Below are 51,722 nucleotides of genomic sequence, written 5' to 3'. Positions count from 1 at the left end.
CCCACTCTCGACTACATGAGGTAAGGCGACCATCCACCGGGGCCTAGCGTCATTGGGGATTAGCTTTTTCTAGCAGAATCAGCAGCATTAAACAAAAAAACTTTATTCTTTCTAGAGGTCCTCCATTCCCTTCTACCTGAAGAGCCTCTCCACTGACCACCCCTACCTCTGCCCCTGTAATTACTTTTGGGAGGTTGGGGTACAACTGGAAACCCTTTCTTCCTATCAGAAGCCCTTTCAAGGACCGCATCAAGAGTGGAACCAAAAAGAAATTCGCCCTCACAGGGCACGGCACATAACTTTGCCTTAGATGTAATGTCCCCTTTCCAGTCCTTTAGCCAAACTGTGCGTCTTGCGGAGTTGGATAAGGCGGCAAATTTGGGGTATCTGCTGAGGCTTCTGATAAGAATTTTGCTGCCTGACTAATAGTGGGGATGGCAGCCAGTATCTCTTCCTTAGGGGCATCTTCCTTAATTTTAGTGGTCAGTTCATCAATCCAAATGTCCATAGATCTAGCCACAGATGTGGCCGCAACGAGAGGCTTAAAAGAGGCAGTAGCTGCTTCCCAACCTTTTTTAAGGTAAACTTCTGCTCTCTTGTCCATAGAGACATCAAAAGGTAGGACTCCTTTTTTTTAGAAATCTTTGCTAAAGGTGCGTCAATTTTAGGGGCTCTACCCTAAACAGTTGTCTCCTCCTCATTGAAGGGGTATCTACGTTTCATTGCTCTTGGAACGAAAAATTTTCTGTCTGGGTTATTCCACTCTCGTTTAATCAGGTCCTTAATAGTATGATGTATAGGAATACCTTCTTTTTCTTTGGGGTAAGACCCTGAAACATTCTGTCTTGGACAGTCTTGGACACAGGACTGTCCTCTAATTCCATAGTCCGTCTAACTGCACTAATTAGTGGATCAACCTCCTCTATGTTGGAAACAGAAGGTTCAGAGTGGTGAGATTCATTATCAACTTCGACTACTTCACCAAAGTCCTCTGTCTCGGACACAGGATCTTCCTCATCCGCTTCAGTACTAGGGCCAGGCCTAGGGTCAGATCTAGAGGATTCTCCCGTTTCAACGGGGACTAGGGTCTGCAAGGGAAGAGATGACTTAATTTCCCCTCTAATGAGTTCCCTAATGTCTTTCATGAAGGATGGTCTTTCCTTCAGGAATCTATTGCGACAGGAGCTACATAACGTCTTATTGTGACTACTGAGCTGTCTGTCACACACAGGACACTCTCTGGTCCTAGTACGGGATGTCTTTGGTGCCTACAAGAAAAACATACATACTATGTGTACACACATCCTTTAAATAATAAATATGTGAGGGTACCAAGTTTGCCCCGGTTATACCGGGTTAGTCTCAGAAGGGGCTTCAGGGTTATCTGCACGCTCCTCCATATTGGGAGTAGATATATCTGCAGAGTTTGGCAGCCGGGAACGTGCTGAAGAAATGCAGAGTGCACAGCAAGAAGCCTGCTGGAACACATGCTCAGCGTGGACGCCATCCCCGATGAACTGCTGGGCTCTCTTAAATTCGGCGCCAAGGAATGGCTGGCTCCTCCCCCTCCGCTGTGCGCCAGCACACCCTCTTCAAGACTGTAAGCCACTAAGGGTAGGGCTCACCTAACAGGCCCAAGCCCGAGGTCCGGAAAGGCACGGCCCCGCTGGAACCCCTCCCCGGAAGCACCCACAGCGTCCGCCGGAAGTCAGAAGCATGTGACGTCACCACGTGCACGCCGCCGCGCACGTCCCACAACCCGGAAGTTGCCGATGAGCTGGGACCGCGCACCTACCGGAGGACGCCGGACCATCGATCCGGGGAGCCAGGGAGGATCTGAAGGTCATCCTTCTGACAGGTGCTGGTGGAGAGAGCCAGGCTTAGCAGCTGCTCCAAGAGAAGCTTTACGTTGCCGAGATGCCGGCAGTAAGGTGAGTAAAGCCGCTTGCCCCATTCCCCTCTTCTTAGTCGGATCCTTTGGAGAGGTGGGAGAACAACCTCCTGTCTCCTGCTCCAAAGGACAGGAAACAGAACTGGCGATACAGGGGCGGTCTCTTTTATGGATCCAGTGAACTGTTTCCTGTCCAGAGGAGCTGGAGGTGGACCTCTCCATGGGTGCCGTCATAGGGCGAGAGGGAAATTCTTCTTAACTTAGGTTAGCGAGGAGTATTCCTGGTGGTGGGGAGCAGTGAGCAGGTTAATGTCAGTATTCCTGGTGGTCGGAAGCAGCGAGGAGGATAATGTCAGTGTTCCTGGTGGTCAGGAGCAGCGAGGAGGATAATGTCAGTGTTCCTGGTGTTCGGGAGCAGCGAGTAGATAACAGTTTGCACTTGAATATGATTGCCAGTAATACTTTAAGGGTATGTTCTATGCCATCGGCAACAACGGCTGTACTTAATGTGCCTGTGAACACTGCCTAATGATCTATGGGATCCAGGCCGGAGCATATACACATTGTATACGCTCCGGCCGGGATCCCGTGTGACGCCGCAAATAACTGACATGTCAGTTTTCTGGGGGCGCAATTCAATGAATTGTGGGCGTAGGAAACCCAGTCAGTTCACACAATGAAGCGAGCGGCTCCGGCCGCTTGCTTCATTGTGTGCTGTGGGAGGTTCTGATGCAGGCGCGTGCTGATGCGTCCGCATAAGAACCCTGCGGCCGGAAAAATCATCCAGACGGTACTTAAGTACCGGCCGGGATGATCCGGGCAGAGACCGGCCGGGTCACGGAACTCCCGGTCTAATACGACGTGTGAACATAGCCTAATACTGGTGATGGTTCTAGTTAAAGGGAACCAGAGCCCGCCCGACCCCCTGGTGCAGCCCCCGGACACTTACCCTTTCCAAACAAGTCCCGTTCCTGGAACCGGTCCCGGTACGAAGATATCAGCGCCCGAAGCTCCATTCTCTATGGGCGTCGGACTTATCTCAGCAGCGCACATCTTCGTCCTGGGACCGGCTCCAGGAACAGGACTTGTCGGAAAGGGTAAGTATCCGGGGGCTTCACCCGCGTCCCCGGTGACAGGTTTCCTTTAAGGTGACTTGAATAGCTACAGTCTCTTAGCAGTTTTGGACTTGTTACTTAGACCGTAGACAGGGGGTTACGAAGGGGACCTGTCTTGGCAGTACAGAACTCATGAACTAAATCATGATAAAAGAAACCCGCCCTCACTGTTAAGAGAACACAGCCTTTTTCCAGAAGCGATAACAAAGTTAAACAGATGCAGGAACATGGGCCCTGGGCTCGAACAACCAGGTGTAGCTAATCCCTCAAGATTTCCTGAGGAGATCAAGCAAAGTTTAGTGAGGTACTTTGGCTTTACTTGCTCCTGGACAGGTGAAGGACGTCCTGAAAATACTTTTGTAGAACACGGGCGCCCCATACGTAAACAGGTTGTGGAGTTACTTTTACTCACTGCTGCCAGCCGCCTGATTTGTTAATGGCTGCTCTGCCCCTTTAAAAGCTGGGTTATTGGAGCCCTGGTCCCTGTAGTTGCTGACGCCAAGTTCAGTTAAAGGGGAACTTCACATAAGGAAAATGTTTTCTATTAAAAGTAAATTAAAAGTTATATAAATGTGTCTATACAATGTATTACTGTATCTGTGCAGTTCTGCCACACTGGTAGCTGATAGAAATCCAGGAAGTGAAGAAAAATAGCCTCTGTGCGAATTCACATTGTCTCCTGCTCCTTCTGCTATCCCCCTTAGGAGATAAATCTTCCAGGCTTCTGTCTCACATTGTGTGTGTTTGCTGAGCACAGGCTAATGATGCAGACAGGGGGCAGGGCATGATGTCACAGGAGGCTTGGCTGGATCCCCCAATCCCCTGAGTGATTCACCATCTCTGACCGGCCAGAAGCAGGTGCTGCAAGGACTGTGGTCTGTGATGAACAGCTGAGGGAAAGCATTGCATTCTAGGAACTGCTCAACCAGGAAGTACAGAAACACAATACAGAACAAAACCCCCAAAACAAATGGATTTTTGGTAGTTTCAAAGCTGGGATAGATAGGTAAGTAATGCGTTATGCTTCTGCAGAAGTTTCATTTTTTTTTAACCCAACTTCTGATGTCAGCCGCTAATATAAATATAACCACTGAGCCACCATGCCACCCAGCCCCTCTGTTCCCCTATATAGCTGGGAGAAGTCTTCAAGACAGCCTGGCTTGGTTATAAAGTAAAAGGAAAAGTGAACGACGTCCCATATGTGTACTAACTGTTCCACTATATTTAATTTGCTGTGCTATCATGTTCTAATATTAAGTTTAAAAAAAAAACTATTTTTTTCAGCACCAATGTGGATTAAAAACTTGTATTTTATTTCCTATACGGGGCAGTCATGAAAAAAATATTGTTTACGCGTTTACGTGTTTCAGCAAGAGCCTTGTTCACAATGTTTTTTCACGACTGTCCCCTGTTGAAAATAAAAGATACGTTTTTAATCCACATCAGTGGTGAAAAATTTTTTTTTTGGATGGTGAACTTTTGCTTCAAAGTGATTTGTGCAGCTGTGGATTTTTCGATGAGTGGATGCAGCTGGCTTGTTGCATGTTTGTAGAGTATTAAGTTTTTGCTTTGCCCAACTTTGCTTCAACATTGCCCTGTCTATCGCCCCACTGGTTAGTGCAGTGACGTTGTCATTGTTCACATATGTTTATTCCAATCCACTCTCCTTGGACGCGAGGTTACATAAATGTCACAGAAACCGCTCTTTATTGTGTTGCATTGGTGTATTTGAGGTCAATGATATCAGTAATGGCACAACTTAGATATACTGAGCCTTGAATAATCTGGTAACTCTGCCAGGCTTTTAAATACAGACAAGCCTCTAAATTCTGCCTCCTGATTGGACAATATTCTGAGGTGGAAATATAACTAAGGAAGATAAGATATCTCTTGAGCATAAAATGATGAGAGAAAACAGAGGAATGGAGAGAGCTGTGAGAATGATGGCATAGTATTAAAGGGGTATTCCTATGCCCTCAACTTTTGTTAGCTGATGGGAAAAGCAGAATAAAGCAATTTTACAAATGAATTACATTAGTAAATTTGCTTTCTTTTGAAGTTTGGCCCCTCTGTCTCGCTGTTATGTTGACAGTAATTGCCTAGGATTCCAACCACCACGATCAGCTGTAAAAGCGGTTGCCTGGCAGTGACAGGACTGGTGGTCAGCACCCAATAAGTATGATTTTACTCGTTTTATGTCTTCAGGGCTCGGATTGTCCCCTGGGACCCAGCTGAGAAGGCGAGATGATACAACCTCTATAAACTGGTTTAAATACATAAAAGTGTTCATACTCATGGTCGGGTGAATTATGCAAAATGAAACTTCAAATCTAGCCTCATGTAAAATATTGCAATTTGCTATCCTAGGATGCTAGAATAACAAATCTAGTTGTCCATTATCCACAGGATATGCCATAAGTGTCCACTACATGCATGTACAACATCTGGGAGCCCCCTCAATCTTCAGTGAACAGGCTAGGAGCCCTTTATTTGAAGATATGTGTTGATCCCAGAGGTGGGTTCTTAATCTGGGGGTCAGCTAGGGCATAGTCGGTGGATGTGTCCCAGATGGGTAGGAACCACGGGCAGGAATCAAGGAGAGCTGGGACCACATGCTAAGGGAAGACGCTGGTCTTAACCATTGCCCGCTTCAAGGCGGGATGAGCTTGCTGCGGCAGGTGACCCCCAGGTCGCTACCCCTAATTAGGCTTGCTAACGGCAGTGGGCGAGGTGCAGCCGGAGACACGTAGGCAGGCAGGTATGTCGTGTCCTACCACTGGTGTTACTGTTATATACACCCTTCGTAAAAGTCTGTACTTATTGTACTTGTGTGGTGATGAAGGTAGTACTAAAATTTTGCCACTAGATGTCACACTATTAGAAGCTGCACAGCTAAAGTGTATAAAGGGTTATTGTTTCTTTGTATGTCACATGAATCTGCAGACCAATAGGAATCTGTTCTTCTTCTCTCTTTACTTCTTCTCTTGCACTCTTCGCCCACTCACAGCACACGTTAGTTACGCTAGGGAAAGAAGTCACATGGGTGGAGGAAGTGTAAAGGTCTTTCGTGTTGGACAGTGTGGAGGAAAGACGCAAGCTAGATAGCTCTCCACAGTAGTCCCATCTGGGCCCTGGCCCTCTGCCAGATCCCCTACCTAAGTCAGTCCTAGCTAGAACCTTGTATGGGTATGAAGCAAGACAGTACTCAGCTAACAGTTTTCTTACAGGTAACGCTACACAGCACTGTGCACTGTTAAACCCCTTCTAAGAGAGGACAAGTCAGAGACAACCTCAATCCACGCCATGGACTAGGAGAGTCACAGAGCAGGACAGTCTCCACCACAAAGCTACAGAAGCTAGGAACTGATCCAGATAGAGCAAAGTTGCCAAAAGCCTAGGAACTCTATCTCACAGCACGGTTGTCAGCAGGGAACCCTCAGCATTCTGCTCATCCCAGGTAACAAGGTCTGGGGCCTGTGTCACCCTCTGGGATGGTTCGGCCGAGTCTAGTGGTCATAAGCCACACCGGCACAGGTGTTCTTTTCTTCTTCTTCTTCTAAACAGTATTCTACCTCATCCTCCAACATCCTGGCAAAGCATAGTACGACTTCGATTGAGACTCCCACGACATCCTCCTCTCTGCTACTCTGCTTCTTCGGTTTCTGTATTGTCAAGTATTTTCCTGGAAATATTGTCAAGTGTATTGTTAAGTGCTTTATAGTATGTATATGGGAGGGCTGACTGTATGATCCCTGCTGTATGTATATGGGAGGGCTGACTGCATGAACCCCGCTGTATGTATATGGGAGGACTGACTGTATAATCCCCGCTGTATGTATATGGGAGGGCTGACTGTATGATCCCCGCTGTATGTATATGAGAGGACTGACTGTATGATCCCCGCTGTATGTATATGGGAGGGCTGACTCTATGATCCCCGCTGTATGTATATGGGAGGGCTGATTGTATGATCTCTGCTGTATGTATATGGGAGGGCTGACTGTATGATCCCTGCTGTATGTATATGAGAGGGCTGACTGCATGAACCCCGCTGTATGTATATGGGAGGGATGACAGTATGAACCCCACTGTATGTATATGAGAGGGATGACTGCATGAACCCCGCTGTATGTATATGGGAGGGATGACAGTATGAACCCCACTGTATGTATATGAGAGGGATGACTGCATGAACCCCGCTGTATGTATATGGGAGGGATGACAGTATGAACCCCGCTGTATGTATATGAGAGGGCTGACTGAACCCCGCTGTATGTATATGGGAGGGCTGACTATATGAACCCCGCTGTATTTATATGGGAGGGCTGACTGCATGAACCCCGCTGTATGTATATGGGAGGGCTGACTGTATGTATATGGGAGGGCTGTCTGTATGATCCCCGCTGTATGTTTATGAAAGGACTGACTGTATGATCCCCGCTGTATGTATATGGGAGGGCTGACTGTATGATCCCCGCTGTATGTATATGGGAGGGCTGACTGTATGTATATGGGAGGGCTGACTGTATGATCCCTGCTGTATGTATATGAGAGGGCTGACTGTATGAACCTCGCTGTATGTATATGGGAGGGCTGACTGTATGATCCACGCTGTATGTATATGGGAGGGCTGACTGTATGTATATGGGAGGACTGACTGCATGAACCCTGCTGTATGTATATGGGAGGGCTGACTGTATGATCCCCACTGTATGTATATGGGAGGACTGACTGTATGATCCCCGCTGTATGTATATGGGAGGGCTGACTGTATGATCCCCGCTGTATGTATATAGGAGGGATGACTGTATGATCCCCGCTGTATGTATATGGGAGGACTGACTGTACGATCCCCGCTGTATGTATATGAGAGGACTGACTGTATGATCCCTGCTGTATGTATATGGGAGGGATGACAGTATGAACCCCGCTGTATGTATATGGGAGGGCTGACTGTATGATCCCCGCTGTATGTATATAGGAGGGATGACTGTATGATCCCCGCTGTATGTATATGGGAGGACTGACTGTACGATCCCCGCTGTATGTATATGAGAGGACTGACTGTATGATCCCTGCTGTATGTATATGGGAGGGATGACAGTATGAACCCCGCTGTATGTATATGGGAGGGATGACTGCATGAACCCCGCTGTATGTATATGGGAGGGATGACAGTATGAACCCCACTGTATGTATATGAGAGGGATGACTGCATGAACCCCGCTGTATGTATATGGGAGGGATGACAGTATGAACCCCGCTGTATGTATATGAGAGGGCTGACTGAACCCCGCTGTATGTATATGGGAGGGCTGACTATATGAACCCCGCTGTATTTATATGGGAGGGCTGACTGCATGAACCCCGCTGTATGTATATGGGAGGGCTGACTGTATGTATATGGGAGGGCTGTCTGTATGATCCCCGCTGTATGTTTATGAAAGGACTGACTGTATGATCCCCGCTGTATGTATATGGGAGGGCTGACTGTATGTATATGGGAGGGCTGACTGTATGATCCCTGCTGTATGTATATGAGAGGGCTGACTGTATGAACCTCGCTGTATGTATATGGGAGGGCTGACTGTATGATCCACGCTGTATGTATATGGGAGGGCTGACTGTATGTATATGGGAGGACTGACTGCATGAACCCTGCTGTATGTATATGGGAGGGCTGACTGTATGATCCCCGCTGTATGTATATGGGAGGACTGACTGTATGATCCCCGCTGTATGTATATGGGAGGGCTGACTGTATGATCCCCGCTGTATGTATATAGGAGGGATGACTGTATGATCCCCGCTGTATGTATATGGGAGGACTGACTGTACGATCCCCGCTGTATGTATATGAGAGGACTGACTGTATGATCCCTGCTGTATGTATATGGGAGGGCTGACTGCATGAACCCCGCTGTATGTATATGAGAGGGCTGACTGTATGATGCTCGCTGTATGTATATGGGAGGGCTGATTGTATGTATATGGGAGGACTGACTGCATGAACCCTGCTGTATGTATATGGGAGGGCTGACTGTATGTATATGGGAGGGCTGACTGTATGATCCCCGCTGTATGTATATGGGAGGGCTGACTGTATGTATATGGGAGGACTGACTGTATGATGCCCGCTGTATGTATATGGTAGGGCTGACTGTATGTATATGGGAGGGCTGACTGTATGATGCCCGCTGTATGTATATGGTAGGGCTGACTGTATGTATATGGGAGGACTGACTGTATGATCCCCGCTGTATGTATATGGGAGGTCTGACTGTATGTATATGGTAGGGCTGACTGTATGTATATGGGAGGACTGACTGTATGATCCCCGCTGTATGTATATGGGAGGGCTGACTGTATGTATATGGGAGGGCTGACTGTATGATCCCCGCTGTATGTATATGGGAGGGCTGACTGTATGTATATGGGAGGGCTGACTGTATGATCCCCGCTGTATGTATATGGGAGGGCTGACTGTATGATCCCCGCTGTATGTATATGGGAGGGCTGACTGTATGATCCCCGCTGTATGTATATGGGAGGGCTGACTGTATGATGCCCGCTGTATGTATATGGGAGGACTGACTGTATGTATATGGGAGGGCTGACTGTATGATCCCCGCTGTATGTATATGGGAGGGCTGACTGTATGATCCCCGCTGTATGTATATGGGAGGGCTGACTGTATGATCCCCGCTGTATGTATATGGGAGGGCTGACTGTATGTTGCCCGCTGTATGTATATGGGAGGGCTGACTGTATGATCCCCGCTGTATGTATATGGGAGGGCTGACTGTATGATCCCCGCTGTATGTATATGGGAGGGCTGACTGTATGTATATGGGAGGGCTGACTGTATGATCCCTGCTGTATGTATATGGGAGGGCTGACTGTATGATCCACGCTGTATGTATATGGGAGGACTGACTGTATGTATATGGGAGGGCTGACTGTATGTTGCCCGCTGTATGTATATGGGAGGGCTGACTGTATGATCCCCGCTGTATGTATATGGGAGGGCTGACTGTATGTATATTGGAGGGCTGACTGTATGATCCCCGCTGTATGTATATGGGAGGGCTGACTGTATGTATATGGGAGGGCTGACTGTATGATCCCCGCTGTATGTATATGGGAGGGCTGACTGTATGTATATGGGAGGGCTGACTGTATGACGCCCGCTGTATGTATATGGGAGGGCTGACTGTATGTATATGGGAGGGCTGACTGTATGATGCCCGCTGTATGTATATGGGAGGACTGACTGTATGTATATGGGAGGGCTGACTGTATGATCCCTGCTGTATGTATATGGGAGGACTGACTGTATTTATATGGGAGGGCTGACTGTATGACGCCCGCTGTATGTATATGGGAGGGCTGACTGTATGTATATGGGAGGGCTGACTGTATGACGCCCGCTGTATGTATATGGGAGGGCTGACTGTATGACGCCCGCTGTATGTATATGGGAGGACTGACTGTATGACGCCCGCTGTATGTATATGGGAGGGCTGACTGTATGATGGCCGCTGTATGTATATGGGAGGACTGACTGTATGTATATGGGAGGGCTGACTGTATGATGCCCACTGTATGTATATGGGAGGGCTGACTGTATGATGCCCGCTGTATGTATATGGGAGGGCTGACTGTATGACGCCCGCTGTATGTATATGGGAGGACTGACTGTATGACGCCCGCTGTATGTATATGGGAGGGCTGACTGTATGATGGCCGCTGTATGTATATGGGAGGACTGACTGTATGTATATGGGAGGGCTGACTGTATGATGCCCGCTGTATGTATATGGGAGGGCTGACTGTATGATGCCCGCTGTATGTATATGGGAGGGCTGACTGTATGACGCCCGCTGTATGTATATGGGAGGGCTGACTGTATTATGGCCGCTGTATGTATATGGGAGGACTGACTGTATGTATATGGGAGGGCTGACTGTATGATGCCCGCTGTATGTATATGGGAGGGCTGACTGTATGATGCCCGCTGTATGTATATGGGAGGGCTGACTGTATGATGGCCGCTGTATGTATATGGGAGGACTGACTGTATGTATATGGGAGGGCTGACTGTATGATGGCCACTGTATGTATATGGGAGGACTGACTGTATGTATATGGGAGGGCTGACTGTATGATGCCCGCTGTATGTATATGGGAGGGCTGACTGTATGATGCCCGCTGTATGTATATGGGAGGGCTGACTGTATGATGGCCGCTGTATGTATATGGGAGGACTGACTGTATGTATATGGGAGGGCTGACTGTATGATGCCCGCTGTATGTATATGGGAGGGCTGACTGTATGATGGCCGCTGTATGTATATGGGAGGACTGACTGTATGTATATGGGAGGGCTGACTGTATGATGGCCGCTGTATGTATATGGGAGGACTGACTGTATGTATATGGGAGGGCTGACTGTATGATGGCCGCTGTATGTATATGGGAGGACTGACTGTATGTATATGGGAGGGCTGACTGTATGTATATGGGAGGGCTGACTGTATGATGCCCGCTGTATGTATATGGGAGGGCTGACTGTATGATGCCCGCTGTATGTATATGGGAGGGCTGACTGTATGACGCCCGCTGTATGTATATGGGAGGGCTGACTGTATTATGGCCGCTGTATGTATATGGGAGGACTGACTGTATGTATATGGGAGGGCTGACTGTATGATGCCCGCTGTATGTATATGGGAGGGCTGACTGTATGATGCCCGCTGTATGTATATGGGAGGGCTGACTGTATGATGGCCGCTGTATGTATATGGGAGGACTGACTGTATGTATATGGGAGGGCTGACTGTATGATGGCCACTGTATGTATATGGGAGGACTGACTGTATGTATATGGGAGGGCTGACTGTATGATGCCCGCTGTATGTATATGGGAGGGCTGACTGTATGATGCCCGCTGTATGTATATGGGAGGGCTGACTGTATGATGGCCGCTGTATGTATATGGGAGGACTGACTGTATGTATATGGGAGGGCTGACTGTATGATGCCCGCTGTATGTATATGGGAGGGCTGACTGTATGATGGCCGCTGTATGTATATGGGAGGACTGACTGTATGTATATGGGAGGGCTGACTGTATGATGGCCGCTGTATGTATATGGGAGGACTGACTGTATGTATATGGGAGGGCTGACTGTATGATGGCCGCTGTATGTATATGGGAGGACTGACTGTATGTATATGGGAGGGCTGACTGTATGATGCCCGCTGTATGTATATGGGAGGGCTGACTGTATGATGGCCGCTGTATGTATATGGGAGGGCTGACTGTATGATGCCCGCTGTATGTATATGGGAGGGCTGACTGTATGATGGCCGCTGTATGTATATGGGAGGACTGACTGTATGTATATGGGAGGGCTGACTGTATGATGCCCGCTGTATGTATATGGGAGGGCTGACTGTATGATGGCCGCTGTATGTATATGGGAGGACTGACTGTATGTATATGGGAGGGCTGACTGTATGATGGCCGCTGTATGTATATGGGAGGACTGACTGTATGTATATGGGAGGGCTGACTGTATGATGCCCGCTGTATGTATATGGACCTTTCCTGCTTTTCCTGCCTCCCCTGCTGGTGTCAGTCAGCACGGGACGCTAAACCTCAGTGACTGATGGGAGCTACAAAACTACAATTCCCATCACCCATTGCGCAGTGACGTAATATCCAAGATGGCGGAGAGCTCGGTGGCCGTCGCCAGTTCCGGCAGTTCCAGCACGGTAACGCTACAGCTTTGGGATAACAAACGCCGCAGTCAAACACAGAGGCGTGTGCGGCCGGTACTGTGAGGGCGACGCAGCTAAACGTCCCGGTCCCAGCTGCATGCAAACAATACACGAGAGGCCGGGATAGGCAGGATCTAGTCACGTGGTGAAGGTTGATGGTAATCGTGAGAGGCCGGGATGTAAGGGGTTAATAGGCGCCTGCAGTCGTGTATCCGTGTGAGGGACTAGTAGTCTCAGCATGGCTGTGTAACTGGCAGAATTGGCTATGCAGGAAAGAAAAAGCGCTTGAAAAGCTGCCCTGATGCCGCATTGTGTGAACTGGGTGGACACGTCCCATGCATTGTACCTGCACCATCACATAGCCATGAGCTTACAGCTGGTTGTAAGAAGGCGGATACTTAGGCTGGAATCCCATCTCCCCAGCTCTGATGGACGCCCCATGTGTCAAATCCTGCAAAATAAATGGACGCCACATGGAAACCCAACAGACCCTATGGGAGTCAGCGGGATCTGAGGGGTGTCCGTTCTGTGATTTCTGACGCTCGCTGCGGTTTATCTCGTTCTTTTGTTTGCTGGGGGCCTGTAATCTCTGATTCACGTCCGAACCTGCAGCGAGCGGCTAATCAGATCAGCTCCAAACAGGTGGCGTGTGGCTGATAATGTGTTTCATGGGCGCACAAACAACACCGTGATTGTTCCTGCGGCCCATCCTCATGGTTAATTGTGCGAGAGACAATCTTGCGGCCATGATTCAATAGGACTCACACGCGCTCTGCCATCCGCTGCTAGTTCCGTAGTGTGAACGACCCTTATATTACTATCATATTATGTAGCCGTGCGTGGTGGGCACTCGATGATTTTAGGTCCAAACCTGAAACAAAGATCAGCCAATAATTGATAATCAGCCGATGATTCCCCAAACACCTGATAATAGTGCTGCATTTACACGGAGCCATAATTCGCCCGATCGTACAATTAACAATTTTGAAGTAAAGTTTTTTTTAATAACGATCAGCAGTTGGACGGAACGATATATCGTTTTGCGATCGCTTAAGCCTGTCTCGCACATAGGTTAAATCGGTGAACGACTGTTTACACAGAACGATCTGCAAATTTTTTGCGAACGACGATTTAAGAACATGTTGTTAGATCAAAATGACTAATTTCTTGCTCGTTGTTTGATCGTTCGCTGCGTTTGCACGCACGATTATCATTCGAGTTTGATTGTTATCGTGCACATACGAACAATAATCGTTCTGTGTAAACGCAGTATATGGCTGGGCGATTAATTGAGTTAATTGATTAATTCGCCCAGTATTTTAGAATTTATTTGATTTTTTGGGACCTGTAGCGATTGATCACCTTACCCTGCAGTCCCCCGCAGCCTCCTCCAGAGACCATGGAGCTCCATGTGCGGCCGGGAGGAGAACCTGTGCTTGGCGTGAGAGAAGGAGGGGTGTGTCCCCATCTGCCCCAGTCCCCTCTGTCACCCCCAACTGTCCCAGTCACCCCAGTCCCTCTCAGTCCCCTCTGTCACCTCCAGCTGCCCCAGAATCTGTACCTGTACTACTGCACCCCTCATCTGTACCTGTACTACTGCACCCCTCATCTGTACCTGTACTACTGCACCCCTTATCTGTACCTGTACTACTGCACCCCTTATCTGTGCCTGTACTACTGCACCCCTTATCTGTACCTGTACTACTGCACCCCTTATCTGTACCTGTACTACTGCACCCCTCATCTGTACCTGTACTACTGCACCCCTCATCTGTACCTGTACTACTGCACCCCTCATCTGTACCTGTACTACTACTACTACTGCACCCCTCATCTGTACCTGTACTACTACACCCCTTATCTGTACCTGTACTACTGCACCCCTTATCTGTACCTGTACTACTGCACCCCTTATCTGTACCTGTACTACTGCACCCCTTATCTGTACCTGTACTACTGCACCCCTCATCTGTACCTGTACTACTGCACCCCTTATCTGTATCTGTACTACTGCACCCCTTATCTGTATCTGTACTACTGCACCCCTCATCTGTACCTGTACTACTGCACCCCTCATCTGTACCTGTACTACTGCACCCCTCATCTGTACCTGTACTACTACTACTACTGCACCCCTCATCTGTACCTGTACTACTACACCCCTTATCTGTACCTGTACTACTGCACCCCTTATCTGTACCTGTACTACTGCACCCCTTATCTGTACCTGTACTACTGCACCCCTTATCTGTACCTGTACTACTGCACCCCTCATCTGTACCTGTACTACTGCACCCCTTATCTGTACCTGTACTACTGCACCCCTTATCTGTACCTGTACTACCACTACTACACCCCTTATCTGTACCTTTACTACTACTGCATCCCTCATCTGTTCCTGTACTACTACTACTCCCCTCATCTGTACCTGTACTACTGCACCCCTTATCTGTACCTGTACTACTACTACTACTGCACCCCTCATCTGTACCTGTACTACTACTACTACTGCACCCCTCGATTGTACCTGTACTACTACTACACCCCTCATCTGTATCTGAAGAAGGTTCTACAGGTTGGAGGTACAACCGTGCAAAAGGTCTGTGACTTTGGTGGTGCTGACGGCATCTGATGGATTTTACTCCTTGAATGATGGGAGTAGTAGTGGTGGATGTAAAATCAGAACTTTATTGCATTTAAGGAGTAAAATCCATCAGATGCCATTAGCGCCACCAAAGTCCCGGACCTTTTGCACGGTTGTACCTCCAGCCTGAAGAACCTTCTGATTCTCCACCGGGATCCCCCATCCCTGCGGACTGGCTGCAAGACGCTATATATTGATTATGAGATTGGCGGTGTCGAGCTCATAGCATGACCACGCCAGGTGAGCGGCTCTGGAAGCCACTATTTTAATCTAAATTCCTGATTTGCAGTAACACACTATGTGTGCCCCTGGTGTTGTTTAAATCTTTTCAGTTCCTCTTCTGTGCCTGTATTACTACTACATCCCTTATTTATACCTTTACTACTATACCCCTTATCCACTATACCTCAACTATTACACCCTACTTAGATGGAGGTACAAAGAAGATCTCCTATACTATATGGGGGCACAGAGTGGCACATATTTGGGAAAACTACTCATATGGGGCACAGAGGGGGCTTCTTTACCACATGGGGGCACAGGGGGAGCACTGTTACAGCGGGAAGCAAGTTGTTAGCTCAGGCGTTATTAAAATAGTATCTGATGCTGCAAGGAGAAAAATGTTCTGCTTAGCAAAAAAGAAAAAAAATTAAGAGATTTAAATAGTCTAAAAATAGTCCAAAATGTTTTTGGATATTTAAATAGTCCAAAAAAAATAAAAAAATCAACATTTTATTTTTTGGCCACATCGCCCAGCTCTACCTGATACCTTACTTCTCCCTGCTCCCGGTCTTCTCTCCTGTGCTCCACAACTTCCTGGTCCCACCAGCTGCAGCGTCTGAGCAGCACGCCAGCTGACAGGCCACTCAGACGCTACAGGCCGCTCAGACGCTGCTGCCGTTAAAACCGGGTAGCTGCGGAGCACAGGAGAGAAGAGCCGGGAGAGGTAAGGTGTCGCTAACAATGTCCATGCAGCCCTTACTGCCTTATTATCTGCCCGTCTAATAGTTCCAGTAAACGAGCGCCGTAGTACATTGTCGCTTGTTCACTAAAATGATCGACCCCCTGCCATCATGGAGGTGTTGCAGCAGGATCAGGGAAGGGAGGGAGGAGGTGTTACAGCAGGGTCAGGGATGGGAGGGAATAGGTGGTGCAGCAGGGTCAGGGAGAGGAGAAGGTGTTACCGCAGGGGAGGGAGAAGGTGTTACCGCAGGGGAGGGAGAAGGTGTTACCGCAGGGGAGGGAGAAGGTGTTACAGCAGGGGAGGGAGAAGGTGTTACAGCAGGGAAGGGAGGAGGTGTTACAGCAGGGGAGGGAGAAGGTGTTACAGCAGGGTCATGGAGGGAGGAGGTGTTTCAGCAGGGAGGGGAGGGAGGATGTGTTGCAACAGGGTCAGGGAGGGGAGGGAGGAGGTGGTACAGCAGGGGAGGGAGGAGCTGTTACAGCAGGGTTAGGGATAGGAGGGAGGAGGTGTTACAGCAAGGTCAGGGATGGGAGGGAGGAGGTGTTACAGCAGGTAGGGGAGGGAGAAGGTGTTACAGCAGGGTCAGGAATGGGAGGGAGGAGGTGTTACAGCAGGGCCAGGGAGGGGATGGGGGAGGTGTTACAGCAGGGTCAGGGATGGGAGGGAGGATGTGTTACAGCAGGGATGGGAGGGGAGGGAAAAGGTGTTATAGCAGGGTCAGGGAGGGAGGAGGTGTTACAACAGGGTCAGGGATGGAAAGGGGGGAGGTGTTACAGCAGGCTCAGGGAGGGGAGGAGGTGTTACAGCAGGGTCAGGGAGGGGAGGGGAGGGAGGAAGTGTTACAGCAGGGTCAGGGATGGGAGGGAGGAGGTGTTACAGCAGGGATGGGAGGGGAGGGAGAAGGTGTTACAGCAGGGTCAGGGATGGGAGGGAGGAGGTGTTACAGCAGGGTCAGGGATGGGAGGGGAGGGAGGAGGTGTTAGAACAGGGAAGGGAGGGAGGAGGTGTTACAGCTGGGTCAGGGATGGGAGGGAGAAGGTGTTACAGCAGGGTCAGGGATGGGAGGGAGGAGGTGTTACAGCAGGGATGGGATGGGAGGGGAGGAAGAAGGTGTTACAGCAGGGTCAGGGATGGGAGGGGAGGAAGAAGGTGTTACAGCAGGGTCAGGGATGGGAGGGAGGAGGTGTAACAGCAGGGTCAGGGATGGGATGGGAGGGAGGAGGTGTTACAGCAAGGTCAGGGAGGGGAGGGAGGAGGTGTTACAGCAGGGGAGGGAGAAGGTGTTACAGCAGGGTCAGGGATGGGAGGGAGGAGGTGTTACAGCAGGGTCAGGGATGGGAGGGAGGAGGTGTTACAGCATGGTTCCGATGGGAGGGGAGGGAGAAGGTGTTACAGCAGGGTCAGGGAGGGGAGGGAGGAGGTGTTACAGCAGGGTCAGGGATAGGAGGGAGGAGGTGCTACAGCAGGGATGGGATGGGAGGGAGGAGGTGTTACAGCAAGGTCAGGGAGGGGAGGTAGGAGGTGTAACAGCAGGGTCAGGGAGGGGAGGGAGGAGGTGTTACAGCAGAGGAGGGAGAAGGTGTTACAGCAGGGTCAGGGATGGGAGGGAGGAGGTGTTACAGCAGGGTCAGGGATGGAAGGGGAGATGTTATAGCAGGGGTAGGGAGGAGGTGTTACAGCAGAGTCAGGGAGGGGAGGAGGTGTTACAGCAGGGATGGGAGGGGAGGGAGAAGGTGTTACAACAGGGTCAGGGAAGGGAGGGAGGAGGTGTTACAACAGGGTCAGGGATGGGAGGGAGCATGTGTTACAGCAGGGATGGGAGGGAAAAGGTGTTACAGCAGGGTCAGGGAGGGAGGAGGTATTACAACAGGGTCAGGGAACGGAGGGAGGAGGTGTTACAGCAGAGTCAGGGAGGGGAGGGAGGAGGTGTTACAGCAGGGTCAGGGATGGGAGGGAGGAGGTGTTACAGCAGGGTCAGGGATGGGAGGGGGGAGGTGTTACAGCAGGGATGGGAGGGGAGGGAGAAGGTGTTACAGCAGGGTCAGGGATGGGAGGGAGGAGGTGTTACAGCAGGGTCAGGGATGGGAGGGGAGGGAGGAGGTGTTAGAACAGGGAAGGGAGGGAGGAGGTGTTAGAGCTGGGTCAGGGATGGGAGGGAGAAGGTGTTACAGCAGGGTCAGGGATGGGAGGGAGGAGGTGTTACAGCAGGGATGGGATGGGAGGGGAGGAAGAAGGTGTTACAGCAGGGTCAGGGATGGGAGGGGAGGAAGAAGGTGTTACAGCAGGGTCAGGGATGGGAGGGAGGAGGTGTAACAGCAGGGTCAGGGATGGGATGGGAGGGAGGAGGTGTTACAGCAAGGTCAGGGAGGGGAGGGAGGAGGTGTTACAGCAGGGGAGGGAGAAGGTGTTACAGCAGGGTCAGGGATGGGAGGGAGGAGGTGTTACAGCAGGGTCAGGGATGGGAGGGAGGAGGTGTTACAGCATGGTTCCGATGGGAGGGGAGGGAGAAGGTGTTACAGCAGGGTCAGGGAGGGGAGGGAGGAGGTGTTACAGCAGGGTCAGGGATAGGAGGGAGGAGGTGCTACAGCAGGGATGGGAGGGAGGAGGTGTTACAGCAAGGTCAGGGAGGGGAGGTAGGAGGTGTAACAGCAGGGTCAGGGAGGGGAGGGAGGAGGTGTTACAGCAGAGGAGGGAGAAGGTGTTACAGCAGGGTCAGGGATGGGAGGGAGGAGGTGTTACAGCAGGGTCAGGGATGGAAGGGGAGATGTTATAGCAGGGGAAGGGAGGAGGTGTTACAGCAGAGTCAGGGAGGGGAGGAGGTGTTACAGCAGGGATGGGAGGGGAGGGAGAAGGTGTTACAACAGGGTCAGGGAAGGGAGGGAGGAGGTGTTACAACAGGGTCAGGGATGGGAGGGAGCATGTGTTACAGCAGGCATGGGAGGGAAAAGGTGTTACAGCAGGGTCAGGGAGGGAGGAGGTATTACAACAGGGTCAGGGAGGGGAGGGAGGAGGTGTTACAGCAGGGTCAGGGATGGGAGGGAGGAGGTGTTACAGCAGGGTCAGGGATGGGAGGGAGGAGGTGTTACAGCAGGGATGGGAGGGGAGGAAGAAGGTGTTACAGCAGGGTCAGGGATGGGAAGGAGGAGGTGTTACAGCAGGGTCAGGAATGGGAGGGGAGGGAGGAGGTGTTACAACAGGGAAGGGAGGGAGGAGGTTTTACAGCAGGGACAGGGATGGGAGGGAGGAGGTGTTACAGCAGGCTCAGGGAGGGGAGGGAGGAGGTGTTACAGCAGGGTCAGGGATGGGAGGGAGGAGGTGTTACAGCAGGGTCAGGGATGGGGAGGGGAGGGAGGAGGTGTTACAACAGGGAAGGGAGGGAGGAGGTTTTACAGCAGGGTCATGGATGGGAGGGAGGAGGTGTTACAGCAGGGATGGGAGGGGAGGAAGAAGGTGTTACAGCAGGGTCAGGGATGGGAGGGAGGATGTGTTACAGCAGGGATGGGAGGGGAGGGAAAAGGTGTTATAGCAGGGTCAGGGAGGGAGGAGATGTTACAGCAGGGTCAGGGATGGAAAGGGGGGAGGTGTTACAGCAGGCTCAGGGAGGGGAGGAGGTGTTACAGCAGGGTCAGAGAGGGGAGGGAGGAAGTGTTACAGCAGGGTCAGGGATGGGAGGGAGGAGGTGTTACAGCAGGGATGGGAGGGGAGGGAGAAGGTGTTACAGCAGGGTCAGGGATGGGAGGGAGGAGGTGTTACAGCAGGGTCAGGGATGGGAGGGGAGGGAGGAGGTGTTAGAACAGGGAAGGGAGGGAGGAGGTGTTACAGCTGGGTCAGGGATGGGAGGGAGAAGGTGTTACAGCAGGGTCAGGGATGGGAGGGAGGAGGTGTTACAGCAGGGATGGGATGGGAGGGGAGGAAGAAGGTGTTACAGCAGGGTCAGGGATGGGAAGGAGGAGGTGTTACAGCAGGGTCAGGAATGGGAGGGGAGGGAGGAGGTGTTACAACAGGGAAGGGAGGGAGGAGGTTTTACAGCAGGGACAGGGATGGGAGGGAGGAGGTGTTACAGCAGGCTCAGGGAGGGGAGGGAGGAGGTGTTACAGCAGGGTCAGGGAGGGGAGGGAGGAAGTGTTACAGCAGGGTCAGGGATGGGGAGGGGAGGGAGGAGGTGTTACAACAGGGAAGGGAGGGAGGAGGTTTTACAGCAGGGTCAGGGATGGGAGGGAGGAGGTGTTACAGCAGGGATGGGATGGGAGGGGAGGAAGAAGGTGTTACAGCAGGGTCAGGGATGGGAGGGAGAAGGTGTTACACCTCCTCCCTCCCATCCCTGACCTTGCTGTAACACCTTCTCCCTCCCATCCCTGACCCTGCTGTAACACCTTCTTCCTCCCCTCCCATCCCTGCTGTAACACCTCCTCCCTCCCATCCCTGACCCTGCTGTAACACCTCCTCCCTCCCATCCCTGACCCTGCTGTAACACCTCCTCCCTCCCCTCCCTGACTCTGCTGTAACACCTCCTCCCTCCGTTCCCTGACCCTGTTGTAATACCTCCTCCCTCCCTGACCCTGCTGTAACACCTTTTCCCTCCCCTCCCATCCCTGCTGTAACACATGCTCCCTCCCATCCCTGACTCTGCTGTAACACCTCCTCCCTACCCCTGCTATAACATCTCCCCTTCCATCCCTGACCCTGCTGTAACACCTCCTCCCTCCCATCCCTGACCCTGCTGTAACACCTTCTCCCTCCTCTCCCTGACCCTGCTGTTACACCTCCTACCTCCCCTCCCTGACCTTGCTGTAACACCTCCTCCCTCCCATCCCATCCCTTCTGTAGCACCTCCTCCCTCCTATCCCTGACCCTGCTGTAACACCTCCTCCCTCCCCTCCCTGACCCTGCTGTAACACCTTCTCCCTCCCCTCCCATCGGAACCATGCTGTAACACCTCCTCCCTCCCATCCCTGACCCTGCTGTAACACCTCCTCCCTCCCATCCCTGACCCTGCTGTAACACCTTCTCCCTCCCCTGCTGTAACACCTCCTCCCTCCCCTCCCTGACCTTGCTGTAACACCTCCTCCCTCCCATCCCATCCCTGACCCTGCTGTTACACCTCCTCCCTCCCTTCCCTGACCTTGCTGTAACAGCAGGGTCAGGGATGGGATGGGAGGGAGGAGGTGTTACAGCAAGGTCAGGGAGGGGAGGTAGGAGGTGTAACAGCAAGGTCAGGGATGGGAGGGAGGAGGTGTAACAGCAGGGTCAGGGATGGGATGGGAGGGAGGAGGTGTTACAGCAAGGTCAGGGAGGGGAGGGAGAAGGTGTTACAGCAGGGTCAGGGATGGGAGGGAGGAGGTGTTACAGCAGGGTCAGGGAGGGGAGGGAGGAGGTGTTACAGCAGGGGAGGGAGAAGGTGTTACAGCAGGGTCAGGGATGGGAGGGAGGAGGTGTTACAGCAGGGGAGGGGAGGGAGAAGGTGTTACAGCAGGGGAGGGGAGGGAGGAGGTGTTACAGCAGGGGAGTGAGAAGGTGTTACAGCAGGGTCAGGGAGGGGAGGGAGGAGGTGTTACAGCAGGGGAGGGAGGAGGTGTTACAGCAGGGGAGGGGAGGGAGAAGGTGTTACAGCAGGGTCAGGGATGGGAGGGAGGAGGTGTTACAGCAGGGGAGGGAGAAGGTGTTACAGCAGGGTCAGGGATGGGAGGGAGGATGTGTTACAGCAGGGGAGGGGAGGGAGGAGGTGTTACAGCAGGGGAGGGGAGGGAGGAGGTGTTACAGCAGGGGAGGGGAGGGAGGAGGTGTTACAGCAGGGGAGGGAGAAGGTGTTACAGCAGGGTCAGGGATGGGAGGGAGGAGGTGTTACAGCAGGGGAGGGGAGGGAGGAGGTGTTACAGCAGGGTCAGGGAGGGGAGGTAGGAGGTGTTACAGCAGGGTCAGGGATTGGAGGTGTTACAGCTTGCTGCACTTCAGGAGATCAGGAACGCCTCTCTGACTCTTCTTACTTTAAAAATTTCTTTATACCCTGGAAGCACAAACAGATATATGAAAGATACCCGGTGTCTCCTGGCCTTAACAGTGTCAGCAGTTTGCAATGTCAGTTACAGCTGACAGATTCCCTTAATATGGCTGCAAATAAAAACATTCACAGTGAAGGCACATGCAGCATTTCCTTTACCCCAACGCTTATTAATAAATGTGCGCCAAGTCATCATGGATACATTTTCCTAATTTTGTTATTTTTTCCCCTTTCTTAGAGGTCTAGTCGGGGTGCCTCAACCCCTGCAGATAACTACATATTGGCGCGTCGGCGGACACTGCAGGTGGTGGTTAGCGCTCTACTCACAGAAGCCGGATTTGACAGTGCAGAGAAGGCGGCAGTGGAGACTCTGACTGAGATGTTACAGAGCTGTAAGTGTATTCCGCAGAGTAGGCACACACACCCGGTGTATAGGGTCACTTAAAGGAGTTTTCCCACTTGGAATCTTTATTGTCATAGCAGCTGTCTGAGTGCTTATGTGCCATTGATCATGAACATTCTGTGTCCTTTTGGTACACCTCATACAAGTCTATGTTAGAAGCACATGTTTCTCTTATGTCTCTGATGTCAAAAGTTGTTACACACACAAATTATCTGACTTTTTGCAGCCAAAGTCAGGAACAGACTATAAACAGAGAACAGGTCATAAAGGAAAGACTGAGATTTCTCTTCTTTTCAAATCCATTCCTGATTTTGGCTGCAAAGATCTGCCAGATAATCTGTGTGTGTAAAGGGACCCTCTTACATAGGCCACTTATCACTAAAAAAGTTCCTAGGATCGCTCTTTAAGCCAGTAATCGTGCCATTTTTTGTGGGGCCAGTTAAATAATTATTGGCCACAAAGCTCTCTGCCTAATGGCCTGACGAATGATACAGTGATCGTTTGTGTGTCCTGGCCGTGTCTTGGGAAGGCTGTATTTGACCGTATATCAGGTCATGTAGCAGGACCCTTAGGGTGCATTCCGCATGCAGCAGACTTGATCCTGTGTTCAGTCACATAGTTACATTGATATCTGCAGCAGATCCTGTATGTGTGAATGGACCCTGAGGCTGTGTTCACCCTTGGTATTCTTTTTGCATTTTTGTTACGATTTCCGGCTGTTGTGTGGACTTTGCCATGTGATCAATATTACTGAGCTTAATCAGGTTGTTAATGACAAGAAAAACATCTGCGATGAAGCCTGGTAATGCTGGTCACATAAGTAAAGGGGGGTGTCATTATGGTGTCATCTTGGTGCATTAGGGCTATCCTGATGCATTATGTAAAATGGAACCAATGTACAAACCTTAAAATGTATTGTTGGTATATATAGACTCACTAATCCCCCATGTGCGGCTTTGTTTTATAACCTGTTGTCATTGGTTACGGCCTGCCAGGCATTTACCTTCTTGGGTCACTCATGCTCAGTTCAGTCGCATGATCTGACCCATTAGTACTCGCAGTTGGTTTACACTTCACATGGAAGCCAGGGGGATTGTGGGAAAGTGTCTGCATAGCAACAGAGAGCTCAGAGAGGAAACCAGGAAGTGACCAGATGCATAGGGCAACAAATCCAGTGATGTAAGTTACTAAAGCAGCACATACATCTATGTGGTATACATCTGGTTCTACCCGTCTTGCTTTGTGACACCGCCCCTTTAATTAGGCTTTAAAGCGACTCTGTACCCACAATCTGACCCCCCCCAAACCACTTGTACCTTCGGATAGCTGCTTTTAATCCAAGACCTGTCAGATGATGCAATTATTGTCATAAAAAAAAACTTTTAAACTTGCAGCCCTGTGCCCAACGGCCAGGGCTTAGAGTATCTTTGCCCTAACTTTGCACCACCCCTCCGACCCTCCTCCCCACCCTCTTCATCATTAGGAATGCCATTGGCAGGATTTTTCCTATTTCTCTGCAGTGAAAACTGCACAGGTGCCTTAACGCTCCAGTCCATGTTCCGTCCTCTCACAGCTGATGAATAGAGACAATCTGCCTGGGGCCTTCCTAATGATGAGGGGGGCGGGGAGGAGGGACAGAGAGGGTGTGCCAGTCTAATGCACAGACATTGTAGGCCACGCCAGTTTGGCACAGGGCTGCAAGTTTAAAAGTTATTTAGGACAATAACTGCATCACCTGCCGAACGGACCCCAGGACAGATCTTTGATTAAAAGCAGCTATCCGAAGGTACAAGGGGTTTGGGGGGGTCAGATTGTGGGTACAGAGTCACTTTAATTGTATAAATCAAGAAAGGCAACAAAATGTGAATATGGGAACATGGCCTAACCAGTGCAGGTAATGCAATGTATCTGCAATACCAAGCATCAGTATCCGTCTCTATAGACTTCAGGGAGTGGATTACATTAGCCCCTTATTACGCTCTGCAAATACAGATGTAATACTGATGCAAAATATACCTGTGCCAAACTGGAATTACCCAGCACGTTACTGTTACTGTATCCAATGAAGCTGTAGCTACAATAACTACAGCTACAGTCAGAATAAAGAGAGTTTGCAGTAACAAGAATACGTCCAGCACGCTCCCTTGAGCACACAATGACAGAACATGGGGTGAGCAGCTTACTACATTTAGGCTGTGTTCACACTATGTAAAAACAACAGCTCTATTTCATAACAATGGCCATTCTTGTTTGCACAACAACAGCCATTGTTATAGTATGTAAATCACCTGTCCCCTTAACCCACACAGTGCCTGCACATACATCACCTGTCCTCAGTCCGGCTTGCTGCACGGGGTCCCGGCTTCCTGCTCTCCTACCCAGCCAATTAGTGCATGGCCCAGCCTCAGCTACTGATTGGCTCGGTGAGAGAGCAGCAAGCCGGACTAAGGACGGGTGATTTACATACTCGCAGCGGTCTGAAGGATCTGCTGCAAGTATGTATTTACATAGAAGCTGACAGGACCTTGGATTGCAATGGATCTCGCTGCAAAACTCACAGCGAGATTTCCGCTGTGATCTGTTGTGTGTGAAGCTACCCTTAGCGTGAATCTGTCACCCTCTGACCACCTACCAAGCTGGTGGCACCGCTGCATGAGTATAAATAAACGTACCGGCCGTGGCTACAGCAGGAGCTTTATAGTGGGGAAAAACTACTTTTATTCCCCCGGCTCGTGACAGACACGGGCGGGGAAGTAGTCATCTGGGCGTCTCCCCGTCCGTGTCCAGTTACTGCGTGATCAGTGGATGATTAACAGGCAGAGAGGCCAGTAACGGACCTCTCTGCCTGTCAATCATTCCCGCGGAGTGCGGGCAGGGGGCAGCCCAGATGACTACTTCCCCGCCCGTGTCTGCCACGAGCTGGGGGAATAAAAGTAATTTTTCCCCACTACAAAGCTCCTGCTGCAGCCACGGCCGGTACATGCCACGGCTGCTGCAGGAGTTTTATACATTTCTCCAGGGAACCACATCAGTCAAATTGGGCTGATTGGTTCCCTATAATGTGACCTCTGGTTCATGTTTTGTCTATGTGTGTGGTCATGCTGCCAGTAGAGGTACTGGTAAATGTTCATTTCTCTTGTCTTTACATTGGTCGCCTTTCTGTAATTTGGATTGTCTTGTGTGAAATGAGTAAAAACACTTCCATTGCAAACTGAAAGACAAACACTTGTTGGCTTCTTCCTGTACATGACACGTAGCAAATTAATAGCCACAATTAATGCACACAAAATGGCGCAGTATAGCCAGGAACCAAAGCTTACCACTACTTACTTGGATTTTCCCCACAGATCTCACTGAAGTCGGTCGCAGTGCAAAATCCTACTGTGAACACACCGCACGTACGCAGCCCACACTACCGGACATTGTAGTTGCCCTGATAGAAATGGGTGAGTTTCTACATTGTCAAGTTATCAGTAGTGTTGAGCGGAGATGCCACCCTAGGGAGTCCTGGAAAAGATGGATATAGCCATCGGCCAGCCCTAGGGCAGCAGAAGGTTTCTGATCCCGAACAGTTTGGCATCTCTGCACATCACTATTTATCAGTCTGTGTTATCACAAGTTGTATTAATTTTCCGGATGTATTTTGCAGGATTCAGTGTGGACACTTTGCCGGCATATGCCAAGCGCTCCCAGAGGATGGTGATAACTGCACGTAAGTCTTTCAAGTAACCAGATCTATGACTATGGATGATGGCTGCTGCTATGATGTGAACCAATCTATTGTGAAGTACAGAGGATCACTTCTGGTGCTGAAACGTCGTGCCCTATTTTGTGTCATAGAGAAATACTTTTGTTATTTCCTCTGTTTTTATGCGGTCATTAAGGGAAAAGTTCTGTTTATTAGAGTGGGGAGCTCAGGACTTGGTGGCATGCAGCATGCTGGATCTTTTTTTTTTTTTTTTCTTCAAATGGCAGATATCTGGAGATTGTCCCCATTTTATGGTCTTATAAGTTGCATGTAAATGTAGCAGTGCCTTGCCTTCAGTCTTAGAGAAAATGTGAGATCTAGCCATTTTATGTTTTATGTTTAGCCTCTTAAAGTGATATTCTTACCCTCCCTTCCCCCTTCATATGTTCTCTCCCTGGTCAAAAATGCTCTTTATCAATGGTGCACAGTGCCATCTGGGCGGGGCTTCATGGGTGTTGTGCCCCATCTCCCCTGTCTACATCGGCAAAATAGTGCCCGTCCCCTCAGTGATATCATCAGAATGGCCTGTCTAGAGGCCAGGATTCATGCTCTGTGGTGCAGGCTGGTCCGACAGCGCCATGTCTGCATCACAGAGGGCCCATTCAGATGATGTCACGAGGGGGCAAGGACTAAGGCACTCCAGCCAGCATTGATTATTCATGGAGCAGCGGTGAGGTCGCCAGAGTTGTGGCACAAACGCTGAGCCACAACTCCTCATTGACTCTTCACACAGTAGGAGACGTGAGATTGTGCATCACCAACTGCACAGACAAATTATCAAAAGTCACCGTGCTCACTAGGGTACTGCCAGCTACAGCACACTGTCAGCACCTCAGGTACGGCCCAAGATCTGACAGATTCCCTTAAATAGTTACAGAATGTCCCAGGAAGAGAACCTACTATCTCTGATACCAGTGTGTCCTCCATATCCACCACTCATATCTACATGACAAACACTTTTCATCAAGTCACTGATTGTTTCTCTTACCAAGCTTAAAGGGGTTGTCCACCAATTTTTTTATCTTTCAAATCAACTGGTGACAGACATTTGTAATTTACCTCTATTAAAAATTCTCTAGTCTTCCAGTACTTATCAGCTGCTGCGTGTCCTGCAAGAATTGGTGTATTCTTTCCAGTCTTGCACAGTGCTCTCTGCTGCCACCTCTGTCCATGTCAGGAACTGTCCAGATTTTGCAGCAGCAAATCCCCATAGAAAACCTCTCCTGCTCTGGACAGAGGTGGCAGCAGAGAGCACTGTGTCAGACTGGATAGAATACACCACTTCCTTCAGGACATAAAACAGCTGATAAGTACTGGAAGACTGGAGATTTTTAAATAAAAGTAAAGTACAAATCTATATAACTTTCTGACATCAGTTGCTTTGAAAGAAAAAAAACCTTTAAGTTTGATGCTAAAACTTACCCCATCTATATAGCCTTGAATATGTTCCCAGACGCTATTTATTTTCTAAAAGAGACATTGCACCTGGTATTGGTCCCTTTTATGCACCTGGCATTGGTCCCTTTTATGCACCTGGCATTGGTCCCTTTTATGCACCTGGTATTGGTCCCTTTTATGCACCTGGTATTGGTCCCGCTGTAACATGTGATCAAAATCAGAGAAGAAGAACGGAGTCTGGACTGCAAGAAAGGGAGTCATTCAGGATCAGTGAATATGGCAGTGGGGAGGGGGGCAGTCATGTGATCATTGATTATGGCAGTGGGGAGGGAGGCAGTCATGTGATCAGTGAGGAGGGGTGCAGTCATGTGATCAGTGAATACGGCAGTGGGGAGGGGCAGTCATGTGATCAGTGATTATGGGAGGGGTGCAGTAATGTGATCAGTGATTATGGCAATAGGGGGGGCAGTCATGTGATCAGTGAATATGGGAGGGGTGCAGTAATGTGATCAGTGAATATGGGAGGGGTGAAGTAATGTGATCAGTGAATATGGCAGTGGGGAGGGGGCAGTCATGTGATCAGTGATTATGGCCGTGGGGAGGGGGGCAGTCATGTGATCAGTGATTATGGCCGTGGGGAGGGGGGCAGTCATGTGATCAGTGAAAATGGGGAGGGGGGCAGTCATGTGATCAGTGAAAATGGCCGTGGGGAGGGGGGCAGTCATGTGATCAGTGATTATGGCCGTGGGGAGGGGGGCAGTCATGTGATCAGTGATTATGGCTGTGGGGAGGGGGGCAGTCATGTGATCAGTGATTATGGCCGCAGGGAGGGGACAATTTTCACGGTTTCTTTCAGTGCTTCTTTAATATGATTTGTCCAGAATTATCATCATCTAAAGTAATAATATGGGGCATTTAAGAGTTCATCGTACCCAGGGGCGGGCTGGGCCGGGAGGCAGGGTGGCATCTGCCCCCTGGGCCGGTCTTCCCCTGTACATTAGAGGGCCGCACTGAGGCTGCTTACCGCCCCAGCGCTCTCCTCTCTGCCACATAAAGAGGCTGCAGGGCCGGCCTGTGATGCTGCCGGGCTGGGGCTGAAGCTGCTTCCCCCAACCCCTCCCCCGTTAAGCCCCGCCTCCTGGTCCCATGTTTCTCCTGGCCCAGGACTTCCTGAAGGGGGAGAGGACAGCGGGGCGGCAGTGCAGCACAGCACAGCTTATTACACTAATTCAGTTACACTCACAGACTGTCGGCTGTGAGTATAACATAGGTGCCTTAGTTCTCCAGCTGCCCCCAGCAGGTCCAGAGCGGAGATTAGCAGTCTGCACATACAACTAATGTGCAGATTGCCGATCTCCCTGTATAACACAGTGTGGTGAGAAGGAAGGCTCTCACCTCCAGCTACACCTGCTTCCTGCCCATCCCCCCTCCTTCCTGCTCTGGGCTCAGCTGCTGGAAATGTCAGGTACCTTGGGTTGTAGATAGGAGGGAGGTCAGGACAGAGAGGATGGGGCTGTCTGCTGGGCTGAGGCAAACACATTAGCATTTGTCCTCCCAAACCCCTGTAGCTGCTGCCCTGTTCCCCCTATAGCTGCACCCTCTGCCACAGGCTGCTTTGCCCCTCTCCACCTGTAGCTGATATGTACCTCCTAAGGCTGCAGTGTGCACCCCCCCAGACTGCTGGGTTCTCCCCCATTCTGGCTGCTGTACCCCCACACACTTCAGGCTGTTCCCCATAGCATTAGGATTCCTAACTGTACTAGAAGACGTCCAGTTGTACTGCACATGTGTCTGTAACATGTATATATTTGCAATGTATGGCCAGGTTTACTCTATGCATTTTTTTTGCACTACGGCCATTGTTATAAAATACAGCTGTTGTCTTTACATAGAGTGAACCTGGCCTATGTAAGTAATATCCACACATGCACACACACACACACACACACACACACACACACACACACACACACACACACACACACACACACTTGTGTTGTTTCTTTCTTGTTGTTTTTTTGCTCCTGATCATTGAAGGAGAAAAATGAAGGGGGAAAAAAAACAAAAAAACAGATGCTGCAAAACTGCTCCATACAGAACGATACGCACCCATACAGTACAATACACATCCATACAGAACCATACAGTGCAATATACACCCATACAGTACAATACACATCCATACAGAACCATATGCATTCATACAGAACAATATACACCCATACAGAACAATATACACCCATACAGAACCATACAGTACAATATACACCCATACAGAACCATACAGTACCATATACACCCATACAGTACAATATACACATACAGAACCATACAGAACAATACACACTCATACAGAACCATACAGTACAATATACACCCATACAGTACAATATACACCCATACAGAGCCATACAGTACAATATACACCCATACAGTACAATATACACCCATACAGAGCCATACAGTACAATATACACCCATACAGTACAATATACACCCATACAGAACCATACAGTACCATATACACCCATACAGTACAATATACACATACAGAACCATACAGAACAATACACACTCATACAGAACCATACAGTACAATATACACCCATACAGTACAATATACACCCATACAGAACCATACAGTACAATATACACCCATACAGTACAATATACACCCATACAGTACAATATACACCCATACAGAACCATACAGTACAATATACACCCATACAGAACCATACAGTACAATATACACCCATACAGAGCAATATACACCCATACAGAACCATACAGTACAATATACACCCATACAGTACAATATACACCATACAGAACCATACAGTACAATACACACTCATACAGAACCATACAGTACAATACACACTCATACAGAACCATACAGTACAATATACACCCATACAGTACAATATAAACCCATACAGTACAATATACACCCATACAGTAGAATATACACCCATACAGAACCATACAGTACAATATACACCCATACAGAACCATACAGTACAATACACACCCATACAGAACTATAGAGTACAATACACACTCATACAGAACCATACAGTACAATACACACTCATACAGAACCATACAGTACAATATACAACCATACAGAGCAATATACACCCATACAGAACCATACAGTACAATATACACCCATACAGTACAATATACACCATACAGAGCCATACAGTACAATATACACCCATACAGAACCATACAGTACAATATACACCCATACAGTACAATATACACCATACAGAACCATACAGTACAATACACACCATACAGAACCATACAGTACAATATACACCATACAGAACCATACAGTACAATACACACTCATACAGAACCATACAGTACAATATACACACATACAGAACAATATACACCCATACAGAACCATACAGTACAATATACACCCATACAGTACAATATACACCATACAGAACCATACAGTACAATATACACCCATACAGAACCATACAGTACAATATACACCCATACAGTACAATATACACCATACAGAACCATACAGTACAATACACACCATACAGAACCATACAGTACAATATACACCATACAGAACCATACAGTACAATACACACTCATACAGAACCATACAGTACAATATACACCCATACAGTACAATATACACCATACAGAACCATACAGTACAATACACACCATACAGAACCATACAGTACAATATACACCATACAGAACCATACAGTACAATATACACCCATACAGAACCATACAGTACAATATACACCCATACAGTACAATATACACCATACAGAACCATACAGTACAATACACACCATACAGAACCATACAGTACAATATACACCATACAGAACCATACAGTACAATACACACTCATACAGAACCATACAGTACAATATACACCCATACAGTACAATATACACCATACAGAACCATACAGTACAATACACACCATACAGAACCATACAGTACAATATACACCCATACAGAACCATACAGTACAATACACACTCATACAGAACCATACAGTACAATACACACTCATACAGAACCATAGAGTACAATACACACTCATACAGAACCATACAGTACAATACACACTCATACAGAACCATACAGTACAATATACACCCATACAGTACAATACACACCATACAGAACCATACAGTACAATACACACCATACAGAACCATACAGTACAATATACACCATACAGAACCATACAGTACAATACACACTCATACAGAACCATACAGTACAATATACACCCATACAGTACAATATACACCATACAGAACCATACAGTACAATACACACCATACAGAACCATACAGTACAATATACACCATACAGAACCATACAGTACAATACACACTCATACAGAACCATAGAGTACAATACACACTCATACAGAACCATAGAGTATAATACACACTCATACAGAACCATACAGTACAATATACACCCATACAGTACAATATACACCATACAGAACCATACAGTACAATACACACCATACAGAACCATACAGTACAATATACACCATACAGAACCATACAGTACAATACACACTCATACAGAACCATAGAGTACAATACACACTCATACAGAACCATAGAGTACAATACACACTCATACAGAACCATACAGTACAATATACACCCATACAGTACAATACACACCATACAGAACCATACAGTACAATACACACCATACAGAACCATACAGTACAATATACACCATACAGAACCATACAGTACAATACACACTCATACAGAACCATACAGTACAATATACACCCATACAGTACAATATACACCATACAGAACCATACAGTACAATACACACCATACAGAACCATACAGTACAATATACACCATACAGAACCATACAGTACAATACACACTCATACAGAACCATAGAGTACAATACACACTCATACAGAACCATAGAGTACAATACACACTCATACAGAACCATACAGTACAATATACACCCATACAGTACAATATACACCATACAGAACCATACAGTACAATACACACCATACAGAACCATACAGTACAATATACACCATACAGAACCATACAGTACAATACACACTCATACAGAACCATAGAGTACAATACACACTCATACAGAACCATAGAGTACAATACACACTCATACAGAACCATACAGTACAATATACACCCATACAGTACAATACACAACCATACAGAACAATATACACCCATAGCAACATGTCCCCAAAGACTTCCATTATGTGACCGTCACAGTCATGTGGCACAGAGCTGAGGGAAAATACAGAGCATGGACCTCTCCCAGTTTGTTCTGATTGGTTGCTGTCTGAACATTCACACTCTGACCAATAAAAATGTTTTATATGTTTTTATGACATACAAAACATTTTTTTCTGGTGACATTGCCTATTTAAAGGAGAACTCCAGTGATAATATAATTTTAGACTTCCAGCAAAAGTGATAAAAACTATAGTGAAAATACAGAAACCCCAGTTACCCAGCATCTTGTATTGTAGTCAGTATGATGTGGTCACCCAGCTTTCTACCCATCCTATACTCAGTATAATGGAGGTCACCCAGCTTTCCTAGCATATTGTATTTAGTATGATGGAGGTCACCCAGCTTTCCCAGCATCTTATACTCAGAATGATGTGGTCACCCAGCTTTACTAGCATCTTATACTCAGTATAATATTGTCACCCAGCTTTCTCAGCATCTTATACTCAGTATGATGGAGGTAACCCAGCTTTACCAGCATCTTATACTCAGTATGATGGAGGTAACCCAGCTTTACCAGCATCTTATACTCAGTATGATGGAGGTAACCCAGCTTTACTAGCATCTTATACTCAGTATAATATCGTCACCCAGCTTTCTCAGCATCTTATACTTAGTATTATGGAGGTAACCCAGCTTTACCAGCATCTTATACTGAGTATGATGGAGGTCACCCAGCTTTACCAGCATCTTATACTCAGTATAATGTGGTCACCCAGCTTTCCCACCATCTTATACCCAGTATGATGTGGTCCCCCAGCTTTACCAGCATCTTATACTCAGTATAATATGGTCACCCAGCTTTCCCACCATCTTATACCCAGTATGATGGAGGTCATCCAGCTTTACCAGCATCTTATACTCAGTATGATGGAGGTAACCCAGCTTTACCAGCATCTTATACTCAGTATGATGGAGGTAACCCAGCTTTACCAGCATCTTATACTCAGTATAATGTGGTCACCCAGCTTTCCCACCATCTTATACCCAGTATGATGTGGTCACCCAGCTTTCCCACCATCTTATACCCAGTATGATGTGGTCCCCCAGCTTTACCAGCATCTTATACTCAGTATGATATGGTCACCCAGCTTTGCCAGCATCTTGTACACAGTATGATGGAGGTCACCCAGCTTTACCAGCATCTTATACTCAGTATGATGGAGGTCACCCAGCTTTACCAGCATCTTATACTCAGTATGATGGAGGTAACCCAGCTTTACCAGCATCTTATACTCAGTATAATGTGGTCACCCAGCTTTCCCACCATCTTATACCCAGTATGATGTGGTCACCCAGCTTTACCAGCATCTTATACTCAGTATAATATGGTCACCCAGCTTTCCCACCATCTTATACTCAGTATGATGGAGGTCACCCAGCTTTACCAGCATCTTATACTCAGTATGACGGAGGTCACCCAGCTTTACCAGCATCTTATACTCAGTATTATGGGGGTCACCCAGCTTTTCCAGTGTCTTATACTCAGTAAGATGGAGGTCGCCCAGCTTTCTACCCATCTTATACTCAGTATGATGGAGGTCACCCAGCTTCCCCACCATCTTATACTCAGTATGACAGAGGTCACCCAGCTTCCCCACCATCTTATACTCAGTATGACAGAGGTCACCCAGCTTTCCCAGCATCTTATACTCAGTATGATGGAGGTCACCCTGCTTTCCCACCATCTTATACTCAGTGCCTGGTAGCCTCAGGGAGCTGAACAGTAGCTCTATACTGTGCAGCGGAAAACCATATCAGAACAATTGTGCAAATTGGTTCCCTTTAAGGAGCACTCCAGCCCTTATTACCCTCCTCACATCAGTGCAGGGACGGTAGATGGCACTCCGGACCTGTACTTCTGCCAGCGGCGATGTTCCAACAGTTTGGATAACGTCTCCAGCCCCTCCAGTCATTTGTGACCAGGGAATTCCTACTGCTCTGTGTGAAGGGGACAGAAGTCACTTTCTCAATGTAAGTCTATGGGATGGTTTCGTGTCAGCGCTGAGTCCTCCCATAGACTTATACAGGAAAGAGATCTCTGACCCCTTCATAGCGAGCAGTAGGAATTCCCTGTTTACAAATGACTGGAAGGGCCGAATGTGTTATCCGAAGTGTCAGAGCATTGCCGCTGGAGGAAGTATTGGAGTGGGTGGCACCTACCTTCCCTGCACTGGTGTGGGGAGCGTAATAATAAGTGAGGGCCAGAGTGGTCCTTGAAAGATGGGCCGCTAGCCGGCTACTCATGGGCCAGTGCTGTGTGCTTGCCCCCCAGGCTAAAATTTGCCAGCCAGCCCCTGATCGTACCGTCCTTATAATGTTCAAACACAAATATTTGTGGTTTTCAGATTATTTGTGTATATAAATGTATTATTATTATTATTTTTTTTTTTTTAGCCCCTGTGACAAATAATCCCGTTGTCCCAAAAGCCTTGATTGCAGGACAGAACAAGCCACATCCCCAACATATTCCAGGCCATCTTCCTGAATTTCCAGATCCTCACACTTACATTAAGACTCCGGTAAGAACTGCAGAAAAATATCACGATATTCATTGTGTAAACGTTGTATATTAACCCCTTCATGACCAAAGAAACCAGGTTACTCCCAACAGGGGCCCGTGATTACTAGGTGCTTTGGGTCATCACTGTCTACAAATTATGTTCAAGCAGGTCCAGTGGTAAGTGGAAAAAGAAAATTTATTATAAAAAGCACAAAAAGATGCGTTTTGGGAGTATGTACCCCCTTCATCAGGTAGGACAAGTGCATGGTATACAGTAGTAGGGCAGAGGGCGGAAAGTAGTTGTTGATAGAGTTCACATGCGATCGCGGGCTGCAGCACAAGAGAGGTTAACATGCATCACTAGAGTGAACTGCCCAGATTCGCTATACAGCGGTCGCAATGTGCAAAATGGGTGGAGCCGCGGCCGGGCAACAATAGGAACTGGAGCTGTGGCCGGCAACAATAGGAACTGGAGCCGTGGACGGGCAACAATAGGAACTGGAGCCGTGGACGGGCAACAATAGGAACTGGAGCCGTGGACGGGCAACAATAGGAACTGGAGCCGTGGACGGGCAACAATAGGAACTGGAGCCGTGGACGGGCAACAATAGGAACTGGGGCTGGACAATCGTAGGAACTGCTAGACGCTGTGAATACAGTTGCTTTAACACCATAGCTCAAAAGGGGTGGAGTAGATGCCGAAGGCTAGAGAGGTGGTCCAAGGTAGCGGGGCATAGGATCGGCATCAGGTACAATAATGAACAGCTTTATGGTTAGCCAAGCATCAAGCACTCCGCCATACTGCCCCTAGGAAATAAACAAAAGTATGGTAAATGACAATATCATGTATAAATAGAAACATAGAAAAAATAAATCAATGTTCAAAATATGAGATAAATAGTATTTTGTGGACTATGCTAAAAAAGGAAATAGTATATATGTTTGGTTACAATGTCTGCATAAATTTAATTTGTGGATTTAGGGTGCGTTCACACCTACAGGATCTGCAGCAGATCTGCAGCAGATTTGATGCTGTGTTCAGTTATTTAAATGAAATCTGCTGCAGAAAATCAGCTGCAGATCCTGTAGGTGTGAACGCACCATTAAATAGAATACAATTATACATATAAATAAATGGATAAAATAACTGTACGTTCTCTATATATTTCTTTAATCCCTGTGGGACCAGAGTTTTAGGTTTAAATATCCAGTCGTTCTCTCTTCTCTCTCTGCCCACCTGCGGGGATCTGCTCTATAGGAACCATAGTAAAAGATGAGAAATTGCAATTATTACAGTTCAAGGCGTGGCGAGAAAAACTGGAGCAGAAAGCGACATTAGAGCGATGCTTAGTGACCCTATTTGTAAGGGTTTGCGTATACACAGGCACACACCAAGAGATAAAATTAGGAACTACATGAAAGGGGTTATTCATTGCGACAAAAACATGGACACTTTTCTCCCTCTCTTGTCTCCAGTTCAGGTGTGGTTTGCAAATAAGCGCCATTTACTTCAATGGAACTGAGTTTGAAACTCCACCCAATCTGGAGACAAGAGAGGGAAAAAGTGGCCATGTTTTTGTAGTGCTGGATAACCCTTAGTGAATAGTGAATTCCTCGCCGATAATCCTTGAAGAGACTTTTGAGGTTCTGTGTGCAATATTGATGCAGCATTTCCATGTATTAATGCCACACCTGTAGAAACCAGCATCTTCTCCTCTCTTGTGCTGCAGCCCACGATGGCGTGTGGACTCAGCTACTTTCCGCCCTTTGTTACTCACCTCACTGGACTGTGCTAACACATTGTTACTATACGGATGTTTACATATATTAATTAGTAAATCTGTACCCAGTACCTTCTCATATGTTGCCACTATTCCACAATGCCTTCTGACAATGCGTCTGTTTTGTTCTTGTGGCCCCGTCCCCACTCTAAGGCTTCCGGGTTTGGCAGGCTTTTTGGGCCTTTTCAAACCTGTGCGTTACTACTGTATACCATAAACTTGTCCTATCTGATGAAGGGGGTACATACTCCTGCAACCTATTATTTTTGTGCTTTTTATAATAAATTTTCTTTTTCCACTTACCACAGGACCTGCTTGAGCATAATTTGTAGACAGCGCTGACCCAGAGCACCACGTTTTTTGCTTTTTTTATTTTCACCAGGTCACAATGAAGCAGTGTTCTCCTCCTCGCCTTCTAAGAGCCGTAACACTTTATTTTTTGTACCTAGAGGGCGGGTTGGTGTCATGTATTGCGTCATAACATATAGTTTTTATTGGTGTCATATTGGTGTAAAAAGAAAATGTCACTTTTTATAAATATTTTACTGATATATAATTAAACAAACCATCAGTCCTTTTTCCTCCTTTTGTTTACGCTGTTCACTGTGCAGGAAAAATGTATGTTATATTTTAATAGATCGGACAATTTAAATATTTTTAAAACACAATTTTTTTATACACCTCCCCCGGAGGACTTATATATGCAACCATAAGATTTCATATACTGAGCAATGCTATGCAACTTCCTGAGGCAGACTCTATAAGAAGATCCCTGATCTGACAGGATGGAGGCAAGTATTCTTCCTGCGTCTGTCAGTGTAAGTGATCGGGACCCCCACATTCATGTTACGGGGGTCCCGATCAGTCAGTCACAGGTACTTCTCCTTTCACTGACTCCCTTTAACGGTGCAATCTCTGTCTTTTTAAGGGGTTAATGGCGGCTGTGTGATCGCAGCTGTCTGTCATTATCCCTGGCTCCTGGGACACTAATGTGTGCGGGGCTGATCACACTGAAGCGGCCTCACGCGCATTAAAACCCCTTTATGCCAGGAACGTAAATGCATGGGGCATCAGCAGTAGGAATGTATATAGCCGCATGGCTGACATGAAGGGGTTAAACAGCGTTTGCTGAGCGAGTAGAGACAACGCAAATCATGTGACCATAGGAGTCCCCAACCTTGTTGAAATGTCAGTGCATTTTTGATAAATTACTCTATATCAATAAAATGAATACATTTCTGTGCTTTTCAGTTTATGGTGGAATATTCCTTTAATTTTTTTTCTTTTTATATAAATAAGACTTGTCGTGAACCAGTTGCTGATTACCAAGTCTTGAGGGAAAAAGCAGCATCTCAGCGTAGAGATGTGGAGAGAGCACTTACTCGATTTATGGCTAAGACGGGCGAGACGCAGAGTCTTTTTAAGGATGATACAAGCACTTTTCCATGTAAGATAACTTTCTTTTTTCTTATTCCATTCTATAAGTACAGTCATTATTAAAGGGGTGGTTAGATTATGAAAACTATCTTTACCTGTCTAATAAATTACCTGTCTATATTGGTAGGTACACCTTTTACCACTTTTCTGTGTCAGTCTGTGCTTGCCAGCTGTCTGTTATGTTGTCTTAATTAGTCAATTATCCTGGTGTACTTTCTGTTCCTGTATACACTCTAGCCAGGAATTCAGCCAACTCATCCTCCCTCCCACTACACTTTCTGACTTTCCCAATCAGTTCTGTGCCAGGAAAAGATCTATGATCTGGATATAGAGCTGACTGCTATTTCTGTGCATTAGAATGTGCATTTCTGTGCATTAGAATGTCGCCCCTTGTAGGCAGGGAGGAGTTTTAACCCCTTCCCTTATGATTTGGCTTTTAGCGCAGTAACAGAGCTCAGTACGCAGACGTCGGACCGTCCGCACTGTCACTTAGCCACTGCAGGAGGCTGGGGCGCTCCCTAACTTGCCAGGAGTGATGAGACTTGTGCGAGCGCACAGGTCGCACACCACAAAGGCTGGCCCTGGATGGAAGCCTCTTTCCGCTCTGTCTTCTACTTATTAGTGCATTACATTTTAAAGGGGCACTGCTGCGAAAAGTTATTTAAAAAAAATCAACAGGGCTTGTGAACGCAAGCAGTTTTGCAATATATTTGGTTTATTTTTTTAACATTTTCTGTGTTTAAATGAATGTTATACATACAGCCACTAGGTGTCTCCCTTCACTGCGCGTGTGTACAGCTGCTGTGCATCCACATTCAATAGCAGAGAATTCTGGGAGTGCTCGCATAGTATGGTCGTCTCTCTTAGTAGTGTCGTAGGATCGTAGTGTGACAGCAGTTTTTGTCATTTTTTCAGGAAAAAAGTTTTTATTGTGCCAAAGGCATAATAATATAAATAAATATATATATATATATATATATATATATATATACATACACACACACACATACATACATACATACATACAAATGTGGTATCGCTGTAAGCGTAATGACCTAAAGAATATGTATTGTTATTTTTACTGCACGCTGAATAGCTTAAGGTGTAACTGTCATTTCAGGGTAAATTTTTTGAAAACATTAAATATCAAAAGTTCAAGCGATTTTAAGAAACTCTAATAGGTTTTATAAACCAAAAAAGTTTCCTTCTGGACTGAAAAAGCAATCTCCCAGCCTCCCCCCTCACTTCAGAAGAAGCAGGATTTCTGTGTGCATTATGTGGCTATGGAGAGGGGGGGGGCTGTTAGGAGTGACTGAGCACGGAGCAGTCCTGCACAGCACAACACCCTGCAATCTTCTCTCAGTAAGTTCATAGATAAGCACTGACCTTTCTGACCCCAGAATCCTGCGGTTTAGGTGCCCAGACAGTCTACAAACAGCTGACCTTCATGTCACCTCTTCCTGCTCCCTCCTCTCCCTCGGCCCCTCCCCCCTCCATAAGGATAGAATGGAGAGAGCAGAGCCCGTCTTCACTGGCTTCTCTGTAATGAAGACGTGTTTGCCTGATAATGCACAGATAAGAAGTCAGGGGGGAGGCTGGGAAATTGCTTCTTGAGTACAGAAGGAGGCTTTTTTGGCTGATAAAACCTATTACAGAGTTTCTTAAAATCGCTTATACTACTGATTTCTGCAATAAAAAAAATGACAGTTACGCCTTAAGCTTAATATTAAAAAAAAGATAATTTTTCATGATATTTTGAGGTTTTTCATGAAAAAAACAAGATAGTCACCAAATTTTGCCTCTATCATAAAGTATGGTATGTCCCAAAAAATCTTTCTCAGAATTGCTGGCATGCCTCAGCGAGCTGTAACCGTATAAAGTGAGACAGGTCCACAGAATGAGCCCAAACTGGGGTTACACCTCCAGTGATCTAATGTTTATCACCAGTCCAGTATATAGATGATCAGAGTGATAGAATACATGCTCTGTGTAACCATTGATTCTCATGTTATGTCGTCTTCTTGCCATATCCCCAGTGATTGCCGCCCGTCCACTCACCATTCCATATCTGAATGCCCTCCTCCCATCAGAGCTGGAACTTCAGCAGGTTGAAGAAACGGACTCGTCTGAGCAGGATGATCAGACTGATAATGAGAACCTCTCCATGCACCTTCAGGCGGTATGTGACAGTGGAGAATGCTGCCGATGACGACTGCATTATTTTTGGTGCAGTGATTTTTTTTTTTTTTTTTTACATTTTTTTTTATCATATTAGTGGGATAATGGACTATCTCCAATTGAGAAATATTATGTCCACACCTTAAAAAGCGGCCGTTCACTCCTGTGGGTTCTGGTTTTAGACTGATATATTAAAGGGGTTACCCTGCCTTAGAAAAACATGGCCACTTTCTCCAGCAACAACACTGCTCATGTCTCCAGGTCAAGTGCACTTTTCTATTAAACTCAATTCACTTTAATGGAACTGAGTTGCAAAACCTGCACCCAAACTGGAAACAAGAGTGGTGGTGTCTCTGGAAGAAAGTGGCCATGTTTTTCTAACCCTGGACAACCCCTTTAAATGTGAAGGCAATACATTGTAAGGTATTTTTTGGTGTAAAAATTCTTGAGTGCATGACCTATGAATAAATAGTGGCTGCAAATGAAGGAGGATGTGACATACACGTCACTATGCGTCCAACATTGTACACTGCACACCACTGCACCATTGGTGCACAGTGTATTCATACGAAGAATGCCTAGTGGCATGTATGGATGGAATCGCTGCCTGAGCTGTATGGACAGGACTGGGGAGGAAGGGGCAGGAAGGAAAAATATAAGGAATATTAAAGCAAATCTGTACCCACTGACCTATTTACTACTACCTACCTGACTATTAGCACTCCATAGATAAGGTGAAGTCCTTTCCAAAATGCTGCTGGTACCATCCTTAGGTAGAAAAATAATTAATTTAGTAGTTGTATCCTCAGCTAATCTGGTGGGTTGGAACACTCAGAGTGGAGCTACCGCCCCCAGAGCAACAGTGAGGCATGGCCATGGGTAGTCCTCCCTCCCCCCAGTGCCCCAAACTGCCCGATTATCCCAAGGCTATAACTCCTAAATACACAAAAACTGAACCGAGGATGAGCGTAAGAGACTTTGCTTCATCCTCCAGCAATCCCTGCACTATAGGGACATATCAGCAGGTCAGATTGGTCTAACCTGTGGATAGTTTCCCTTTACCTTCATCCTCAGCGCAGTTTCCACTAAATCTTAATTTTTATTAAATAGGCTGTTTTGTGCCCTGGGGCAGGACTTCACCCTCATTGCACTGATTCACCATATTAAATATTCATCTGGTGTTTTGAGCTTTCGGAGTGATGTCAAAGGAGAGTGCTGCCTCAATATTCATGAGAAGAGGCTGGACGGATCATTACTAGAGATGAGCGAACCTCGAGCATGCTCGAGACGATCCGAACCCGAACTGGAGCCTCAGTTACGAGTTTTTTTTAAACACGGGAATAGCCAGATATCCCTCCAGGGAAGGAAAGCCTGTTGCCAAGGGGTGCCTCCCAGTGGGGAGATCACCAAACCACCTTGATACGTAGCCCCTTAAGTCCCACTCGGTTGTGAGTATTGGAACATAAATAGGGAAATACCAGGGTGGCCCCTTTTGTGTCAAAGTCTAACTCTGTGGCGAGTATTTCAAGGGTTTACCAAAGGCAGGCATGCATCTACAGACAGCTGTTTCGTGGTGAGTACTCCATTTGATTTTTTTTTTCACTTATCTCCCTGAGCTCAGTGATTGCTGCGTTTTGTTGGTCGATTTTTCATTGCCCCTGTTAACCATAATCCTGCTTCACACTGACGAGGGGCAAATACCCCGAAACAGCTGTCTGTGGATGGATACCTGGCTTTGGTAAACCCTTGTCATGTCACAATACTCGCGTCAGAGTTAGACTTTGACGCAAAAGGGGCCACCCTGGCATTTCCCTATTTATGTTGAAATACTCAAAACTGAGTGGGACTAACATATCTGAGTGGTTTGGTGATCTCCCCCCTCGGCAACAGGTTTTCCTTCCCAGGAGGGATATCTGGCTATTACGTGTTTTGAGACTCGTAACTCAGGCTCCACGGACCCCTTTTTTGCTTACTGGTTGTCCCGATTAAGTAAGCGAAAATGTTACTAAGTTTAAGAGAAAATGTTGCTAAGTATAAAAAAATTACTTTCATTTTCAGCGTTCTGTGCGTCATGGGAACTTAACAGCAGGTTCCAGTCGTCTACTCTGTTGTTAGCTTCTCTTTAAAGTGACTCTGTACCCACAATCTGCCCCCCCCCAAACCGCTTGTACCTTTAGATAGCTGCTTTTAATCTGTCATGGGGTTCGTTCAGCAGGTGATGGAGTTATTTTCATAAAAAACAACTTTTAAACTGGCAGCCTCGTGGCCAACGGCTGTGGCTTACATTGTGTGTGCATTAGGCTGGCACAACCTCTCTGTCCCTCCTCCCAGCCCTCCTCATTATTAGGAATGCTCCAGACAGATTGCCTCCTATTCATCACCTGTGTCAGCCCGGCACATGGGCTGGATCGTTAAGGCATCTGTATAGTTTTCACTGCAGAGGAATAGGAAAAATGGTGGAGGAGGGATGGCGAGGTTGTGCCAGCCTAATGCACACACAATCTAAGCCACGGCCTAAGGGCATGGCACTGACAGTTTAAAAGTTGTTTTTTATGACATTAACTGCACCACCTGCTAAACGGACCACTGGATGAAACTTGGATTAAAAGCAGCTATCTGAAGGTACAAGCGGTTTGGGGGGGGGGGGGACGGATTGTGGGTACAGAGTCGCTTTAAATGAAATGAGCTGCAATGTAAATGAGTTTCTAAGCGAATGTATTAAAGTGGTCAACCCTTTTAAAGGGTTTGACGACTCTAACCTGCAAATGTGTCTCTACTGCACAGGAAACGCCCAGGAGGAAGTAAAGGCCCTATTCCACGGAGCGATTATCGTCCTGTGGAATAGGAGGCAATGATCATTGTTCATGTCGGCTGATCCTTGAAGTTGTTTGTCTTTCAACATGTTGAAAGACAAACAACTTATATAGCAGTGATCTGCTGCCGCTGCTCCGTAGGGTGGGAGCAGCGGCAGCAGACCGCTGCTATATCCTATGGGCTGCCCGGACGATTAGCGACCACACGTGCAGCCCCCCCCCCCCCAGCAGCTCCCCCGCCGTTCCCGGAGTCACCTGCTTGCTGTTGTCGTGTGTAATAGCGGCAGCAGTGAGCGGGGAACGAGAAGCAAATGAGCGCTGACAGTCCTCGTTTGCTCATCAGAGTCGGCCAGTGGAATACGGCTGTAACTTACGTGGCAGAAAGCTTTTTTTTCACTGTGAGCGTTCACTCACATCAGTTACCGTTTTAATGTTTCCATTTTCTTTCACTTTTCAGGATGATTCAGGTGCAGAAAAAGAAAATTCCTCAGTTCTGCAGCAGAATTCAATGAAAGGTGGTGAGGAGACGCTGATAGATAATCCTTACCTGCGACCTGTGAAAAAGCCGAAACTGAGACGTAAAAAGTGACAGAATCCCAAGTGAAAAAGGACGAAGGAGCCGGACTGTGTAACTGCTGAATGTCTGCGAGAGTGTGCTGTGCTGCTCTCACCACCTTGACCATTTGCAGTGTGGGTTACTCGTTCATTTGGATGTTTAAGGGACGACAGTACTATATTGGTGAAAACTGGGGGAAATCTCTTCTGTAAAGAGTAGGACACTGTCAGAAGAAGAAATGTATAACTGCAGACAAGCATGTTGTTTTCTTTGTATTTTTATATAAATATCTGTGCGCCAAGTTTTGCGCACAATATGGATTGTATTGCATTTCATAATAAAAAAGCAAACACACAATATTATTATAATGAAAAATTATTGCTCCCAATGTACATAGGCAAAACATTGCAAAGGAATGAAGGAAGTGTGTAGACGCTGCTGCTGCTGGCGGGATAGGCATGGGGTGGCCGAAGTGTGGGGGCTGCATTGTAAGATCATATCCCCAGTGTGCAGGTGGTCGGGGGTGTTGCTGGTTCCGATCAATTCAGCACACAGGCTGTGGGATAAGAGCTCAGCTGCTGCGTGTTTGAGCAGAGTCTCCTAGTTAACTGTGGATAGTAGGCCCCCGTGCTGAATATTCTTTAACCCTTTGAGGACCAAGCCCAAAATGACCCAGTGGACCGCGCCAATTTTTTATTTTAGTTTTTTCCTCCTCCCCTTCTAAGAGCTCTAGCACTTTAATTTTTCTATCTACAGGGCCATGTAAGGGCTTGTTGTTTGTTACAGGAATAGTTGTACTTTGCTATGGCATCTTTCATTCTACCATAACATGTATGATCGAACCCCAAAATGTTAATAATGAAGATATAAATTGTTGAAATTAGAAAAAAGAATGCAATATGATAACATTCCTGTGTCTACGTAATGCACTATATGGTAAAACTACATAATTCCATTATTCTATAGGTCAGCCCGAACACAACCATATGCAGGTTTACACAGATTCTGTTATTTATTTATTAAATCCTTTTTTTTTTTTTTTTTTTTTTTTTTTTTTTGCAATTAATTATTAATAAAATGCTCTATTGTGACTGTTTTAGTTTTTCACCTACGGGGCTGTATGTGGTGTAATTTTTTTGCACTATAATACCATATTTCTGTAGCTCGGACGTTTTGATCACTTTTTATAAATTTTTTTTATATATATAATGTAACAAAAAATCTGCAATCCTGGCGCTTTTTTCCCTATTTTCGTTAATGCCGTTTGGGATGACGATTGTTATATTTTAATAGATCGGACAATTAATACATGCTACGGTATATTATGTTTATTTCATTATTTTTATATTATGGGATAGGGGGGTGATATTAACTTTTATTTGGGGAAGGGCTTTGGGGTATTTTTAAAAACATTTTTCCTTTTGTTTTTTTTTTACACACTTTAAAGGACAACTCCCACAAAAAAATTTTTTCGCTCATTTAACACACATTACAAAGTTATATAACTTTGTAATGTGGTTAAATACCCGGCCTGGCCCCCTTCCCCCACTTTCGGACCCCCGACCCCCCACCCCGGAAGTTAAGGAATGTATACATTACCTATTACGATCGTCACGGTCCTCTTCTCCGGGGCGGCATCTGGTGACGACGACGTCAGAGCCGAGGGGCGGTCCGGGTCTTCTTCCTCCTCGGCGTCTTCATGCAAAGTGAATGGGGATGAAAAGGCTGCTGGTGCACATGCGCACCAGCAGCCTTTTCATTGGCTGGAGCGCATCACATGGCTTCCAGCTTGCTCAGCCCTGATTGGCTGAGCTTGCTGGAAGCCATGTGATGCGCTCCAGCCAATGAAAAGGCTGCCGGTGCGCAAGCGCACTGGCAGCCTTTTCCATCCCCTGGACCCGGAAGTTGGAGACATCGCTGGATGGCGGACGGCGGCGACGGAGAGGCGGACGGCGGGCGAATCGAGTGGCGATCGTCACCGGAGAGATGGTGAGTATGGTGTCTGTGTGTGTCTGTGTTTTTTTTTTTTTGGGGTCCCGCGGGAGTTGTCCTTTAAGTCCCAATACAATACTTAGATTGCATACAGTGATCATTGCCATGCCAAAGGCATAGCACTGATCAGTTTAATAGGCGCTCTGCTGACTGAGCCTGCCTGTGGCAGACTCAATGAGAAGAGCTCTGATCGGACCACACGGAGGAAGGTAAGAGACCTCCGGCGGTCTGTGAAAGCTGCTCGTAAGTGGTAAGTGACAGGAGCTGCTCTTGTCACTTACACTTAAATGGTGCAATTGTGCCACAATGTTTAAGGGGTTATTGACAGGTTGTGCGATTGCTGCAGCCTGTCATTAATGGTGAGGACTTGGCTACTGATTACAGCTGGCCCTCACCTGCTATAGTGTAGCGCGCTTCATAGCACCTTAGAGGTGCATGACGTACGGTTACGTCAAGTGTCATCTGATGGCAGACATCCATGACGTAACTGTACCTCATGGGTTGTCTAGGGGTCAATTTGTGGCAGCCATTTTGTCAATGACCTCATCAAGAGGGAGGCGGGTCTAAGCCCTGTTAAGCCAGCCTCCCTTTTTCAGATGACTCGGGTTGCTCAGCTCTGATTGGCTGACAGTTTTACAGAGTTAGAGATCACAGGAGACAAAGTGCATTATGGGAAAGCCCAAACTAGGAAGTAAAGAAAAAACGAAGACACCAACTGGAACTTCAGGGACCTGCAAAGAGTGGGAAATTCAAACGGAGACAGACTCCAGAGGGATGGTAACTGTAAAAACTATGTTTAGGATTGATTTTTTTTTTTTATTAGTGCTGGAGTACCCCTTTAACTGCATTAACATGAATGCCCTTCCCTGTGACATCACTGTTGGACTAATACTCTTAACCCCTTAAAGACCCATGATGGGTATACCGGTCATGCGGTCGTTAACGGCGATCAGAGAGGGCTCCCAGCATGAGCCCTCTCTGCAGCTCGCAGTCGCCGGTTGCTATGTGCAGCTAGGGGCCGCGTGCATTAGCTGCTGATCCCGTCTTGGCACTCCATGTATGTGGTCTGCAGCAGACCAGTATAATGGAGCAATGATCTGATGGATCATTGCTCTATTATATACACAGCATTGATCTCAAAATTGCTCATTTTTGTTTACATCAAATCCAGAAAAAATGTAATAAAAAGTGATCAAAAAGTCGCATATACGCAATTAAGGTACCGATAGAAAGAACAGATCATGGCGCAAAAAATGACACCTCAGTCGGCCCCAATAGACCAAAGAATAAAAGCGTTATAAGGCTATGTTCACACTACATAAAACTACGGCCGTTGTGAACAATGCCTTACTTTCAATGGGATCCCGGCCGGAGCGTACACACATCGTATGCGCTCTGGCCGGGATCCCATACGCCGCCGCAAATAACTGACATCACTGAATTCCGCCCGCAGAAAGACCTGTCAGTACACACAGTGAAGCGAGCGGCTCCGGCCGCTCACTTTACTGTGTGCTATGGGAAGCTCTGATGCGGGCGGGCGCCTGCATCAGAGCTCCGCGGCCGGAAAGATCATCCGGCCGGTACTTAAGTACCGACCAGGATGATCCGTGCAGAGAACGGCCATTCTGTGACCCGGGGTCACGGAACGGCCAGTCTCTTACGTTGTGTGATAGAGCGATTTTAGGGAACGTTTATTTTTTGTGAAAGGTTTTATTTTTTTTTATATAAAAGTTATGCATGTTACATATCGTTTTAATCGTACCGACCTGAGGAACATAAATAACATGTCAGTTTTTCCATTGGACTAAGTGTAAAAACGAAGCCCCCCCAAAAGAAAAAGAATTGCGTTTTTGTTTAAATTTCACCGCGCATATCATTTTTTTCTGGGTTTGCAGCATATTTTACGCACAAATTACGTCTGCCATTGCAAAGTAGGAATAGTGAAAAAAAATAGGGGCTCATGTGGGTTTCTAGGTGATAAAATGCAAGTATTATGGCCTTTAAAACACAATGAGGAAAAAAACGAAAACGAAAAATGGCACCGTCCTTAAAGGGTTGTCTCTGCTGCAATCTCATCATAACTATCAAGCATCTTTAGGTTGTGTTCACAAAAAAATGTTTCTTTTAAATCAACTGGTACCAGAGATTTGTATTTTACTTCTTTTAGAAAATCCCAAGTCTTCCAGTATTTATCAGCTGCTGGATGTCCTGCAGTAAGTGGCGTATTCCTTCCAGTCTGGAGAGTACCAGAGGTTTTGTATGGGGATTTGCTGCTGCTCTGGACAGTTCCTGACACGGACAAAGGTGGCAGCAGAGAGCACTGTGTCAGACTGGAAAGAATAAAGTGAACTTGTTTTTATTATTGCTGGACGATATACCGTAAAAATACTGATACTGTCTCTGGCCTCTGTTAACCAACCTCAACTTTGCCAGGATGGGATTTGCAGTATTTTTACTATATCGCTGTCTGAGCCCCGAGCGCTGCACAGGTGAGAGGTCTCCTATGTGCTGTCTGTGTAGGGACATCTGAGCGCCCCACCCCCCACCTGCCCTTCACGGTGTATGAGAGCAGCTCCCATCCACCCAGCACTCCGCCTCAGAGCTCACCCGCCACCCCCGTCCCTACCTGGCATGTCAGAGTGTCCTCATAAGTGACAGCTACAGCCCCCCTATAATGTGCCACCATGTGTCCCCATAACAGTGCCATCTACAGCCCCCATATAATGTGCCACCATGTGCCCTCATAAGTGACAGCTACAGCCCCCCTATAATGTGCCACCATGTGTCCCCATAACAGTGCCAGCTACAGCCAGTAGTGGATTATAATAGGGGCGTTTTGGGCGGCAGCCCGGGGCCCATGACCACCCAAAAAGACTTGTACTTTCAATGGTGTACTGTCTCCTGGCTACACTTCCGCCATGTTTTGCAAAAATCACAGTTTTTTTTTAATGGCAATTTTGCACAAATCAGGACATCATGACATTGTCTGTCCTGTACTATGAACGCCAGGCTAGTGTTGCCATAGTTACAGTGGGGTGGGGGGGGCCAGGCTTGGTGAACAGCCCGGGGCCTATGGTAAAGTTAATCTGCCCCTGACTACAGCCCCCTATAATGTGCCAGTCATAGTGTCCCCATAACAGTGCCAGCTACAGCCCCCTATAATGTGTCACCATGTGCCCTCATAAGTGACAGCTACAGACCCATACATCTTGTAGTGGCTGTATACCGGTGTGTACACGTCCTGTAGTGGCTGTATACCTGTGTATACACATCCTGTAGTGCAGTGATTTTCAACCTTTTTTGAGCCGCGGCACACTTTTTATACTTAAAAAATCCCGGGGCACACCACCAACCAAAATGGCACAAAATGACACTAAAACAGTACATATTATACATATAGTTAATAATATAGACTCTAAATGCATTTCTACTCACTCAGTGTGAAACTTGGCCCTGTTTTCTTCTACCCCCTGTGCTTCTCTCCTGTGCTTCTCTCCACCATACTTCTCCCCCCTGCTTCTCTCCTGTGCTTCTCTCCACCATACTTCTCCCCCCTGCTTCTCTCCCGTGCTTCTCTCCACCATACTTCTCCCCCTGCTTCTCTCCTGTGCTTCTCTCCCCCCTGCTTCTCTCCTGTGCTTCTCTCCCCCCTGCTTCTCTCCTGTGCTTCTCTCCCCCATGTTTCTCTTCTGTGCTTCTCTCCCCCATGTTTCTCTTCTGTGCTTTTCTCCCCCCCATGCTTCTCTCCTGTGCTTCTCTCCCCCATGCTTCTCTCCTGTGCTTCTCTCCACCATACTTCTCCCCCCTGCTTCTCTCCTGTGCTTCTCTCCCCCATGTTTCTCTCCTATGCTTCTCTCCCCCATGCTTATCTCCTGTGCTTCTCTCCACCAAACTTCTCTCCCCCCTGCTTCTCTCCACTGTTTCTCTCACCCATCCCCAGGTTTCTCTCCCCCCCTTCCTCCTCACCTCCTCCGAGAGGGTTGCCGCTGCTGTCCGCCTCACCTACTGGCCGCCCGTAGGGCCCGGACGTGCTCTTCCAATCAGCGGAGACCGGGAGCGTGGTGCGCTGCGGCAGGCCGTAGCGCACACGTTGATTGGATGCGTGCATCAGGGCCCGCCGCAGCACACCACGCAACCGCCCACTTTATAATCTGCCACTGATCGCTGCGCATTGCCGGGGAACAAAACAAAGGGGCACCATAGTTTTGGGAACTTTCCCCGCGGCACACCCGACCATGTGTCGTGGCACACTGGTTGAAAATCACTGCTGTAGTGTATACATAGTTGTATAATTGTATATACATGTCCTGTAGTACTTAGCTGTATACTTGTATATACATGTCCGGTAGTACTTCGCTGTATACCTGTATATACCCGTACTGTAGTTTGTACATAGCTGTATACCTGTATATACACGTCTTGTAGTGGCTGTATACTGGTGTAACAGGCCAGAGTATACCCCCAGCCCAGACCCGGGGTTAAAATTGCCTAGGCTAGATTATACCCCGGGTATATTTTGGCCTAGGCTATTTTATACCCCGGGATATATTTTGGCCTAGGCTATTTTATACCCCGGGATATATTTTGGCCTAGGCTATTTTATGCCCCGGGATATATTTTGGCCTAGGCTATTTTATACCCCGGGGTATATTTTGGCCTAGGCCAATTCATACCCCCCCAGGCCATTTTATACCCCCATGCAGGGCCGCTTTAACCAGAGGGCACATGGTGCACGTGCACCGGGCCCACTGGTTAAAGGGGCCCCCCCGAGCAGGCCGGCCGTTGCTATGTGCGACCAGTGCGGTCGCACAGGGCTCCGGCCACCAGCCTGTCAGGGGGGAGCGCCATGGATGGGTAATCTACTTACCCCTCCATGGCGCCCCCTGCAGGGCCCCCCCGTCCGCCGCTGCCCCCGTCCGCTGCTGCTGCGGCGCTTCAGCGCTGCAGCAGCAGCGACACTGACAGAGAGAGAGCCATTGGCTCCCTCCCTGTCAGTCACTCACTCTTGTGGCCGCACTTCCTGCGGTCACAAGAGGCCGCGCTCTCCCTCTAGCGCCCGACGTCACTGGAGCGTCGGCGCGAGGGTGAGGGGAGTGCAGCCTCTTGTGACCGGAGGAAGTGCGGCCACAGGAGGGAAGAGAAGAGGAACGCGTGGACCCAGGTGAGTAACAGTGTTTGTTTTTTTCAA

General features: G+C 47.6%; 1 protein-coding gene across 1 annotated transcript; it reads left to right on the top strand.

The window, feature by feature from the left end:
- The first annotated feature begins 12,714 nt into the window (after positions 1-12,714).
- Positions 12,715-44,904, top strand: TAF8 (TATA-box binding protein associated factor 8). Its single transcript, XM_069944975.1, has 8 exons — positions 12,715-12,786; positions 22,637-22,790; positions 26,149-26,247; positions 26,451-26,513; positions 35,672-35,796; positions 38,858-39,005; positions 41,032-41,174; positions 44,444-44,904. Exons 1-8 carry the CDS (start codon positions 12,739-12,741, stop codon positions 44,573-44,575), a joined length of 912 nt encoding a protein of 303 aa, XP_069801076.1. The 5' UTR covers positions 12,715-12,738; the 3' UTR covers positions 44,576-44,904.
- Positions 44,905-51,722: the final 6,818 nt, after the last annotated feature.

The sequence above is a fragment of the Dendropsophus ebraccatus genome, chromosome 11 (assembly GCF_027789765.1).
Source record: "Dendropsophus ebraccatus isolate aDenEbr1 chromosome 11, aDenEbr1.pat, whole genome shotgun sequence".
NCBI lineage: Eukaryota > Metazoa > Chordata > Amphibia > Anura > Hylidae > Dendropsophus > Dendropsophus ebraccatus.
Note: the sequence above shows the minus strand (reverse complement) of the source record. Positions and strands in the feature narration are given on the sequence as shown.

Excerpts from the sequence above, each read along its gene's own strand:
- TAF8 (XM_069944975.1), top strand. The coding sequence starts at position 12,739 with ATGGCGGAGAGCTCGGTGGCCGTCGCCAGTTCCGGCAGTTCCAGCACG. Across the intron at positions 12,787-22,636 it reads GTTCCGGCAGTTCCAGCACG|AGGTCTAGTCGGGGTGCCTC; the intron begins GTAACGCTACAG and ends CCCCTTTCTTAG. Across the intron at positions 41,175-44,443 it reads TCTCCATGCACCTTCAGGCG|GATGATTCAGGTGCAGAAAA; the intron begins GTATGTGACAGT and ends TTCACTTTTCAG.